Below are 72,089 nucleotides of genomic sequence, written 5' to 3'. Positions count from 1 at the left end.
CTTTGCTGTTTTGTGATCAAAAGTTGTGTTTAAGGGAATAAAAACAGTTAATCCAATGTCTCTGTGTAACATTAAAATGATTACTGATAATCCATCATTACAATTATAAATAATAAACGCAATATAATGGTTAGCCGACCAGAGCTTCCGGTTTAGGAGGTGCGCACGCAGCGTCTCGTTTTAACTGAATAATGATCATGTTTACATGGATTTATGAACTGCCCCTAATTACCGCCCCCCTTCCAGAGACACACTGTCAAACACACTCATACCTGCTTGATATGACATTGAAAAAGTTACATTAAATAATAACTTACAATAAAATGACTGTTGTTTAATCTTCACATCTTGTCTATAATTTTGAGCACCAAATTATTGAAAAGTATCGATAAGAGTATCGAAAAATACCGGTATCGATAAGCAGTATCGGTATCGATAAAATCCTAACGATACCCATCCCTACCTGTGAGTCTGTACAGTTATCTTTTATGGGCTCAAGTGTAAGAGCATCATTTATCAAACGTAATTAATAGTTGCATTTCACTCCCACATTTGTCAAGTCACAGAACACAGAATTGGCTAGGCATGTATCAGGCCTCTGGCTCTGTATCAAGCTCTCTTGTGGGACATTTGAAGTGCTCAGGGCCCTAATCAGCCGCTTAGTTCGCTTATGCCTCCGTCCTGCACTGTTTTTCTTCTTTGTTGCAATGTGGCCACTGGGACACACTGGCAGCAAGGATAAGTGGCAGCAGTGAATCTGGCTGTCTTAATACATCCATGGTCAGGGCCTCTGTGACTTACAGTTACCCACACAATGTGTAGGAAACGTGATAGATGACCTAGGAATGGGCCTTTGAAAGAGGTGCACGGTAAAGAGAACTGAAAGCAAGAGCTCCTTATCTGCATATCTTGCCCAGAACAAACAGTAGAAAGAGGACTCAGGCGGAAACTGTAAATAACTGACCACTGGATCTTCTGATTAAGATGGCCCTTGATTCCAGGAATGTTTTGTATACACACAGCAACTTCCAGCAGGACCGTCATGTTCCATTTGCTGTCGTTTCACTCCGTAAAATATGTTTGAGACAAAATGTCTGGTGGAGCAGTTCCATTTTATATTTTCTTGTTTGGACTTGTGGCAAGATTAAATAGACTGATATTCAAAGGGGCTACCACATATCCCTAACTGAAATTAAGCTCACATAACTTGTCTACTGTGGTCCAAATGCAGTGTGAATAAAATGTAAAGTAAATATTGGAAAAGGACAAAATACACCCTATTTTAGGAGCATAGTGACATCAGTAAAGCTCAGGTAACCTAGCTTTGCACAATGAGATCTCAACTGAAGCTCATACTATTGAATACAGCTTATTAAAAGAGGTCAGTTTAAGCATAGAACAAAAACAGATTCGACATGACCCTGAATTTAGAAGACTTACTGCGATGATGGGCCATCCACTCCACAATCAATTGGCCTTTATATTTCAGTGTAGCAGGATAAATGAATGATTGCTTTTTCTTTCTGAATTAGCTATTATTTTAGACTGAGACCGAAAAACATACCATATAACCTTCCGGAGTATGTTTGAGTTTAGCAAGCTTAATGAATCTACTGAAAGGAACTTATTTATGAAAAATAAAGGTTGATTGATACAGTACAGTTCCAGAGTAATACGGGTATCTAAGGTATTAAATATAATACAATAATTCTAAATTGCAATGTTTGATACATTGATAAAATGTTTGGAAGTGTTTGGGATAGAAACTCCCTCTAGAGAGATAGTTGGAATGTTAGCCTTTGCTGCCATTTACATGCACATTTAGACCAAACCAGAAGCCTAAAATATATTCAGACTCTAGAGTCTATATGTATCAGAGTAGGCCAGAGAGCAGGTGTTGGAAGTGGAACGAATGGAAGAATAAGAATGCAGCACCATTACGCCCTATTTCCAATGCAGTCAGGTGCTCACTGAGCATTTGTTCTAACAGATGGAGGTCCCAAGGTGACTTTGACTCAGAGATATTCCCACTTGCCTCAGGTTTTCTTAGCATTTCTGATTACTTGTTGAATAGCAGAGATTGTTGCATGCGCGACTGATAAGGTGAGTTCCAAATCAAGTTCCTCACCTTCCACAGAGAGAGTCTGCTTGCCTTCAGCGTTTTCTGCAAAATACCAGACATTCTGCAGCTGTAAATTAAACAGGAGCCATTTAAAATTCATGATGTTTTGGAGGGGGGAAGTGAACAAATGCAGCCATTAAGACATTTGTTGCAGTGTTCGCTGGTCCACAGGGGGTGAAAGTAGGGAGGAAAAAATAAATTTGTAGCTGTTTAACAAGAGCATGCCAACTGCCCTATGTGAGATTGGGATAACGATTTAAGAATGATAGATAAGTGATTTCTAGAGGGTGCATCTGCTTAGTTGAAAGTGTTTCTGCATTAGTTGAAGAGCTCTGCTGTTAAACGTCAAGTGCAGTGCTTTTGTTTAAACTTTCATGATTGACAGGTCACAGGAAGCTTAAAGTGGAATGTCATTAAGAAATCCCTGAGAAGCTGGAGTGGAAGGAGAGTGAAGCATGAGGTGAGAAAAAGGTGCGTATACACACATGCTTGCACACACCCATCCACGAACACACACACTTTCTTTTCTCTGACAGGAAATGTTTTGCCTCCCTCACCGTGTGGTTTTTGAGTGCCGGGGATGGGAACGGGCCGTGTTACAGCGTATGGACAGCCACTGTACATCTCTGCCCGGAAGGGAGAGATGATGGGCATTTTTCCCAGAGTACGTTTTTTTCTTTCTGTCATAGCCAAATATTTTCCTCCCTGTCACTGAGATACAAGTGGTGCAGGGCTTTCAGTCTAACTCGACCGACCTGCCTCATGCTGTCCTGCTGATAGCATACCATTTGACTGCTTGCCTCCAGCATGGAGATCCAGGGCTGGCTGCATTAGTATAGTTAATAAGCATAGAAAAACGTTATTTGACACAAGCACCTAATGCTTTAAGGACCCAGTGAAACTTAAGAAGTTATTATTTTCTCAAATTGAAACACATTTTTGAGGGGCTCTAGGTGCTCCCAATGGAGGACCCTATTGAAACTGAAATCATTATTCTTACAATGAATCGCAATTAAGAGGGGCTTAAGGTGCACGGAAGTCAAAAACGTTGCACATTCAATTACGTTTCACACTGCGGCCGCATTTCTTTCTGAACAATGTTTACTGAACACATTTTTCAGTGAAGGTTACATTTTGGCACCACACTGAAGTCAAAGGAAGATGGCCAAATTTGATACTGGAATGAGCTGGACCTGGTGTTCTAGTTAAAAGAGACAGCACTTTGGTTAAGGTTAGGAAAATATCATGACTGTGGTTTAGAATGTGACAGCTTTTGGAAGAAATGGCATCTATTTCACAAAAGTAATTGACTGAATTACGTTTGTGTTTGGAATCCCGGAGTGATGGTGGTCATTGATAGCATGAATACTTGTTGTCCCTCCTCTCTCTCCGTCTCTTGACCTCTGTCTCTGTTTCCCTTTCTCTCTCTCGGCTGTGATTTGACTGTGAGCCAAGAAAGCTTCAACAACAGGTGTCCTATCTTCTAGGCTGCCTCTGCTCGTCCTGCACACGCGTGTTGGATTGTATTACTGACCTCAGGTGTGTGTGTAGTGTCCACAAACACTGTGGTCTGCATTATTTTAACTAACTGTGGCTCCAGCCAGGATTTAATTATTTTCTCTTTAACTCATCCATTTAGGACTTACTCTCCATGACATTCTGAGTGACTATAATCAGCGTTCATTTCCATCTCCTCTTCTACATAGAGAGCTAGAGGATGGGAAATTGGGAGGCAACAGGTAGAAACTCTTATTATTTGCCTCATTGTCAAACACATTAACCATGGCTGAGAACACAATACAGCGCCAGTCTCAGAGCAGAATAGGAAGCAGTGATTTAGTCACACACTCATTTGCAGAAACAGAAAGCCACGCTCAGCATCACATCGCACTGCTCGGAAACTTCACATTACTGAAAAATGAGTCAGGAGGGACGACTGCTGCAAGGCCTATTCAGCTTTCAAGAATGACATTTGAACATGTTCCAGTATTTACATATTTACTCTGGAAAAACTATTTTTATAGAAGAAGGGCTTCTAAACTATACACTGCCTACTCGTATCCACACAAAAAAGTACATGTTATTGAAAACCTTGTTTCCAGTAAGGAATTACATTTCCAACAAACTGTAGAACAAGCTAGCAACCAGCTTTTGAACATATTTGAATACCTAGCTGAGGTGGCCGTTATTTTTCTCAGGAGTGGGTGGAGACCAAACCAAAGCTAAATGGTTAGGGAATATTTGTCTTCAATGAATCAAGTGACCACATTTACTCTCCATTTAGCCTGGGAGCAGGCAGAAGATTGTTATTAGCCATTTATATTTAAAACAAACGTGACAAATGGGCAAGTTCATTTCAATCCTCCAAAAAGTTAAACATGTCATAATCTGCAATGTTTACTTTGTTGTTTTCTGGCTAGCAGTCTACCACACTTTCTTGTGGTTTTGTCCTGTTTGTTGGCATATTACTATCACCAACTACCACAGCATGGAACCATCAGCAAGAATGTGGGAGCAAAGGCTGAAAACCGCTTCAAAGTGCTAATAACGTTCAACAATTTCACATGCCAGGCACACAAAATAATAGATACATGACTGTGGTCTTTGTTTACCAAATGTGAATATATGAAAAAGTCCTCCAACTCATACGACCAAATAGGTCGATTTTTCAAGCGCTAATATTACAACCAAATAGGTTGATTGTTCAAGCGCTTATTACGACCTATAATCACGTTTTAAAGTTTTCGACCTCCAGTGCTCCCGTTGACTGCAAATGCTCCGGTGGGTCATATATTCACAGATAACCCTCTCTGGAAAATCTTAAATTGAAGGAAAGTTTGGCCATTAAAATGCTTTTTAATTAGATTTCTAGCGAGAAGTGTATATTGTACTTTTAGAATCCACGTCAAGTGGATGTGTAGGATCTACAGTTTGATAGATATTACGAAGATTATTTGAGGTCTCGCCAGGAGAACGTGTATATACTACGTCTTTACCCCTATTAATTTCTATTGACGGCAGCGTCCATGTAAAGTTAGCGTCAACCCTCACGGAGTGAAAACAGTATTTCCACTCTCGAAGTTTTCATAATAAAACCGTATTCCCCTCACTGTCAAATTATTTTACAGTGATATCTGCCAGTCAGGGGTTTTGGGGGATGGGAGACACATCTATGGAATCAGAATTTCAATAGCTTACCATTAAATGACGGATATACCTTTCTGTCTATGATGTTTTACAAATCAGATATTAATGTGTAGAACTACAATATGTGAAATAATATAGCAATATCCTGTAAAATGATGTGAAATCATGAATAAAACTACACATCTTCAGACATTATACATACATAAGTGTCCTACACTAATAATACAAAATTATTATGGCATTGTATGCTGTGTGTTATTTGTAACATCTTCAGAAACTACCTTTCCAATTGACTGTTACATGTCTATACAGGTTCATGGTAAAATGCATAAGCTTCAAATCTTGAGACTGAAACTGTATTTTTCTTTAACATTCTGTTTTAATTTCACAATAAAGTTAATAGTAATATTATGTTTGATATTATTATGTTTTATTAACTAGACCACTGGGTCATGCTAAGACCATCTTTTCTGTCAGTTTGGTGTTACAAATATAACAAAATAAATCTGTAGCCTACATACAAAATAGGGGGCAAGTAGAAGGTGTATATGTAACTTCTTTTTTTTTTATTATATTTTTCATTATATCATAACTTAGTATTTTTTAATGCATGTAACACATGTAACATATGTAACATTAAGCTGTCTGCTGCCCTTTTTTCTGCTGTAACTATGTACATTTCCCCTCTGTGGGACTAATAAAGGTATTCTGATTCTGATTATCAATTAACAACAGGAGGGGTCACAGACATAAGACCAGCTATTAAATAAAGCTCTTCTGACCTTAGCTGTCATGTGGGTATATTAATGCTGCCCATTATGGACACAAGCAATTTTCACCCATGTATTATTATATGTTTTAAATTTGATAACACCAATGTGTTTGCCATCCCCTAAACCTCCAGGAATGTACACAGTTTAATACTGGCAACTTCTAATTATGGGAAATACTTAATTATTTAAAACGTCTTTTAAAACGACAATTCCCAGTAGAGACGTGCCATAGAACATGTTGCGAACATGGTTGTGAAACACAATTAATGTTGTGTAATTAACAAGGATAAACTGATGTTTTTCAGTGGATGAGTACTGCAGATATCACTATAAAATCATTTGACAGTGAGGGGAATACTTCCGGTTTTATTATGAAAACTTTGAGACCGGAAATACTGTTTTCACCCTGTGAGGGTTGACGCTAACTTGACATGGACGCTGCCGTTACACGTTCTCCTGGCGAGACCTCAAATCATCTTCGTAATATCTATCAAACTATAGATCCTACACATCCACTGGACATGGATTCTAAAAGTACAATATACACTTCTAGCTAGAAATCAAATCAAAAAGCATTTGAATGGCCAAACTATTCTACAATTTAGGATTTTCCAGAGAGGGTTATCCAGGGTTGCCAACTTTGGGTACCTGGCTGGAGTGAGATTTTGGTATCATGGGTTTGATTACACATATGCGCACGAAATCACTGCTATCGTGTCAGCAGCGGGACCTTAGCATATATATATATAGAGGTAGGATATATATACAATATATACAAATACACAATATTGGACACAGACTATAAAGGGCACACAGTTTCATTCAGTGAAAATGAAAGTCAAACACATGTTTGTTTCCACTGTTTTATTGTGTGCCTGTCGCGATAAGCAATTAATTGACTTATCGTACGATAAATAAAAATGAACTCGATACATTTCCATTTACATGAGGATGTGACTAGCAGTTTGAAAGGATGTACTTGAATTACTGTTATATATTATCATTATGTCAGTGGTCTAAAATGGTCATACAACGGTGCTGACAATATTATCGTTTATCGCAATAATTTCCGGGAAAATGTATCCAACAAAATTAATTATCGTGAGAGGCCTATACATGAAACACACACACACAAATCTACAGAGTTACTCCAAACTGCCAAATATATTAATTAACACACTCACTCTCATACTCTCTTTGACTCTATTTTGGCCTATAGTAGAACAATAAGCAGCAGACTTTACTTTGTATCATTTCTACCGGATCTTAGATCTGCGCATGCGCAATACGGGTCGGTAGTATTTTTGTTGGGTTTTCCATGGTAGGGCTAACCCATACAGTGGTGGGGCTCAAATCAGTATTTGCAATGTAATTACATACACGCTCCCCTTGATAGTGAAACGCCACGCGTGAGGTTTAGATTATTTCCCTGTCACAATCCAAATTGAACTGTATGAAATAAAAAGGCACATTTGTCTTATAGTAAATAAAAAGAGCGACCTGGAGCCAATCCTGCAATTTCCCCACAGGTGAAAGAGTTGACATGCTGAAAACCCAACCCCTGCAGGGGGGTCTGGGGGGATTCTCCCCCAGGACATTTTTTGAAATACTAACATAAAATACACATTCTGGTACTCTCTTGAGAAGAAAAATAAATAAATCTATTACTACACGACATATTTAAAAAAATGAATGCCATTTTAGTTTTTCGTTACTTTGTTCTGAAAGCTGAACCTGCTGCTCCTCACAGAGAGAAGAGGGAAGAGGCTGTGTGAATTACTTTACATTGTGGATAAGGGTGGATAGCCCCCATTGTTCTGTGTGTCAAAATGAAAGACAGCCCACACACCTATCAATCATCAAACCGTGGGGTCTTATTTCATTACGTGTTGATTTCTATCAACACGTAATGTTGTATCGATGTATATAGAGATGTACTACAGCAAAAGTATTCTCCGTCGGGACTTCCTGCAACAACAGCACGCCGTTATCGTGATTCTGATTGGCCAGAAGACATTATCAAAGATGTTCTATTAAGAAGACGATCACTACGTGACAAAAGTTTTCAAAACCGTTTCTAGTCTTCGGTATTCTTGTTTTTGGCGTGAGAATAGTTTGGGCAGCGTGAGAGTGTGATATTGAGAGTGAAAGCGTGTGTCACACGCCAGATGCGTGAGAGTTGGCAACCCTGGGGTTATCTGTGAATATACGACCCTCTGGAGCGTTTGCAATCAACGGGAGCATCAGCCCATATGCCGCAAATTGTTGTTTCTTACACGACCACTAGAGGTGCTAAACTTTAAAACGTGACTATAGGTCGTAATAAGCTGCTTAAACATCAACCTATTTGGTCGTTTTTTGGAGGCTGGAAAAAATATGCTATAACATTACAATTATTATTAATAATAATATGGTTGACTGTTAAAAGGAAAGCCTCAGTTTATTTTCTTTTTTTTACCCCTAATGGACCAACATGGATTCATGCTTGTTAACATTTCCATTATGCAATCTTTAATTGCTTATAATCATGTTTCTTGTTGTGTCCAACAACACAAATCGAGCACGAAACAGGAGTGGAGGAACTATACATATTATGCTTAATAATTTAGCCGTTTATTTGTCTCTTAATGTCTTAACACTAGAACCGCCAGAGGTCGCTGTCTACCTAAAACCGCCAACGGGTCAAATGTACCCGCTATTGATTTTCAAGGTACAATGTTCTTTTATTTATCATACAGAACAGTGAGTTTTGATCGCACAGGGATAAAACTTATACCAATAGAATCTGTGCACTCTCAGCTTTTCATATGATATAGTTTGTGAAGATAGCATGAAGTATACAATATCGCTAAGAGTGCTGATTTAAACGCTTGGTGTTAGACTTGTGTTTTGTTTAGGTACAAATCTCCCTATCTCTCTCTATCTTTAATGTTCTGTTCTATGGACATATACTTGTCTACATAAACAGACGACGTGGACTACTTCTCTCATTCCGAGTGTCCATCTTTATTCAACTGGCACGTAACCTGCACACATGCATTACGTCCTCAATGTGAGCTCAGTCATCCAAGATCTTGTATTCTCCAAGATGTTACACTATCTATAAATCTCTCTATCCATCTATCAATATATCTATCTATCTCTCTCTCTCTATCTATAAGGACCCGCTGGCGGATATAGGTATAAATGGCATTTTTTTGGGGGATTTTTTCAATCTGACTTAATATTCACAATTGTTAACAACAGAGGGTGCTACATAACACACTTTCAGGAAAAGTCACAGACTGGGAGACTTTAATATGTTATTGAAAAAAAGTTACATACAATCAAAAAACAGCTGCGGGTAAAATTGACCCGTTGGCGGCTCTAGTGTTAAAGGTCCCATGTCATGCTTTCCCGGTTATTACCCGTCCCCTTGTGTGTTATGAAGGTTTTTATGCATGTAAACGGTCTGCAGAGTCAAAAACCCTCAAAGTACACCCTGTAGGGAGTAAAACTCTAACACAGAAAAGTTGTTTCATGTTCACCCACTGGCCGCAACCTGCACTCGCAGGGTTAAACCTAACGCGACCCACTGGCCGCAAACTGCACTCGCAGGGTTAAACCTAACGCGACCCACTGGCCGCAACTTGCACTCGCAGGGTTAAACCTATCGCGACCCACTGGCCGCAACCTGCACACGCAGGGTTAAACCTAACGGGACCTGCACACGCAGGGTTAAACCTAACGCGACCCACTGGCCGCAACCTGCACTCGCAGGGTTAAACATAACGCAGACCCGGAGGTCACAACCTGACGTGTAGGGTTAGACATGAACACGGACCCGGAGGTCACAACCTGACGTGCAGGGTTAATCATGAACACAGTGACACGTATACTTGCTGACGTGCTATGAAACCACCACCACCAGTTATAGGCCGGGATATGAAGGCGGAGGAGGACCACCGTCCGAGTTGCAGGGATGAGGGAGAAATGCCTTGATTGGCAGCAGAGGTGGCTGCGCCTATATGAACGAAAGCCCTGATATGCTATTAAGACGCCACCACCAGTTATGCATATTTACCATAGGTAAACTTAAGAGATCTTGGATTGGCAGCACGAAACGATGTCCGGGCGAGGAGGGAGATGTAGACAATAAGCACGAGAGCTGTTAGCTGGAGTACAGTGATGCATGAATATCATAACCTGGATTGACACGAGCCAAGTGAGCATAAACCCGAGAATATGAATGTGTATGTATGAAAGTACAGGATGCATGCAGAAAACATACACTTAGTTAAATACTGAGACATGACCCGTGATATAATCTAGTTTAATTAGCAGTTAAGTGCGCCAGGATGAGTCATAGATGCTGATAAACTGATTGAGTGATTAAGACTGTCTTCTATCATCTGAAGTGAGGATGATGGAGGGACGCTCGTGTTAGATCCAGCGAGTGTGATAATAAATGTGTAGCAATAGTGGAAATCTGAGTGTGCCGCTATGCGGATGATCTCATGCAGATATCCCCCCCAAAACGGAGGATGTACGGTGCACGTCCTTAAGTCGGGGAAAAGGCGGTCGTCGTGAGGCCGGCGGATGCCACGTCCAGAAAACGGGAGATGATGGCGTGCCGAAGAATATCCGCATGCAAAGTACGGTTGCCCGGTGAGGAAGAGCAACTGTCGTTGAAGACGTTTATGTGGATGCTCGCAGTTTGGTTAGAGGAACGTTAATACCATGAGCTTGATGTGATGGCTAGGAACTCCAAGTGTGTGACTGGGCCTATAGTTCCTCATGATTAGGAACGCTGTGCTCCTGGAGGATTCTCTTCTTCTTTCTTCTTCTCTTTTCCCAGTTGAGCGGAGTTATAGGTTAGTAATGTTGTATTTGAACACTCGATGCGTAAAGGCAATGCATGAGGAGATCTCCCTGAGCAGTGGGTGATTTGAACTGGGGAGAGACAGCTATTAATATTATTTACCCGAATAGCCGGTGCACACGTAGTTTCTCCTTACTTGACTGCCGCTTAAGGCTGAAAGAGTTCCGCTGAACGGATAATGGGAACTTTAAAGCGCGTCGTTAATATCTACCTTTGAAGAGCCAGCCTTGGCCTGCACACTATTAAGATTACATTATCTCCGTGCGTAGAAAGGGGGAACATTGACCTACGTCATCGAGATTGCCCTGAGCATTTAACAAATCGTATTAAATAATCTGATGACAGAACTGTAAACAGAATAGCTGAAAATGTAACAAAATAAATAACACAGTTGCCTCTAATCATTAACCCATGTTTGTATAATTTAGTTAACTCAGTGTGTTGCTGCTAGCATACATAACACCTGACGTGGAAACGTTACTCGTGGATGGGGCTACAAAGCTACTAGACCAGGGGTGGGGAACCTTTTTCCTCTCAAGGGTGATTTCAATGTTTTCAACATCCTCCGAGGGCCGTACAAATTATTGACGTCTGCTTAAAAATACTAAAATCACAGCCCATTCATTTGGCCTTTCTTTCATGCTGTGCAAAGAAAAAGCAACCTCTTAATCCAGATATCTTACCATGACTCACGCATGCATGCACGTGCACAGTTGTGGCATGACCACCAAAACAGAAAGATATGGACACAAGATGTGTGCAATTTAGTTTCCTATCCATGTGAACATGATTTAAGTGGGGGGGGGGGGGACCTAACCTCCTCTAGGGGAGTCCGGGGGCATGTTCCCCAGGGAAGATTTTTTTTAAAATATTGAACTTAAAAGCATCAATCTGGTGCACTTTGAGAGCAACATTAGGAGATCTATACATCTCTCAACACCCATATGAAACAGAACTGGAAGCAGATTTTCTTTTTCTTTATGGATATTTTACAAATCACTCCCCTTTCAAACTGTATTCTTGTTTATTAATAACAACTTTTTTTATTGTCATATCGTATTTTATACCTGTTTACTTTATTCTCTTATTTTTTTATAACTATAATGATCATATAAAGATGTGCCTTTACCTCACTGGTTGGAGAAAAAGCTTCTTATATTCATTAGCATAGCTAGCTAACCATATGCTAATAACAACAAAGTTATTGACTGTATGATCAGTATGACAGATGAACAGACCACTGGGCTTTCAACTAAAGACACAGCCACGCAAAAACTGCGGCATGTGTACGACTCCTTATGGCTACTGACATTTGTGAAGTCCCGGCCCGGAGCGGCGTTCTGGTGCTCTGCTCTCCGGCAGCTCTAAACCCCTGTCGGACGAGACATATAACACGTGATGACACGTTAGGCTCGTGTTGTGTTGTGTTCAAGGACCCTGACCTTGCCCAGGAAAAATAGGCACTCGCTTGTTTAATTATTTTGCGGTCTAGATTTCTTAATTTTTTTTCTTTTTTGCGTGTGTTACCTCGAGGGCCGTATCAATTGTCTCGCGGGCCATATAAGGCCCGGGGGCCGGAGGTTCCCCACCCCTGTACTAGACAGTCGAACCCGGTGCATTCCTCCGTCTGAATGTGGAGCACTTTTGTAAATTGCTCGTGTTAACGCCCTTACATGCTAAACTCTTATTGCACTTTTGGCAACGAGCATTCTCCACATCGAGACGGGTAAAGTTTAACCACACCTCGGAGCGCGTTCTCTCCGCCACCTTCGCAGTGTGCTCCGCTCATGGATGTATAATAAGAACTGGATACAGCGTGGGAGGCGGGGCCTCATTCATTCCTATGAGAGTTGCTCAATGGCACATGATGACAAAATGGCCCAACTTTTGAGAGAGCGAAACGTCACAGATTACCCGGCATGCCTGAGAAGTACCCGTATGTGCACTCATAGAGCATGCGCAACTTTAACCACGCCGCCCAAAAGGCTCGTTCACATTAAGCACGTGAATTTGCGTACACGTAACAGCACCGCACGTTCATGACAGCATGGTACTGGATTTATATTAACGAGGCGGCAGTTAGCAGCTAGCGGCTAGCTAGTAAATCAATCAATCAATCAATCAATGTTTATTTATATAGCCCAATATCACAAATGTTACATTTGTCTCAGTGGACTTTACAGTTTGTACAAAATATCAGTATGACAATACGACACCCTCTGTCCTTAGACCCTCACATCGTACAAGGAAAAACTTCAGAAGAAAACCCGCAGTTTAAAGGGAAAAATGGGAGAAACCTCAGGGAGAGCAACAGAGGAGGGATCCCTCTCCCAGGACGGACAGACGTGCAATAGATGCCGTGTGTAAATTGAAAAGATAATACATTTGCAACATAGGTAGTCCAAATGTTTGGAAATGCATGTGTGTATAATAGGAAGATGAATCCACGAGGATATCCATCCAGGACCTATGATCCAGGACCACAGCCACGACTCAAGATCCAGGACAGAGGAGCGCAGGATCATCCATGACTCCGGATCCCGGCGTATACAGACACCAAAAAGAAAGACATTTGGGGAAGCTGGGTTAATCGGAACATGAGAGTACACAGGTATAGACAGAGAGAAGGAAGAAGTAAGATGTCCCCCGACAAACTAAGCCTATATCAGCAAAACTAGGGGCTGAATCTAATCAGCCCTAACTATAAGCTTTATCAAAAAGGAAGGTCTTAAGCGCACTCTTAAAAACGGATAGGGTGTCTGCCGCCCGAACACAAACTGGAAGCTGATTCCACAAATGTGGAGCTTGATAAGAAAAGGCTCTGGCTCCCATTGTACTTTTAGAGACTCTAGGAACAACCAACAACCCTGCATTCTTGGAACGCAATGCCCTAGTAGGACAGTAGGGTATAATGAGTTCTTTAAGGTAAGATGGCGCCTGCCCATTAAGGGCTTTGTAGGCGAGAAGAAGAATTTTAAATTCTATCCTGTGTTCTATAGGGAGCCAGTGTAAGGCAGCCAGAACAGGAGTAATGTGGTCCCTTTTCCTAACTCTTTAAATTATGCTAAGTTACACATCAATCGTTATGTACTTTTATATTACGCTGACATCAGGATCTAGTGATATCCAAGCAACAGAGCTTCATTTAGCATGATACTTGTGTGGGTTGTACATGAAACCACTTGGTAATATATAAAAATGTATAAATTGAAGCCTGTTATGTTAAAAACTTAGTTAAAACTTAGTTAAAACTTAATCTAAAAAGTAAAGCTGATGATGGATTACTGTGGTGGAGTAAAAATAACAATAGCCTATTTCTTTTTGAAATGTGATGGAGTAAAAGGATAGTAACTGATTATTCATGTTAAGTAGCCCACAAGTAACTAAAACAATTGCAAGTGCAATAAGAAGCTACATGAACGTTAATCTACGTCGGTAATATTAACTTTATTTAATACAACATTTACGGTACAAGATTTGCATCATACAGCCCATGTAGTATAATATTTTACAAATGATGAATTACAGCAAACATGTGCAATATATCCATTATTACAGCTCCGTGGGATGGCAGTAAGGCGATATGGGTCCGTTCTTATTGTGCATCCATGGGTAAAGATAAACACATGTACAGAGTACATGTAGTGCTGAACATGTAACTTGAACGTGCCGGGCAGCGCGGTCCCGTGGGTTGGATGCGCGTTCATAATGCCGAGGGAAATAACTCTCAGAATAACGTTATTAGCACATTTTACAACTTGAGGAACGAATGTTTTTAATAAGTGCTATACAAACGTTCATACTGGGTAGTTTATTTAGTTTAAAAAAAAGTATCCAAAGAGTTACAGAACACTCTTTCCCAATATAAGTCAATGGGAAAAAGTGTTTCCGGGCCCAGCAACCTAAAGGAAGTGTAGTACCGCCGTTTGACCAGCACGAATATTCTCATCAGACTCCGACGCACTTCCTGGGGGCTTGGCTCCGCTGCATGTAGCAGCTGCGTGTGTGTAAACTGCCCCGCCCCCTCGCACACAGACAGGGGAGAGAGATCTCGTCTGATCGAAAATACATCATAGACGCATTTGTTTGTCTTTTGCATATTAGAAACGAGTTGGCGACACTAAGACTGCGATATAATGTTTTTGTAGCAATAATACATGACATATATTTTATAAATGTCTCCGGTACCGATAAAAAGACCAATAACGTTGGAGCTTAACGGCGCTTAAAACACACGTGATGACGTCACCAATGAATCGACGACTGAATTAGTTGGCAACTAATTTGGTAATCGATTTTGATCGATTAAGTCGATTAGTTGTTGCACCCCTACTGCCGAGGAGATGTTGTTGTCACAGATCCAGCCGTTGGTGCACCGAGAAACGGAATATTTCTTAGTGGAGAAGAAAAAGAGAAAAAATACGATCATTCAGTTAAATTAATATTGGGAGTGAATTCCTAATTTAATTAATATCTGGTCGTGTCATAAACAGGATAATGTGCAGCGACTTGGTCATTGAGGAAAAGAAGCCCTACGAAACACCATTCATTTCAGGTAACACTGTGTTGAAGCTTGAAACTACGTTAGTTACTGTTAGAGAGCATTGTAATGGGTAGTAATTACCCGAACTGCATTAGTAATGCAAGTAATACGTTACTGAAACTCCATACTGTAACACGTTACACCCAACACTGCCTGGAACTCACCTTAACCCTGAACTAAAGGTAGCAATGCATAGTGTTGAACTTCCTGTCCGCTCCCAGACCGTAGTCGAGGAAACGGGGGGGGATGACTCTCTGTCCTCTCCCAGAGCAGAAGCAACACGCTTCGGGTTCAATAACCCATTTTATCGGAAAGACTGGAGAGAGGCGAGCTCTTCTTGGGAGGTCGTTGCATTTATTTAGCTCTTCTGTTTCGCAAGATAGATTCGCAAGATCACAGACCTTCCTTTTTCTGCTGCCTCGTTTATTTCTAGAAAACATGTATCCCGCTCGCTCTACCATACCCACGCACACATGCACGCGCCACACCCCTCTCTTAAAGGGGTAGCGATCTCACTCTGCATGACCCAAATGTCATAACAATATAACGACACATCTCGTGAATTTGTTGCAACTGCCTCTTGCCAGCGCTACCCTGACGCCTGTTTTAGAGGTGAGGCGCAGGAGGAAGTAGCTTCAATGGGATGTAGCTTAAGCCCTGCCTGCCTGCAGGAGGGGTTGTGGTTGAAGCCAGATGGGTAAAGCTTCGCATGCGATGAGGACCCGTTCCGCGTGAAGCCGGACGCGCCGCATTTGAGCGGCCCTGATGCCAGTGATGCCCTCTTGAGAGACTGAAGGCGTGCGTCAATTGTTTGCGTAAAGTAGCCCATTTCCATTAAGCCGGAGGAACTTCCGTGGAGCCCGATTTCCTTGTCTTTTCCTCCCGCGTCCGGGTTTGCGGGGCGGCCGGCTGGAACCGCTAGCCGACTGGGGAACGCCACCTGTAGCTTAATCCGCAAGACTGCAGAGCTGATGAATAATGCCTGGAGCTGGGACGAAGCCCTGCTGCTGCTAGTGCGTTGACACCTGAAATGACAACTGACAGGGAGGGGAGAGCAGATTTAAAGGGGTTAGCAGGTGCGATGATTGGCTAGCCGGGGCGTAACGCCCATGATCACTTATTGAGATAACGTGTGACACCCGATGATGTTGTCTTCCTGATTGAACTTATGCTGAGCTACATTAGTCTAACACTAACATACTGTACATTATGAGGGGCCTTGTAGGCCAAAATTCAAACTAACCTTGCACACACACACTACTGAAAACATCTGGCCTTGCACACACACTACTGAAATACTCTCACATTCACTACTGAACACCTCACACAAACACTACTGAAAACATCTGGCCTTGCACACACACTACTGAAATACTCTCACATTCATTACTGAACACCTCACACAGACCTAAAAATTAAGCCTCACACATACTACTGAAAAGCTGTAATAAGCTAACAAGCTAACTAAACCAAAATTGAGCCAGAACCTTTCCTTTTTTGTTTTACCATTTGTTGAAGTGATTAATATTTCTGTCACAGTCTGCTCCATCATTCACCAGTGGTTTTCCATTCACCTGTCTGTTAGGCTGTTCCCTGATCCTGCCTGTCCTTGGACTATCCTGCCTTGCCTGCTGTCTGACCCTGCCTGTACCTACGTTGACCGCCTCTTCTGCTCCCTGACCCTGTGCCCGGCCCTGACTCACCTTCTGTCTGCTGTCCTCTGGTTCGCTTGCCTGCACATCATCCGACTGTTACTGTTCTGCTGGTATCCCTCTGCTTTGGTATTACAGTTTTTCTCAATTGCTAAACCCACTATTTAGAATCAAAATTAATTTCTTCAAAACAAGAACATAGCCATCTATACAGAAACACACTTGCCATAACTCTGAATATCTTTTGCAAAATGCACTTACATGACCAAAACTGAAAATACTGGTCACAAAAAAGAATAAGTCGATCGAAACAGAACAAATGATCCTCTAATGAGACAAATGTGTTTTCATAACTGAAACTCCGGTCACCATAATAACACATTCTACCATAACAATATACATTTCTTGCAAAGTGCTCTAAGGCACTCAAAACTAAAAATACCCCTTACAAAACCAGATACCTTCTCCAAAAACAAACATTTGTCAGCTCAATAGAAGACTATTTGAACAGTCATTACTAAGTGGCACACTAAATACTGACTACAATCATCAATACACAAACCTCAAGCTATCGATATTGGAAACTGAAAAGTTGGGAGAAACAAACTTACATATAGGAAAAACAGTATGTTACTGTAACTATGTCATTGTTTTTATTGTCTCATTTTCAGAAGAGCACCGTAACAGAAAAAAAAGATGAATAGCAATAAACTGGAAAAAAAATAACATGGGTAAATGATGTAAATCAACAGTAAAGCAGAGAATGAGATCTATATAGCTTTACTGATCTGCTCTTTGGCGTCTGTCTGGCCACATAGCCTCATCTACGTCACAGCGTATGTCTTCCCTTGCAAGGCAGCGTGGGAAATATCTCCTTGCGTGTCGACACCACCCTTGACAGGATTCCGCAGAGATATCCCGACAGCCAGCATTCATTGCGTCCAAAAGGGGCATTCTGTCATGAGGATGATGGTCATAAACCTTCCATCTCCAGGCAGAGAAGAACTCCTCAATGGGGTTTAGAAATGGGGAGTATGGAGGGAGGAACTCCATGGCCATGTGTGGATGAGCCTCAAACCATGCCCTCACATAACGAGAGTGGTGGAATGCCACATTGTCCCATATGACCACGTGAACCGACCTCACTTGATCCCTCTCTTCTGGTGGCACAAATCGGTCATACAGGACATCCAGGAAGGCAAGGACACGTTGCGTGTTATATGCTCCCATTACAGGGATGTGAGCAAGGACGCCTTGTGTCGAGATAGCCGCACACAATGTTATGTTTCCTCCCCTTTGGCCTGGAACAAAGACTGTTGCTCTTTGCCCAATAAGGTTCCTCCCACGTATCCTCACTTTGGAGAGGTTGAAGCCTGCTTCATCCACATATACAAAAACATGTGGTAATGCATTGCCTTCCAGCTCCATCATTCGCTAAAGAAAATGAAACAAACAGAGGACCGTTTTACATTACTGTAAGCAGTCCGACATACTAAAAATATAGGCAAGCCATCACTGTGATTGAGGTCCTTACCTGTACATACCGGTGCCTTAACTCCTTCACACGGTCAGAGTTGCGTTCAAAAGGAACCTTATAGATCTGTTTCATTCTGAGGTGGTGCCTCTTTAACACCCGGTCAATGGTTGCAACACTTATAGATGGAATGTTACTGAAGACATCCTGGTCTGCAATTATTCTGGCCTGAATCTCCCTTAAGCGGATTTCATTGTTGGCCACAACCATATCAACAATGGCAGACTCTTGTTCTGGAGTAAAGGCCTTTCCTCTGCCACCAGAGCGGGGTGCTCTTTCAGTTCTATCAATAAATATTTGAGAATGTTATGTAGTGTAATATAAAAACAGTGATCGAAACCTACATAAACATAGAAAAGTGCTGTAAAAAAGGGTTACAGTAGCTTACCTATTTTCGTGCCTGAAGATCCTAATAATGGATGCCACTGTTGATCTCCCTATATTGGGCTGAACCCTTTGGCCAGCCTCACTGAGGGACATGCCATGATTTATGACTGCAGGTCTCCCTTGAAAAAGAGATCATTGATCTCAATGGGATTTTACCTGGATAAATAAAGGTTTTGAATTGAATTGAATTGAATGACGTGGTCCACAATAGTTGCACGGGTGTTGTCCGAAACTACTGTTTTCATTGGTCCCCTTTCAACTCTTCCACCACGCATACGTACAGCCCTCCCTCTTCCTCTGTGAACATCAGGGTTCCCTCTTCCTCTCTGAACAACAGGGTTCCCTCTTCCTCTCTGAACAACAGGATTCCCTCTTCCTCTCTGAACAACAGGGTTCCCTCTTCCTCTCTGAACATCAGCCCTCCCTCTTCCTCGCTGAACAACAGGGTTCCTTCTTCCTCTCAGAGCTCCTCTACCTACTCGATCAGCCATTTTGTTCACACAAACATGAAGTGAGGGAGGTCTTTTATAGGGTTCTCACTAATTACAATTACTATAGGAAAGTCATTGATATCAGCTATCACTAGGCCACCAGGGTGGGTGGAGGGGGTCAGGAGGACGGGACTGAGCTGACCGCCCAGAGGCACAGCAGAGGACCAGGAAGGGATCTCGGGCGGACGGCCCGGGGGCAAGGCAGAGTTCAAAAAGGGGGATTCGGGCGGACGGCCCGGGGGCAAGGCAGATGTCTAAGGTGGGGGACTCGGGCGGCCGAGCTTGAGGGAGAAGACCACGGCTCTCAGGGGGCCGGGCTCGAGGGCGAAGACCACGGCTCACAGAGGGCCGGGATCGAGGGCGAAGACTGCGGCTCTCAGGGGGCCGGGCTCGAGGGCGAAGACCAGAGAGCTCCGGAGGCCGGGCAGGAAGGCGCTGACGGGCCAGCGCCGGAGGCCGGGCAGGACCCGGTGTCGGCCGGACAGGAACCGGAGCTGGTGGGACAGGCCTCGGCAGGATCCCCCACGGAAGAGGACCAGGACACGGGATTGGCAGGACCCCCGGCGAGACAGAGGATGGCGGGGCCTCCAACGGAACAGGACAAGGGGTTGGCAGGACCCCCGGCAGGAGAGTAAGACGGCGGGACCTCCAACGGGACATAGGGTTGGCAGGACCCCCCGGCAGGAGAGTAGTCGGCGGGGCCTCCAACGGCACAGGACAAAGGGTTGGCAGGATCCCCGGCAGGAGAGTAGTCGGTGGGGCCTCCAACGGCACAGGACAAAGGGTTGGCAGGACCCCCGGCAGGAGAGTAGTCGGCGGGGCCTCCAATGGCACAGGACAAAGGGTTGGCAGGACCCCCGGCAGGAGAGTAGTCGGCGGGGACTCCAACGGCACAGGACAAAGGGTTGGCAGGACCCCCGGCAGGCGAGTAGACGGAGGGACCTCCAACGAGACAGGATAAAGGATTGGCAGGACCCCCGGCAGGAGAGTAGACGGCGGGACCTCCAACGAGACAGGATAAAGGGTTGGCAGGACCCCCGGCAGGAGAGTAGACGGCAGGACCTCCAACGGGACAGGACAAAGGGTTGGCAGGACCCCCGGCAGGAGAGTAGTCGGCGGGCCCTCCAACGGCACAGGACAAAGGGTTGGCAGGATCCCCGGCAGGAGAGTAGTCGGCGGGACCTCCAACGAGACAGGACAAGGAGCTGGCAGGACCCCCGGCAGGAGAGTAGACGGCGGACCAGGACATTGGGTAGGGACTTGAGACGTGACTCGAGAGGGGACTCGAGAGGAGACTCGAGAGGGGAACCAAGGGGGAACTCGAGAGGGGACTCGAGAGGGGAACTAGAGAGGGGACTCGAGAGGGGACTAGAGGAGGGACTAGAGGAGGAACTAGAGAAGAGAACTCGAGAGGGGACTCGCGAGGGGAACTAGAGGAGGGACTAGAGAGGGGACTAAAGGAGGGACTAGAGGAGGGAACTCGAGAGGGAACTCGAGAGGGGACTCGGGTAGGAACTTGAGAGGTGACTAGAGAGGGGACTCGAGAGGGGACTGGAGAGGAGTCTTGAGAAGGGACTCGAGAGGGGACTCGAGAAGGGACTTGAGAGGGGACTCGAGAGGGGACTCTAGAGGGTACCCGAGAGGGAACTCGAGAGGGGAGTCGGGTAGGAACTGGAGAGGGGACTCTAGAGGGGACCCGAGAGGGAACTCGAGAGGGGACTCGGGTAGGAACTGGAGAGGGGACTCGGGTAGGAACTTGAGAGGGGACTCGGGTAGGAACTTGAGAGGGGACTCGGGTAGGAACTTGAGAGGGGACTTGAGAGGGGACTTCAGAGGGAACTTGTGTCGGTCGGTACGCCGACAGGACACGGGGAGCTGGCGTCGTCTGGGGAGCCAGCAGGAGACGAGGTGCTGGAGTCGGCCGGTACGCCGACAAGACTCGGGGAGCTGGTGTTGGCTGGAGAGCCAACAGGAGACGAGGTGCTGAAGTCGGCTGGTACGCCGACAAGACTCGGGGAGCTGGCGTCGGCTGGGGAGCTAGCAGGAGACGAGGTGCTGGAGTCGGGACCATGACTGCTGGAGCCGGTACTTGAGCCGGAACCATGGCTGTATGGGCCAGCTCTGGTGCAGGGACCACGGTTGTAAGATCCAGTTCTGGAGCCGGAAACATGGCTGTAAGGTCCGGAGCTGAAGCCTGGATCATGGCTGTGTGGGCCGGTTTTGGAGCCGGAAACATGGCTGCTGGGGCCGGTACTGGAGCCGGAACCATGACTGCTGGGCAAGGAACCGGAACACGGATCCATGCCTGTGTGGGGTGTTACTGGAGCACGGTACCATGGCTATGTGGGATGGTACTGGAGCACGGAACCATGGCTGCTGGGGCTCGGGCTGCTAGCCTGGCCTTGCGACAACTCCTCTTAGCAGCCTCCTGAATACACCGTGGACCTCCATAAGCCTGACGAGTTCCGGAATACGACTCCTGAACAGGAGCAGGAACTGGGGCAGAAGCACGGGTTGACTTCAAGCGGAACCCACCAAGGCGTATGGTGCCAGGTTGGGAATTGGGAGACAGGGAGCTAGCATGCCTGGAATCACATTCTTGAAGGAAGTCCAAAATCCAGTCAGGTAAAAACTCAACAAAACATGGTTTCTCTGCTGCCAACCGGAGCGCCTCTACCAGAGCGGCCCTCTTCTGCCGAACACTGGACGCTCCCTTCCACCAATCGAAGCAGCAAGCCAGATAGAAAGTTAAATGTTGTAATTCAACCTCCCATGGATCATCTGCTGGGTCCATTTTGTGGTCGGTTCGTTCTGTCACGGTAGAGCGAAGGAAGCAGGACCCAAATGCAGATTAAACTGATAATACCTTTATTTCAAGGATAATGAAAATAGAGCTTGGACAGACAGAACACTCACCGGTGAACACAGTCAACAACAAAAGACGAACCGACAAAGACAGACAGAAAAACCAGAACTTAAATACACACATGACTAATCACACAAACAAGACACAGGTGAGGAGGGCGGAGAAAACACAGGGGCCACAGGTGAACACAATCGGGTAATCAGACACACCAGGGAAACTAACGACAGGGAACCACAGACAGATCCAAACAAGACAAAACACCACAAAGACAGATCGTGACAAGGAGCAATCACAGGATTAAACTATTTACATGAAAGCAAATGGAAGTGGGAGACACAAACCTTCACAAAAGTCCTTTTTTGATACCAAACAGCATAGAAATCTATTGAAGTAAACAAACCGACATCTCACACAGCCAAGGTAACAATTACTTGCCTGCCTTCCTGACTACTGCAACACTACAAGGCCGACAGAGCCAGGCCAACCCGGTATCACGGTGAGACGTGAACATGTGACGCTTTACCATTGCTGGGAGACGTGAAGATGTCACGGTTTCGTCTTTTCAAAACGTGAAAAGCGTGACAGCTACACGGTATTGTTAACCCATGTTAAGAGTGGAGAAATACCCGGAAGTGCCAAGCAAATGGTCTTCCGCGCCTATTGGTCGGTTTTTATTGTCAAAATTAGATGTTTTTAATTTATTTTGTAATCCTCACACTCGATTTCGCCGATTTTCTTGTGGCTCTAGCTGGTCGAGACCTCTTTCAGCAGAAACAAAGGCTACGATGTTAATCCATTTGTGTTGTTGTGGAAATAACGGACGTGACGTTGTGTGACCTCTTAGCAACTGAAGTCCGTGAAATATAAACACCACTAAGGTTCAAGGTTCAAGGGTCAAGGGTTTTTGTTATCAGATGCTAGCTACAGTGTAATTTTCAACCCGGTATCATGGCAAGACGTGAACATGTGACGGTTTACCATGCTGGGAGACGTGAACATGTCACGGTTTCGTCCTCTTCAAACGTGACAGCTACACGGTATTGTTAACCCATGTTAACCAGTGGAGAAATAACCGGAAATACCAAGCAAATGCTACCCCGACGTAATAATTTATTTTTTAATAGTCACACTCGATTACAGTGATTTTCTTGTTGCCCCAGCTGGTCGACACCTCTTTTAGCATAAACAAAGGCTACATTAATGTATTAAATCGATGTTAATCCATGCGTGTGGATGTGGAATTAATGGATGTGACGTTGTGCGATTGAGTTGCCAAGCAACAGCTTCGGTTCATGTTAATTTACAAACTATTCAACTACAACCGTAGTTATATTTAAAAACATGTTAGAAGGCCTCACGAAATACCTTAATGCACATTAAAATGTAAATGTGAAGGAATGTGTGTATAACAAAATACATCGGTCATTAAACGAAACCGGAAACAGACGTAGGCAAGATCCTCAGCTCGATGATTGGATGGTTATCCACAATGCATGCTGGGATTTGGTGTTTATGTGATGTGAAATCTGAAAACGTTTTTTAAAAATACAATAATACTTTATTCCGAGTGTGCTTGCTTTTCTCTTTGAAAGTCATCACATAACGGCATTGTAATACACGGTTCGGCTGCATTAAATATGACATATCTGCCGTAATTCTCTATTTATAGAGCCCTGATGAGAAGACTTCTAGACAAACATGAGGCACTGAAAACGTGACGTGGATCATAAATATATAAGCAATTAAACAACATCTTACATTTATTTTCACACAATACGTCTCCTTGCAGTATCAACACTAATTCGGCTGACTTTTATATTTGATCCAATTGGTAGATAGGCTGTATTTACACCATAACCGTGCAGAGCTGATAGAAAGGGACACCTGGTGGTCAAAGCACGTTATTGAATTGTATTATTTTATTATTAGATATTAATAGGAGGATGTGCAAAACAGACAAACTAATAAGGCTTAATTTAAACATTAAAGAGTACTTTAGGTTAAGGTCTTATTTTGAATAAGAAAAAAGCTTTAAGAAGAATATGGAGGGATGAAACCCTCTTGAAACCGCAGGTCCTTCCTTCCTGCAGCGGTCAGACTTTACAACCAGCACTGCCCCTTGTAGACCCTCCTACACACACCACAACACAGACTATAACACCCCTTGCTGCTAAATACAAACCAACTTTGTGCAATATGTGCAATATATATATGCCATTAATAACTGTGTAATTTATACCTGGTATTACGTTACCATTGACTGTTAGCAGGCTCAATGTCGAAGTCAAGGCAACATAATAAAGGAGACGGTAGCCGAAGTAATCAAAAAATAATTTAATTAATAATTACCACCATGGTTGAACAAAGGAAATATAAAGTAATGACAGACAAGAACACATACTGCACAGACAGGATCAGCACCAGACAAAGGGGAAGGCAGAATACTTATACATGAGGTAATGACGAGACAAGACACACCTGGGTTAATTACAAATGGGTACACCTGGAGGGGAAACGATAAGGACTACAAAACCATAACAGGAAACTACAGCTAGACATGACACATCACACTAGGAGTGCCTGATCAGGGCACAAACACATAACACCCCCACACCCAACTTTATGTCCATAACCCCAAGGCGAAATGGGGGAATGAACATAAACAGAAGGAAACAAGAAACAATAATACTGTCAGCACAATAACAAATACGAATTGTACTAACAGCACCGGTATGGACGGCCATAACCCCCACACCACCCCATGGATAAATAGCACCCCCCCCCTGACTACAGCCGTGATAGCGCGTCAGCCAACACATTGTCCTTGCCCTTGACGTGAACCACGTCAACATCAAAGGCCTGCAGGAAAAAGCTCCAGCGCATTAGCCGCTGGTTCGAATTCCGCATCCTGCCTATAAAGACCAACGGGTTGTGGTCGGTGTATATTTTAATCGGTACCTGGGATGAACCAACATACACCTCGAAATGGGAGAGAGCCAAAATCAAGGCCAATGCCTCCTTTTCAATTGTCGAGTATAGCGCCGCTGGTGTATATTAAACTTTTTAGAAAAATACGACACCGGATGTTCTATACCCCTGTCATCGTCCTGCAGAAGCACCGCGTCTGCGCCCAGCTCACTAGCATCCACAGCCAACTTGAAAGGCCTTGTGAACACAGGCGCTGCGAGGACAGGAGCACTGACCAGGATGGACTTTAATTGCTGAAATGCAAAAGTGCACCTAGGCGTCCACTGAAATGGGATCTTCGGGCTCAAGAGATCCGTGAGGGGAGAAGCTACCGCTGAGAAATTCCTGCAAAAACCCCTATAATACCCCGTCATCCCCAGAAAACACCGGAGGTCCCGACGTGTAGCAGGCTCTGGAAAGCCAAGTATCGCCTCCACCTTGGAGTGGACAGGGCGGACCTCCCCCCGCCCCACTACCTTGCCAAGATAGGTGACGGTCGCCCTGCCAAACTCGCACTTGGCCAGGTTTAGGGTCAAGTTTGCCTGACGAAGCCGGTCAAAAACTTCCCGCAAACTAACCATCAGCCCCTCCCAATCGTCAGAATAGATGACGAGGTCATCGAGGTAGGCCTCACAATTAGCTACGCCTGACAGCAGACGATTCACCAGCCTCTGGAAAGTCGCAGGCGCGTTGCGCATACCAAACGGCATTACCGTATATTGCAGGAAACTGTCAGGTGTCACGAATGCAGAAATTAGTTTAGCGCGATCCGTAAGTGGCACCTGCCAGTATCCTTTCAGCAAATCCAGCTTGGTTACATAAGACGCACTCCCCACCCTGTCGACACAGTCCTCCATTCTGGGCAATGGAAAACTATCAGGCCTAGTCACGTTATTTACCCGGCGAAAATCCGTACAAAACCTATCTGTCTTGTCTGACTTATCAACCAATAAGCACGGCTAGCTCCATGGGCTGAAACTGGGCTCAGCGATATTGTTAGTGAGCATGTATTCCACCTCTTTCTGTAACCGCGCCCGCTTATATGGATTCACGTGATACGCGTGCTGTTTAATGGGTAATGCCTCCGCCACATCGATGTCATGTTGTAATACGTTAGTGCGCAAAGGAATATCGGAGAACAGCTCACAATGAGACCCAACCAAACCCCTGATATCATCTCGCTGCGTTGTTGATAAATGGCCAAGATGACAGTCAAGAGTGATCAATGACTCAGTGTTTGTCAACCGTCCCTCCACGACCGCCTTGGACGGAATAATGACGTCATCTTCCAGTTCTCCAACCCCCTCTGAAAAACAAAGACTGCCATTCCTCTCATCAACGCTAGATGGGGCCAACATACAAACTGACACCGGCACAGTGGACACACTCGCAGAGGGAACAACAATACTGTCAATAGGATTCACCAGAGGCTCCCTCACATAATATGGCTTAATCATATTAACATGACACAAGCGAGTCTTCCGCCCACGATCCGGTGTCTCGATCAGGTAGTCCAAATCCCCTACTTTCTCTCTAACCAGGTACGGCCCACTAAACCGTGCTTGTAAGCTGGAGCCTGGGACAGGCAACAACACTAAAACCCTCTCCCCTGGCACAAACGTTCTATCCCGAGCCTTCCTGTCATACCAGCCCTTCATCCTCCTCTGTGTGTCACTCAGATTTATCCTCGCTAGTTCACATGCCCTCTTCAGCTTCTCCCTAAAGCCACAGACATAGTCTAACAGGTTCTTCGGCTCGCTCTCCCCCAACCACTTCTCCCTCAGCAGCTTAAGCGGCCCCCTAACCGAATGCGCAAATACCAGCTCTGCAAGACTGAATCCCAAAGATTCCTGCACCACCTCCCTTGCGGCAAACAACATTAAATGAACCCCTTCATCCCAGTCGTCCTTCGTGTCACGACAGAACGCCCGAAGCATTGTTTTTAGCGTGGAGTGGAACCTTTCCAAAGCTCCCTGGGATTGTGGGTGATATGGGCTAGAGAAACTATGCGATATATCCAGCTGCTTTAAAACCTGCGAGAAGATGCGGGATAAAAAATGTGACACAAAACAGTGTCACCAAGGCCTGTGACACTGTTTTGGCCGTTATCCGTTTCAGTGGAATCGCTTCCGGAAACCGTGTGTTGGCACACATAATGGTCAAAAGAAAGCTATTACCTGCCTTGGTTCTAGGGAGTGGACCCACACAATCAATAATAACCCTCTCAAAAGGTTCCCCCACTGCCGGGATAGGGTAGAGTGGCGCCGGTGGAATGACCCCGTTAGGTTTTCCCACCACCTGACATGTTGAACACACCCTGCAGTGCTGCACCACATCCCGTTTCAACCCTGGCCAAAAAAATTGACGCAGCACTCTATCATATGTCTTATTGACCCCCAGATGTCCTGCGAGCCTGTGATCGTGAGCCAAACACAGAATATCGTGACGGTATATAAACGGAACCACAACCTGCGTCACCACATTCCAATCATTCTCCGCTTACGCGTCGAGGCTAGGAGACCATTTACGCAGCAATACCCCGTCCCTCAGGATATAGCAACTTTTAGAAACCTCACTCTCTCCCACTCCCACAGTGCTCGCAAAAAGGCCTGACAGGCTTGGATCTCTACCCTGTTCCGCGATAAGCTCCTCGCGAGCAAAATAAAACCCAGCCGCGCTACTGGCAGACTCACACGAGGAAGTAGAGGGCAGTAAAGGGCTGAGACCGGCTGGAATAGATGGAAGAACAGCATCACATTCAAGAGGGGCAATTTCAGGAACAAGCTGAGATGATGACCACAAGTCGGGTTGCCCCGGGAGCGCCCCCTCCACCTCAGGCTCCCGTGGTACTGCACCCTGGGGATTATCCATAAGTGGGTCACGACACTCAGGCACCCCGTTAACAGTCACTATGATGGTATCAAACAAGTCCACGTCGTCCTTTTCCTCGGCCAGAGCCTTAATAACCATGGCCCGCGTGACTGCACATGAGGAGAACACCCTCGGATACGCATCCGCTAGGACGTCCACCGCCCCAGACTCTGCTGGCACACAAGTCATATCTGCCTTCACGAGGACCCTACCCCCTGCCAGATCATTCCCGAGGATTAATGACACACACCTCGACAGGAAAACAATTTTCCACCCCAATTACCACTGGCCCCGACACCAACTCAGATGTAAGATGGATAGTGTGAAGCGGAACTTCCATGACATGCATCCCAAAAGATCTGACAGTTATCCCAGCATCCACCTCTGAACCACTGTCAAAAGGCAGCACATCTCTCCGAATAAATGACTGGGACGCAGCCGTATCCCTTAATATGGTCACAGGAACCTTCACCCCTTCGCCGGACAAGGATACAAACCCCTCACTGATGAACGGTAAGTAAGCTTTCATATCCTCACCCCTTTGGGCATCCCTACTCAGAAATGTGTGTGTGGGTGTCATTACCAACGATATTTGTTTACTGGGACGGGGTAAGAGCAAAACAGTTCTCCTTTATGTGGCCTTTTTTTACCACAGTGGAAACACTCATGCATTTCTCCCCTCATTCCCCGCTCAGCAACCTCGCCACCGCCAGAGGCCACAGGCCTGTCACCCAAGCCCCACCTCGGTCTACTCTCCACACTGCGCACGGGATAATTAGGTCTGTCAAAGAGCACTTTGTGCGTCAACACGAACTCATCCGCAAGGCTCGCAGCCACCGAGCACTCAGTCACCTTATGTTCATTAATGTACATCGCCACATTATCGGGCAAACAATAGGACTTAAACTCCTCAAGAAACACGAGTTCCCTTATCTTAACCAAAGTGTCCACCTTCTCCGACGCGCACCAACGATCAAACAACAGCTCCTTCTCGTAAGCAAACTCCACGTAGGTCTGCACATTGTTCTTTCTAAGAGCGCGAAACCTCTGCCTATATGCCTCTGGCACAAGCTCGTAAGCCCTAAGGATAGCAGCCTTCACCACGGCGTAATCCTGGGTGTTTGGGCAAAGTGACGCGTTAAACGTGTTGTGTCTTTCCCGGTGAGTGCGCTCTGGAGAAGTAATGTCCACTGGTCATTAGGCCATTTCAGAGTTGTGGCTATATAGAACATAGAAAAAATATTTGTCAAATCCTTCTCTGAAATTGCGGGACCAGACGAGGTGCCTAGTAGCATCGAACCTAGCTTCAAGATGCACTGCACGCGCCCTCTACCCCAAGCCTTTCCAAGCTCAAGCTCATGCACACGCCCACGTTCTGCCTCCCTCCTGCTTCCCGAGCGCATAACCGCTCTGCATGTCTCAGCTGCCTCGAATTTAAACTCTAGTTCCATCTTCCTCAGCAAAACCTGGTTTCTCCGGAAACCGGGGTCACATGTGACTACCTCCTTGGCGGTCAAAGCCTCCACCAGCGCTAACCGCTGCTGCTGCTTTTTTCATGCTCGGGCAAGCCTGACACCGTAATGCTCTGCTATCCCCGATAATTCCTCCTTAGTGCACAAGCCCAACAAGTTGACCGTTGGCCTAGCCACAAACTCACATACCTTCAACAGGGCATACCTGCCCTAGTACCGTCGCACCGGGGAGGAAGAAACTAAAGAACCAACCCCGCTTCCACCAGCATATACGACCAACCAAATTAACATATACACAAAACAAAACAAAACCGGCTTCACCCTAACACGTCTGTACAGTCTGTTCTTAATAACTCTGGCCACCGCTCCCCTACCGCTATACACTAAATAGAGAAGAGCACCGGTATGACCTTCTGAAGCATCCACACTCAAAATTATTCGCAAGAGATTAACAACTGTCGTGTGTTAAAAAAAAAACAACCCTAAAGCCCATCCCTTAAACGTTTCCATCCCTCACTATCAGACCCCCTATATAACTAACTAGCTGACATACGCCGGCCTAGGAGGAGCTTGACTGGGTCTTCCTACTACCCCGACCAGCATAGACGGTATGTCTACCAGGCGAAGGAAGGAACCATAGAAAATGGTCCAGCTGCCCTAGCTGGATGAAAACGCTCCTTATTGGAGAATTATTTACCAAGAGGGTATAAAACATGGGCCACATACACGACACTGTCAACCATAATTCAAAGCGTGGACTAAGCTCAGCGGCCACCACCAAATTCCTGCTCAAATCAGTTTGGCACGAGCCCCCATATTACGTTACCATTGACTATTAGCAGGCTCAATGTCGAGTCAAGGCAACATAATAAAGGAGACGGTAGCCGAAGTAATTAAAAAAGAATTTAATTAATAATTACCACCATGGTTGAACAAAGGAAATATAAAGTAATGACAGACAAGAACACATACTGCACAGACAGGATCAGCACCAGACAAAGGGGAAGGCAGAAATACTTATACATGAGGTAATGACGAGACAAGACACACCTGTGTTAATTACAAATGGGTACACTTGGAGGGGAAACGATAAGGACTACAAAACCATAACAGGAAACTACAGCTAGACATGACACATCACACTAGGAGTGCCTGATCAGGGCACAAACACATAACACCTGGCCACTAAATCAATATATATGCCGTTTTGTTTTTGATCTGTATTTTTGAAAATGATGTAACTTTTTATCTTTTTTTTAGCATATTGTTTAATATATTATAACTTAGTACTTTTTTAGCATATTGTTTATTTTATTCTAACTTAGTACTTTTTTAACGCATGTAAGATATGCAACACTAAGCTGTCTGTGGCTCTTTCCTGCTGTAACGCTGCACATTTCCCCTCTGTGGAACTAATAAAGGTATTCTGATTCTGATTCTTTAATGGTCACACATGCAGAGCACACAGCACACACAGTGACATTTGTATCTACAGATACATATTAAGCCTGACAAAGTACTTAACGTCTAATATATTGCTTTCCTGCAATGTTAACTATGTTTAAGCACTTATTTGTTTATTATTTGTTTATTATTAAACTGATATTATACATATGTATTATACTCTTATAAGATGTATGTAGATAGTATAAGAAATGTGCAGAATGACAGTTTTATGGTGGAGTATAAACACATATTGATAGATGTCTTGTAATGCACTGTTGAGGAACCTGCGACCCAAGTTTTTCATTCATTGCATAACTACACAGTAGTTGTGTATAATATGATATGTCAATAAACCTTAGCTTATAAAATCTTGAAATCTTGAAAGGGATGTTCAAACTAGTCATTATATACAGTCTTTAATGAACTATTAGTAGAGAATAACGAGTAATGAATATACTTTATAGAGATCCTATTAATATCTAATAATAAAATAATAAAATGCAATAACGTGCTTTGACCACCAGGTGTCCCTTTCTATCAGCTCTGCACGGTTATGGTTTAAATACAGCCTATCTACCAATTGGATCAAATATAAAAGTCATCCGAATTAGTGTTGATACTGCAAGGAGACGCATTGTGTGAAAATACATGTAAGATGTTGTATAATTGCTTATATATTTATGATCAACGTCACGTATTCAGTTTTGGCGGCAGTTCTCCTGTTTGTCCAGAAGTCTTCTCAGCAGGGCTCTATAAATAGAGAACTACGGCAGATATGTAATATTTAATGCAGCCAAACCGTGTATTACAATGCCGTTATGTGATGACTTTCAAAGAGTAAAGCAAGCACACTCGGAATAAAGTATTATTGTATTTTTAAAAAACGTTTTCAGATTTCACATCACATAAACACCAAATCCCAGCATGCATTACGGATAACCATCCAATCATCGAGCTGAGGATCTTTCCTACGTCTGTTTCCGGTTTCGTTTAATGACCGATGTATTTTGTTATACACACATTCCTTCACATTTACATGTTAATGTGCATTAAAGTATTTTGTGAGGCCTTCTAACATGTTTTTAAATATAACTACGGTTGTAGTTGAATAGTTTGTAAATTAACATGAACCGAAGCTGTTGCTTGGCAACTCAATCGCACAACGTCACGTCCGTTAATTTCACATCCACACGCATGGATTAACATCAATTTAATACATTAATGTAGCCTTTGTTTATGCTAAAAGAGGTGTCGACCAGCTGGGGCAACAAGAAAATCGCTGTAATCGAGTGTGACTATTAAAAAATAAATCATTACGTCGGGGTAGCATTTGCTTGGTATTTCCGGTTATTTATCCACTGGTTAACATAGGTTAACAATACCGTGTAGCTGTCACGTTTGAAGGGGACAAAACCGTGACATGTTCACGTCTCCCAGCATGGTAAACCGTCACATGTTCACGTCTTGCCGTGATACCGGGTTGAAAATTACACTGTAGCTAGCATCTGATAACAAAAACCCTTGACCCTTGAACCTTGAACCTTAGTGGTGTTTATATTTCACGGACTTCAGTTGCTAAGAGATCACACAACGTCACGTCCGTTATTTCCACAACAACACAAATGGATTAACATCGTAGCCTTTGTTTCTGCTGAAAGAGGTCTCGACCAGCTAGAGCCACAAGAAAATCGGCGAAATCGAGTGTGAGGATTAAAAAATAAATTAAAAACATCTAATTTTTACAATAAAAACCGACCAATAGGCGCGGAAGACCATTTGCTTGGCACTTCCGGGTATTTCTCCACTGGTTAACATGGGTTAACAATACCGTGTAGCTGTCACGCTTTTCACGTTTTGAAAAGACGAAACCGTGACATCTTCACGTCTCCCAGCAATGGTAAAAGCGTCACATGTTCACGTCTCACCGTGATACCGGGTTGAGCCCGACTGATGGCCGAGCTTGGGGTGGGGGGGTGGGGGGGGCGGGGGGGGGGGGGGGGGGGGGGGGGCACTGAGGGAAGGTCCTTTGGGTCAGTAGGTTGTGTGTGTGTGTGTGTGTGTATGTTGTGTGTATGTCATGTGTGTGTGTGTCTGTGTGTGTATGTCTTTGTGTATGTCTATGTGTGTTTGTGTGTGTGTGTGTCTGTGTCTGTGTGTCCTGTGTAGTGTGTGTCTGTGTCTTTGTGTATGTGAGTGTGTGTATGTGTCTCTGTGTGTGTGTGTGTGTGTATGTCTATGTGGTGTTATGTCTGTGTGTGTTAGTGTGTCTGTGTGTGTCTGTGTATGTCTTTGTGTATGTCTATGTGTGTGTCTCTGTGTGTGTGTGTGTCTATGTGCCTAACCCTATCTTGACCTTCACTGTCAGACGGAATAGCCCTAACAGCCTGATCGTGTCCCTTCTGCCCATAACATGTTTTGCGGTCCATTTCCTGTAAATATCAGTAGATGGTAAAGTAAAAACATTGATTAGGTTTATCATTTTACAGCTGAGCACATGTGCACACTTGCATGATATTGCCTGGAAAAAAGTGGTCTAAGTGGCACAGTGTTGCCCTGAGGCAACGAACAACAAAACATAGTTGTAGCTAATTAATAAATACATAATAAGTCTTTAAACAATCAAATATACTTCTTTACGTATTCATGCACATGCATGTATTTTTTATTGTAAGTTGTGTACATTTATAATATGTTAAAGTGAAATGTATCTTACCAAGTGGTGGCCCTGAGTCCCCTGCAGCTGTGCTTCCAGAAAGGACTGCTCCACCCCCAGACAAAATGCCACACCCATATAATTCCCTCATTTTATTGGACACTAGCATGTCAGGTGACATTGTGTATATTTAAATATATATATATATTTAGAGGGCCAGTGTGAGGTCGAAAAAAGTGGTTTGTTGCCTGAGAGCAACAGTATGCCATAGAGCAGGGGTGCCCAACCTTTTTTGAACCGAGAGCTACTTTTAAAGTTGCTAGTCTGCCGAGATCTACCAGTCCAAATAGAGAGGCGTAGCCATTACTGACAGCCTACTACCAGGTAAATACACACTTCTACTTGTATAAAACTGACCTTTGTACGATGAATACTTCATAAAACACTGCAGATCCTTTATCTTACCTCTTTCTAATCTACACACATACAAGTATTGAACTGAAGTTACACAACAGTGTTGTTATAAGTGGGTAATGTATTCAAGAAACATTGAACAGTGCTGCCACATATGACACAGGAAAAAAAGAAAAGACTCTGAACCCTTTCTTTGCCATTATATAAAAATAGTGTTGCTACAAAAGTATAAATGAGGCTTACTAATAAGACAACTCAGATCTGAAGCTACTCAGGAATCTGCTGCAACAGTGCAATACAAAAGACAACATTAATAGAATCAAACCCTTTTTTGTTGCATTTTAGTAGATTATACAAAATAAATGCCTTTAAAATAGGATGCAAGCAACACTAGTTTCTTAACCTGAATTGATAATAGACTATAATCAATTTAAGTTTGCATTATTATACCATTTTGTACAATAATTATAATGAATAAGTTCAAACAAACTCAAACTTACGGCTGATTAATAACGGTATCTAACTTGAGTTTTTATCATATCAAAAACCTGTTGAAATGCTTCTGTTATTTTTATTACGCATCGGCAGCCTCCAGGAATGCTTCTTTCACAACTTCGCCGTCTTTGAAAGACTTCATGTGTTTCGCAAGAACGTGACAGACACGATAAGATGCTCTGGTAGCAGCAGCCTTGCTCTTGTTGTTGGGCCTGGTGGAAATGGACTGCTGTGCATTTAGCTGTCCTTTCAGGCCCTCCCCTTTCGGAGCGTAGGGCAGAATTAGGAGGGAATTCCGTCTCTTAGCGTTTGTGCACTGTTTTGAAATGCCGCTCCTAAATGACCCTTCTTCGACAAAGCCACGCTCGTATTGCAGATGAGACAGATGCACTTTGAATTGGAATAGATACAAAAATAATCATCCTCCCACTCGGAGTGAAAATTATATATGTTTTGCTTCTGCCATAATTGCGGTCTTGTGTGTGTGCGGACTGTCACTCCTGTTGACACGGACAACGTTAGCGAACTAGTGCACTGCCCACTGCTCACCAGCCACGCCCCGACACATGGGGTCACGCCGGCCAATCACAAAGCTTTGATGCGTTCAAGTGCATTATTCTGGCACAGGAAGATTATGTTGCAGGACATTAACGATAAAACAGAATATTGTTGTTCTATTTTTAGACACATCTCGCGATCGACTGGGAATCTCCCCGCGATCGACTGGTTGGGCACCCCTGCCATAGAGCAGTGTTTCTCAAACTTTTTCATACCAAGGACCACTTAACCAATAACAAAACACTCGCGGACCACCTAACTCCACAAATATCCAAAAACACATCATTTTTTACAAATCGCCTGAAAATGGTACAAACAAGTGGCAACATGTGTGATGAAGGTGTTTATCTGGGCTATATCATGCAATTGAAAGTGAAACTTAAGCTCGTTCCATTGTGGAGATATTCCGGCGAGAGTGCAAAAAACTTAAATAAATGTATTTATTTCAAATGTGAAATTTTACCAATATACTCACGGACCACTAGGGGGCGCTGACGGACCACCAGTGGTCCGCGGACCACACTTTGAGAAGCACTGCATAGAGGGTTAAGTACAATTTTAAAATACTTGTACTTTCATTTTATGCAACTGTGTACTACACTTCTACTCCACTAAAGTTCACCACTCTGCTGTTCCGTAGCGCTGCTCCCCCTCCCTCCGCTGACATTATGAATGTAAGGCGTATAATCATAGATAACACAGCAGGGTCCGTTACAGTTTGTTTTCATCTGATTTCAAATAAACAAAGTCTTAGCTTTCAGAATATTAAACTTGTTTCGGCAAATTCAGATGATGAATACAGCTTTGACATAGCCGCGGGAAGTAGGGGTGCTAGGGGTGCTGCAGCACCCCCTGTTGGCGAGTGGTGTACATTTGAAAAACTGAGTGACCACCTAAATAAAAATGATTAAACTACATAAAATAGTTATGATTTTACTTAAAATAAAATTAGCTGTATACAGTAGCATATAATAGTCATAGTATATATTTGTATATATCAGGTGGCTTGAATTTATTTTCCAAATAAAATCCGAGTCATCTAGGTCATAGGTCGTGGGAGAGTGACGTATTTGATGCGACACACACACTGCAGAGTGACAACTTTATAGAATGGCGCAAAAAAAGGATTTTGGATTTTTTTCTCCAACAAACAACCCAATAAAAAGAGTGGACCACCAGCTACTCCTCAGCCCACCACCTCTACAACTAGAGTAATATGACACAGAAGAGACTGACACATCTGACTTTAATGCATGTCCACAGTAACATTTTGGACAATGTGGATGTATCTGCTCTAATGAGGGTCTTCATTAGTGCCACCCCAGGCTACATTTTGAGTTTTGTGAAGCCCCAACACAAGGTAAGACGATATGTTTCCTTTAATGCTGCTGCCGCTGTGCAGTGTTTTGCCTTGTCAATCAGTTACAATTGAATTCATAGTTTTATTAATATTGTAAATAATATTTTCTGACTATTTGTAATGTTATGTAGGTTTGTAAGACCCATAGTTAGCATGTGGGCATGTGCAGCTGTTGCTAAGGTCTATACTGGTTTATTAAAGTTAAGGCGAGACACCCCAGGTGAATAGGGTAATTTCTCCAGTTAATTACCTACAATAAGGCAATTGTTTCTTATATTACAAGTTTTCTGAATATGCAAATGAGTCATTATCTCATTACATTTGCGCATATTTTAACACATTTCAGGAACCGAAATCTGAACTTTGGATAAAGCCAGGTTCAAAATGCTCGTTTCATTTTGTAGTCATATTAGAATCTAAGGCTTTCACAGAAGGGATTTTGGATATCTCTTTTTATCACTCCATAAATCAGAAAATACTGTCAACAGCCCTAAAATATCAATTTTCGCCATGTTTCTAGGTATAACATCTTATATAATTCAGGCTATGAATGATCTATGAACAAACCCTTCTGTAAAAGCCTTCATAATATTGATAGGAATATAACTGGAAGGTTTGGTGTATTTACGTGCAACTGAAGTTGACATTTCGAACTCAGAGTAGGAGAAAAAACTAATTTTGAGAAAAGGACCTTTAAAGATTGCAGTGAGGCGCTAGCTAAACCATCCTGTTCTTTGGATGACAGCTTGCGCATCGACGCACTCCGTGAAGGTATTTCATGTTCGGGGTCATTTGTGTTTTGTATAACCTTGCTTCGTGCAAGTGACAATTGTTGTTGTCTTCTCTGTGAACGTTTTTTTTTGCCGTTCCTTTGCCATTTTGAGATTTAAATATCTAGCGGAAAGCTAACCAGGAAGTGTTTTAGCACATCACGTGACGCATCTGAACGAATCACGTTGTCAGAAGTTGACACCAGCCAATGAGATTTCGTTTCTTGGTTTAAGACCCCTTTGTGCTTTCACGATTGGTTGCTGATACAAAGGAAATGACCATATTTGGATCCGATGAGATTGTGCAGGAGAGACACAGCTTTCCAACGATGACATGGTGCAAACAGCGTTCGCGGTTTTTTATGTTACGTTAGAATGCTAACTTTTGGTGAATTTAGGAGAAATATACAGACGCAAATAGACCAACTATAGTAAAATGAACACTTAATTTTGTATTTTGTACGTTTTACTTCCAAAAGCCTGAAAGAAAACATGTTATGGAATCAAAATAGTACAACATCTCAAAATTGACCAGTGCATGAAAAACGATGTTTTTGCCTGCCGTGTCTCGCCTTTAACAAACAATGTATGCGGCTCGTATCGCTGACAGCTGGGCCCGGCCCGGCACCGCCTTTTTTATTTTTTTTTAAGCGGCTCCCTCCTCACTTTTGGCAGCACCCCCTGAGCAAAATGACTTCCCGCGGCTATGGCTTTGAAGCTTCGGCATAATTACAAGTGGAGAACGGAGTAACTTGACGTCACAGCAGGCACAACAACAGAGGGTTTTCCCCGGGAAATAAACACAATACACACAAATGCAAAAATACACAAACACACACACTCGCGAGCTTCCCCCAGACCAGTACAAACGAAAATATGTTTCCTCCGTTAGAAAGCTAGGAATATCCTCTTTCCAACAGTGTATATAACTCTAAATGTGTCTTCGGGTCAATGCTACTGATTTCGATAGAGCAAGTTTAGGCACGAAAAATACTACCAGTAGAAATACATTGCTTTTAAAATCATTCTGTGTGACATGAAACACCACAGGATGGCGACTGTTGCACATACTGACATAGGTACGCTCCTCTGAAATTATTGTGACCTGCATAAGCAATTATCTCACATTGAGTTCGCTAACGTTAGCTTAAACAAACGTAACATGCAACGTTCAATCAGGGGAGACGGTTTTGAGTGATGCATATTTATTTCACAGATGAACAAATGAATGTAATGGTAATTTTGGCGATTTAGGCCCCGTTGTGCAGGAAGTATCATTCGGGAGGGTAGAACCGATCCGATGAAACCCCCTGGGGTCTAGACACTGGTGGTGGTGAATGGATAGTTGGGGTCGGTCTGAAGAGGAGTGGTTTAGCTTGAACCTGGATTCAGAGGGACGGGAGGAGAAAAGGGGTGGAGGAGGGTTGTGTCGAGTCACCTGAAATGACAGCTGTCAGAGGGGGAAAGAGCAGATTAAAAAGGTGTGACAGAGCGCTATGATAGGCTCTTGGAAATAGAGCGAAGTGATTGGTTAGACTGAAGAGTGACGCCCCCTGTCACTTATTGAGAGGAGAGAGAGTAATAACGTAAACATGAATGAGAAAGACGGTCTTCCTGGTTGAACTTGCGCTGAGCTTCATTTAGCCTAAGCCAAAATGCTCTACTACGGCTTACCTTTCATGTGGCTCATCAGCGCAGACTCTCCCATCGAGAACAACTGAATTTCTTTTTGGCAACCCTTGTATTTTTCTTCGGATAGCCAACGCTCGTTAAAACAGCAACCTCCTGGCATACTGTCATCTATATCACTCTCATTAGAATGCCCAGTTCACACAAAAAACACCACTTGCAGGTCGCGCCGGAGCAGGGCTGTTTTATGTAGAAGCGAAGCAATTATTTTCTTTTAATCTAAAAAGCGAACTATTCAGTCAGACAGCAATTTATTGTAAAAGTAAAGCGTTTACATTTTCAAGCATTTTATCTCAATTTCAAGCACCATTCTCAAAATTCAAGCACTTTCCCAACCTTGAAAACACCACGTCAAATTTCAAGCATTTTCAAGGATTTCAAGCACCCGTACGAACCCTGAATATAGGATTAACCGATGTGCTCCAGCCTGATCCAAATAAGGCTAGTCTGTTGCTCCCGGTCTGCACATTTTACGTTGCTTAAGGTAAGTGAACATGAAACTATTCAGCAAAACTTTCAATAATAATCTAAGGTATTGAGTTTTTTTGGATAATACTTGCATACAAATCTATAAATGCCTTCAGGTTTCTAAAATATATCATATGTGGCAAATTCACATTTTTACATGATTTTAGTTATTTATTTGTTGCTGTTACTTAATTATACTTTTGATAAATTCAAGGCAAGCTTAGTTACATGTGATGGTTGCTAGTTAGTGCTCTTACCTGTGTGCCTCCTCCGCAACCAGACTGTATTAAAACTCTTAAAAGGTCCCATGTCATGGCCATTTCTACTGATCATAATTCCATTGTCGAGGTATACTAAAATAGATTTATACTGTGCATTTTTCCAAACTCACATTGGTTTCTCATACAGCATCTCTGTATAGTATGTGTATTCACTCTCTGTCCTAAATGGTTTGTTGGAGCACGCAATCACATTGATAGGTTCCTAAATACATTTACCATTTTATTTAAATAGTAACCCATATCCATATGTTTATTTGTGGGTAGTAGATTTAAACTATAGGGCTATCACTATGGGCCCTGCCTGTACCTGTTCGCTCTGCCATCACGTGAAGGGTCTGCTAACAAGCGACCAACAGAAAGGTTAATGTTGTTGCACGTCACCTGAACCCCCCCCCGATACCACCACCCCGCCAAGTATGTTTCAGATCTGTGGGATATGTGTCCTATGCCATATTCACATTCATTTGTAACACACACGTAAGGGTAAAAGACAAACATATTTAACGAATGTAATGCAATAAATACGCTTAATTGTCACAGAAGCACACATAACGTCAAATCCAGTGGCGAGCCGTCAGGGCCCTCTAGGCCCTCTGTGAGGGCCAAAGATATTCTAAAAAATAATATTTGAAAAAATTACAAAAAAAAAATCATTTTTTTTTTTTTTTCAATTTTTTTTGTTGTTACATTTTTCATTAGTTTTACCAAAATAACTTGATTTAATTGTATTTAAAATAACATTTCCAAATAAATAAATCCTTCGAATCTGCCTGTTCAGTTCTGTTGGAATGTGAAGGGTTAAATGCCGTCTCTGCGAGTTACTGTGAAGACCGGAGAGCTTGTTGGTCCCTCTGTACATTCACAGAGGGCCCGCTATAGTAACTCAACGAGAGAGTAATGTGAAATGACAGTACAATTGACCAATCATATCTTCCCTCTAAATGGGCGGGCTTTATTTTCGCGGACTTTATGACAAGTTCTGCCCGCTTTGAAGTCTATGGCTGCTTCTCAGGTCGATTAAATGAAATCCTTGCTTCCCTCACTTGCGTCGTTTCCCTGCGTTTAGTCCCTCCCACCAGGGAAGCATGGAGGGACGCAAGGAAACCACGAGAAGCAGGGAAATGAGTTTTAAGAGCAATGGGACGTCCTTTCCTCCGGAGCGTCACGTGAAGCGACGTCCGTTTGTGATGACGCTGCACAGCTGATCGTCTGACAGCAGCTCTGTCCCCGTTATTTCCACACACACCCCCGCCTCTGTTAGTACACATTTACTAACACAAACATTTGTATCATCTGTTGTAGATCCCAATAAATAAAATAAAATAAGAACTCATTCTCAAAAAAGATAAACGCCATTCTTAAAATGTATAAACGAACAATAGTTTGATTAATATTGATTAGAGTGCACAAAATAAATAAAATAATTGAGAGAAGAAAAAGAGATATGTTATCTATCAAAACCCAGTTAGATTAACATTCATTGGATTGCACACTTTGTTTGTTTGTTTGTTTGTTTGGATATGTAGCACATTCACATTTTAATAGCACTTAATGACTGACTGAATGGAAATGACAATAAATGAAAATGTAAAACGAAAAAAGCGATCATGAAAATGTTTCCAAAAAATGAATAAAATGATTTTTGACCACTTTGTTGTTCAGATATATCACATATCTGTAACTAAATGAAACAGGAATTGAAACAAAACACAGTATAAACTGAGGAGTGACTCCCGTGAGGTTCATGTATTTTCTTCACTCCGCTGGGAAACGGCTCTCATGTCAAGAAGCATGAGATCAGTGCATGCACTGCATCGTCCAATCAGTGAGCGATACACAGTAAGGGGGCGGGGCGAGTATCTGAGGATTTCATCGGAGGATGGTCTGGTGGTTCCTCGATTATCGCTCCTCCATTATCGCCAGTGGTGTAGTGGGCGTTGGACGCGGGGGTACGCCGTACCCCCACTTATTTGGAGCATGATCTTTTTTTTAAGTCTAATAAATATAAAATCATTGCCAGTGTTATCAGTTGCAAGTGTGTATTTGTTGTAATAATGACGAAAACATAATACATTTCACAGTAATTATAATAAAAAATAAAAACGATTTCCTTAAAGTATGATTCATCATCATCACGCTCGTGACCCCGCGGTCACTGATACACCCACGGCGAGCCAGCTCGCCGCGCCCGCCGATTTTGCGGCAGCTCCTTCCCTCAAGAACACTAACGAAAAAGCTCTATAATGGCAGGCTAACATGTTTTACTTGACTTATTTTCTAAAAAGAATATAATTCACAAGAAGAAAGAGGCTAGCACCGAAGCTACAAGTGAAGCTGCTAGTAATACATCATCAGAAGAGCCGCCTAAAGACGTGGATAATGCTAGCTAACGTGCACGTTAGCTGCGCTAGCAACGTTCCTCTAGCTAGCTCAAGCTCACCTTTCCCAGAGGTATGGACGGAGGAGATGTGGCGGAGGAAACAAGAGGCTTACCCGTGGATAGACTGCAAAGCTGGGAAACTGGGCTGCAAAGTGTGTTCATCCATTTCGGATTTATCAGTCTTCAAAACCCAAGGTGTGTGTGTGTGTGTGTGTGTGTGTGTGTGTGTGTGTGTGTGTGTGTGTGTGTGTGTGTGTGTGTGTGTGTGTGTGTGTGTGTGTGTGTGTGTGTGTGTGTGTGTGTGTGTGTGTGTGTGTGTGTGTGTGTGTGTGTGTGTGTGTGTGTGTGTGTGTGTGTGTGTGTGTGTGGCAGCGCGGTAGCGCTGTCTGCTTATTTGCAATTATAATCAGAATAATGTCAAGTCCAGATTCAATGTTGTTTGCATAAGTATGGCTATATTTTTCGTTTTGTTTATTTCACAAGTTAATTTCAGGACAACTTTGGACATTTTGTTTGTTTGTTATGAGTTTTAAATAGATTTAAAGTTGAAAGTGGAGAGATAGAGAGAGAAGCAGCACTGTCTGCTTAGTTGCAATACTGTAGTTTATGCAATTTAGGCCTATAAATTGTTTATGTAACTTATGTGCCAGTGTGTCCATGGTTTTGAGTCTGTGTGTGTGTTGAGCGCAGCGCCGTCTGCTTTTTGCAGTACAGTAACTAAAGTAGGACTAAGCATACCGGTAGTTTCTGTGGACCTGTCTGCCCGTTTTGTGAGTGCACTGCGCGCATGCGCACTTGTGTGGCATTGTTTGGGATGACCTAATTAAAATAGCGTCCCCCCAGTAAAAAAATCCCCACTACACCACTGATTATCGCTCCTCGCTCCTCGATCCTCGGTCCTCCGGCAGAAATAAGAGCCATGGGACGGTACTCAAGATGGCGCAGGCAAATCAACTTCCGGTGAGACCGAGGACCGAGGAGCGAGGAAATGAAAATAGTCGACCTGAGAAGCAGCCTATGCAAGTGGTGCAGTGACGCGTCCTAAAACCCGGAAGTAAGCTTCGCTCGGATTCCCTCGACAGAAAGCAACGGGATTTCTCCATAGGGTTTTGGAAAATAGCTCGAAATAAGGTCTGTGGAAAACGAACCGGTTAGATAAATGCACGTTTTGTTCAGCCGGATAATATCCACATGTCTACCCTACTTTTATTATTTTCGAATCATAAATCTAATCGATAGATTTATGATCGATAGATTTATGATTAGCATCAGTTCGTTCATGATGGCTCACTTCAGTGATAGTGATGACATCGTTTGCAAAATTATTAACCGAGTCATTTTCAAGATTGAGTTACAATGATATACTGGAGTGGCAAAGGATCAGCTGCATGAACCCGCCATCAAGTGCTTCATCCAGAAGCACAGGAGGATGGACTTTGTGTTTCAGTGATTTGATCATCAAAGGTAGGCCTAAGTCATTTTCAATGTGGGCCGCCGTGCCGACTTAATTCATTTGTAATTGTTACTTGGCTGTGGGTGCCCTGTCATGATAGGTGTTTATATAAATGGTGTTGTTTTGTGTGGTAGAGGGTCGCTGTCATTGATGCGTTTTGCACCCCGGGTCGCTGTTTTGATATTCCGCTGAAGTATACGCTGTGACGTAATAACTCTTTTTTTTTTTCGAGGGAAGGGGGGGGGGGGGGGGGTCAGAAGGCCTAGGTATAAAAGTCACGGCTCGCCACTGGTCAAATCTAATATTTAAACAAATAATTTTCTTGTCCCTAAAGCATTGACTATGCTATTTTTCGTACTTAAATGCAGGCATTAAGTTACATGTTCACGTTCTGCTGCCGCGATAAGTCGGTTTCTCCAGTGTAATGATGATCAAATGTAAGTATTGGTAATAATATTAATAAAAACAACAAGGTTTGGGTTCGTTCGTTTAATATGATGAACGTTAACCAGTAAGCTTCAATAATCTACTCCAGCTCAACAAACCATATTGCAATATCTAGGTTAACGTTATTTCTGGAACCAACTGGAAATGTGAGATCATATTTTTCAGATACACAGATCTTATAGTGAGGTTAATCTCATATAGGCTACAGTACGCTGGTCTTCAATACTACTGTGACGCTAGCTCAGAGATGGGGACTCGAGTTTGTGACTCGGACTCGAGTCGCACTTAAGTCGCACACACAGAGACTTCAGACTTGACTTGGACTCCTGCTCAAAAGACTTCGGACTCGTGTTTTGGGACTCGTGAACAATCATTGTGTTTTCTATTTTTGGCGTATTAAAGGTGGGGTAGGTACATTTGAGAAACCAGCTCGAGATCACTAGAATTTAAAAATACCCAACCGGAGAAAATCTGCCACTTCCTCACAGAGCCCCTCCTCCAACACACACGAACGCGCACATGACCAATGAGGGCACGAGATAAGTTTGTGCCCCGATGGAAGGCTGACAGCCGCAGTGTTGCCAACTTGGCGATTTTCTCGTTAAATTTGGCGGATTTCCAAACCCTCCGGCGACTTATTTGTGTCAAAAGCGACTAACGACTAATCTAGTGATTTATAATGGTGTTATTAGCGACTTTTCTGGTGTTTGGAGACTCACATTGTTCTGCAGTTAACGAGCCGCGGGTGCTGCCGTGAGCCCCGCCTCCCTCCCATAGTACTCACAGGCGCTCAGACTGACAGTTGCCTGGCCGCAGCAGAGCTGCTGCTGCAGTCAGAGCAGAGAGGAGACAACCACACTCCCCCGCGTCGAGACTGCAAATGAATTGCGCATGCGCCAACTGCCAAGCCGTCCTGGTTTTGAGCGGGATTTAAATGTTGAATGTAAATGTTTCTTCACTCACTTTCACACTATAATAAATAACTGCCTTTGCTTTGCTTTGCCTCACACAGCCTCAGTCACTCAATCACCTCGTCCACTGTGTGTGTGCCTCTCTGTGACAAGCTAAACATCATGGCACAGTCTAAATTGTATTCTCAAAAATACAGAAAGGAGTGGGAATCAAACCCTGAGTATAAAGGATGGTTGAAGCCATTTATTGGAGATGACACACGGGCATACTGCCTTTATTGTAAGGGGGATTTCTATGCCAAACTGTCATGTTAAAACCCCAAAACATACTCAAAAGGCAAAGACATTTCTGATCTACTGTCGTCTGGATTTAACTCCGGTGATTTCAAGTTTTGATCCTTGAAGGGTTGGGAACGTTTTTTGCCTACAGCCTCCATTACATGATATGCAAATTAGGCGATGACGTCATTTAGCGACTTCTAGCGACTTTTCGGACAGCCAATAGCTACTTTCCTTACTATGGAGTTGGCAACACTGCTGACAGGCAGGTAGGCCATCCAGTTACTTTAGCCGGGCCGGCTATCGGGATGTTAAGAGCATTCCATGGAATATAACAAAAAATGTATCTCGAGCCGGTTTCTCAAACTTACCTACCCCACCTTTAACATTAACATTAACATCATGGTAACACCATGGCGACCGGCGGCACACCTGCAGCTGTACCGCTTGTAATTAGGTTCAACTATAAAAACTTCGAACAAAACGCCGGCGGCACCAACAAAAGGAGCGCACACTGCAAAGTCTGCAATATTAAAATCAAGGATGCTGGTGCAACAACGTCAAATGTCATCAGGCACTTGAAAACTCACCCGGAGAGGTCAGTCACATTAACGCATATGGACGGTTAGCAAACATGTTTAGCTCAGCATCAGCTATGTAATGTTAACTTAGCTTGCTACTAGCTTTGTAACTGAATATTTGAAAATATGAGTGAATGTTTGCTTGTCACACTTGTTTGCGTTGAGTGGCGTTGACATCCAACTCTTGACATGACATAAAAAAGGTCGGTAACGTTAATCATTACGTCCCGCTGCCACCATCTACTGGCTAACGTTAAACGTAGAAAAATACATAGTTACATACATCTGTCGGTTTATAGGCAGGTTACAGGTTTATTGTTGACCACGTAACGTTAATGTTACAGGTTTATCAGGTTACCATTACACTGGGTTTGAGTGAGAGGATAGAGGAATATGTTTATTTATAGTAGACTTAAAAGATGTAATTAGAGACCCAGTGTAATTAAACAATACGGTTGCAGAGGTCAAATTTTAACATTTTTGTCCACAGGCCAAATGGCTAGCCTAGTGAATGTTGAAATGTTACCAGCCACTCAATAGATTGCCATTGTTATTTGTGGCTGGTGCGTGCAACATTACCAGCCACTTGCATGATTTACCAGCATTTGGCTGGTAAATGGTGTTACCCCAGTGAGATGATAGTGAACTGTTCATGAACTTGTCATGAGAAGTTCATGGAAATTCCGTGAACCATATTCATGAACAGCTCATAAACAGCTCATAACAAAGTTGATGAACTGTTCATGAAAGTTCCATGAACATTAAATGGCACTAGGGCAGTTCATGAAATACTCATGAAACTCCTGTGCTGGAATGGTTCATGAACAATTCATGGAATATGGTTTTAGGCAGGTTCATGAACAATTCATGAAATGGAGTTTTCAGTGAGTATGTAGGGATATTCAGTATTCAACCAAGAACATTTCAAGAATTGTTCATGAATTAACCATGGTTCATGAACATATCAAGAACTGTTCATAACAACTTCATGAACAGTTCATACCCAGTCACTGAATATAATTCAATGGCTGGCTATGAACTGTTCATGAACCATTGACTGTGGGTCAATTGGCAACCATAGAAAACAACAATTATGTCAATCACAATGGAACTTTATTCAAATTAACAAACATACAAACATACATGTATACATGTGGAGCACTACAATTAATCCCATCACTATTTGAAGCACAGTTCTTGACACTGAGCTGCACACATTTTTTTGTTACGGGTCCCAAAAGCTTGGGTACCACAGCAACAATAAATGATTTCTGTAGAAAACAGAAAAGTGCAGCAGCAATAATTATACACAGGATCCGGTTGATCGTCTGGATTGCTTCTTATTCAAAATTCAAAGTACACAGTTACATTCAAATAGCTGTACTTTACAAACATCACATTTCTCCATTTAAGTTATCCGTCTGTCACAGTCCATTACTGTATCTCAAGGAGAAATTCAACATAGTCAATATAAACACATAACGCTATCAAATAATACTTTCTATCAATATATCTATCTTTACCAAATATAACATATTATGGAGATCACAAAAATACACTGTCAATGTTAATAAATAAAAAACAAGGCAATGTGCCTGCAAGACTCCACTCAGGTAAACAAAACATATTACCCGTGCGCAGCAGCTAACCTGCCTGCGAGCCTTCACTCAGGTCACATTTACCCAGGCGCGGCTGAAGCCCGCGAAAATGGCATCTATTGTTGCCGACAGTTTAGTATTTTTAAAATACCGTTACTATGTCAAACATGCTCAAAACGTTCTGACACACTCTCCTAAACATCTCCAACATCATATCTAATTCACACAAGTTAACATCGATCATTTTCATCATGTACTGACCTGTAGAAAACAGAAAAGTGCAGCAGCAATAATTATACACAGGATCCGGTTGATCGTCTGGATTGCTTTTGACTCAATATGGTCTAGCTGCGGCCGCGGCCAGTACACGGCGGTGTCAGTACCAGATATGTTCGGGCTACCAGATATGTTCAGGTGTATTTCCGTCGCATCCGTCATCCGTCATATCCGTCATATACTCAGCTCCCTCTGCTCCCAGCGCTCTGCTGCCACACACCGGCCGTCTGCGGAACTGCAGCCGGAGGAACTCGGGACAGCTTGTTATGTGTGGGGTGCTATGGTGGGGTCCCATGTACTTGTGCACATAAATAATGTTTCTAATTATTTACAATTAAAAAATATATATATTCTGCGTTACTTTAGCCAACACTTTTATAAGGCCACTAGATTAGATAATTACGAAATGTGTAGATAGAATACATATATTTCAGGTTGTTATTTTGTCATTATGTTTAATGTTTTATTTACCTTTTAGTATTTGTATATAGTATCTGAACTTTGGAAAGGAGTTGGGAGACACACGACACATCACATCTACAGATCAAGGCGAAGCGAATGGATGTACTCCCATACTCCTAGCGTGAAAATGTTTGTGAAAACGTGTGCAAAGTCTCCGAAAATCCTAAAAATAAGCTCATATTTTAATTCCCCATAAAAAAAACACATCATTCAGTAAAAACAAGGCCCCACTCTACTCTCTGAGACGATTCCAGGGATGTCTGGCTTGAGTTTCGACCACCAGGGAAAGTGGACAAAAGTGCCCGAGATCAGCCTCTTAATTTACCCAGGGCCTAGTGCTTGGTTTTGGGCATGAAAATTCAGGAAACTCCCCTGAGTATTTTATTAAATATCTGAACTTTGGAGAGGAGTTGGGGGACACACGACACATCAAATCACATCTACAGATCAAGACGAAGCTAGTGGAAGTACTCCTAGCGTGTGAAAATGTTTGTGAAAACGTGTGCAAAGTATCCAAAAACGGAGCAGTGGCTGTGATGCTAGCTTTGCGGCTAGCGGTTAGTTGTTATTGTTTGAAGTTGTTGCTATGGAAACAACATGACGGAGAAAAAATTAATATCTTCTACATATAATAACGGACAAAGTAAAGAATGAAATGTAGGCTATGCCTGTTTGAAGTTGTTGCTAAGGAAACAACATGACGGAGAAAAAGTATAATCTTCTACATATAATAACGGACAAAGTAAAGAATGAAGTGTCGGCTATGTTTAAATGTTCGGAATTTGACCGTGATGGCCCTCTTGAGTTGCCGTAAAATATGACGAATATGATGGATGACTGATGCGACGGAAATACACCCGAACATATCTGGTAGCCCGAACATATCTGGTACTGACAGCGGTACACGATGGTACACGACACGCCCACCTGACACTACGGTGGCTGATAGGCATGGCAGATGAAAAGTGAATTGACGACAACTACGCCGCCTACGGTGGAGACCGTACATGGCATGTTATTGTAGCATTTTAAGCAACTAAATTAATAACCTATCCGTTTTAAGCAACTATTAGGCGTTTTAAGCCACTATTAGGCAAATAAATTAATAACCTATCCGTTTTAAGCAACTATTAGGCGTTTTAAGCAACTATTAGGCAAATAAATTAATAACCTATCCGTTTTAAGCAACTATTAGGCGTTTTAAGCCACTATTAGGCAAATAAATTAATAACCTATCCGTTTTAAGCAACTATTAGGCGTTTTAAGCAACTATTAGGCAAATAAATTAATAACCTATCCGTTTTAAGCAACTATTAGGCGTTTTAAGCAACTAAATTAATAACCTATCCGTTTTAAGCAACTATTAGGCAAATAAATTAATAACCTATCCGTTTGAGAACCCCTTGGAACCCCTTATCCCATTTTGATGGTTGACATCTCATTTGAACAGTGAAAGCCAGAATATTGTAAAAATGCTTACCAATGATGTATTAATAATGGGATATATATAGCGCCTTTCATGAGACCCAAGGTCCCTTTAAAAAGAAGAACAGGAGTAGAAACAAACATAACAAAAGGCAGTCAGACAAAACAACAAATAGATTTGGGGCCAAAGGCCTTGGCAGACAGATGGGACTTGAGGGCCCTTTTGAAGGCATCAAGCGTGGGGATGTTGCAGATCTCCGCAGGGAGAGCGTTCCAGAGAGTGGGGGCTGCCATACTGAAGGCTCTGTCCCCGAAGGATCGCAGGTTGGTGCGGGGGGCCAGAGTCTGAAGACCGCAGGTTCCGGGGTAGAGCATGTGGGAATTGTATTGATTGAGCCAGTGTTTCATCGTGTACTTTCAACTGCAGTATATGGTCAGGCAAGTTCAGCATTCACTGTGATGTATATAAAATATGACACTGATACCGTTTTCCTCAATGAACATTTATTGAACAGAACATCAAATGGAAAATCAGAGCTGGTCAACTTAAAAAAATATTGAATAAATAATAAACTCCTCGGAATCTTTCACAAGTCCTTCAGCCTTTGGTGCGCTTCCTCACTCATGTTCTTGGCGAGGTCATGAGAACAAAGTTCCATCTTACTGATAAGACAAGATGGTATAAAGAAGTCATATGTAATATTATAAAATCACATGCATCAGGGGTTGTACACTTTAATGTGTCCATTCACTAACCGACTCTTTAGGAAGGAAGCTGTAAGGCCTCTTGTTATAGGAGTGGTCCTCATCAGTGTCCAGGGGCATCTGTAGACAGTCAACCATTATTTTGACAGTGCTTTACATGCACGGTTTAACTCCTCCAAAAATGATCCAGGCTCGATTCAGAATGACACAGTACCACACAAAACAAATGTTGCATGTACCATAAGTTCTATGTAGTATGTGTTTTAGGAGTAGTAACCCATTCTGAAACAGGCACACAGGGTCATAGATACGTCGAGCGATACACTGACCATGGTGCTGCTTGCATGCGTCCTTTTACGACTGATCCTGAATGTACGTGGGACATTGTCGCTAAGGGTCGCCCTGCCTTCCTCACTATAGTGAGCAAACCTCTTTCCATACCTGCAATTAAGACACATTTTCTTCACCAGAAGGTTGAATTTTAGAGTCAGGTGTTCCCCCCAAATCTTCTTGATAATACAATTACAAATTCAAATGTTTTTGTAGCACTGCAGCATACCCTTCCAGTCCAAAGTTTTCCACCAGGATAACACACCACCACCTTCTCAGGAGAGACATGTCATGCTAAAGAAAGAGCATCAATTTTCATTAAGTTTGTTATAGCATTTTAATGTGACTTCTTTCCTTAATACTTACAATGCTGAAGTCAAAGCTGGCCTCAATGGCAAAATACCAGGCATACTGTAATGAGAATTTTATTAGCACATGCAAGACATAATGTACACGTGACGGCTGGGTGTGACCCGGTCCTTTCACAAAATGGACACTGGAAGGTGTCCGAGTCCAATTTGTTGAGCTCTGGGCGTGCTCCATCACGGAGTGTTGTGTTGTTTGTCTATAGGTGAATAAAATAGAATACAATTTAAGTGACTTTAATATTGGAAATAGTTAACTCCTTAAACAAGCAGCAATGGACTGGCCTGTATAATCCTATGGGACAAAGCTGGTCATACTTCCTCACTTTCAGAAGGTAACCCTTTAATGCACAAAACAACCTCTAGATTTCACTGTGGTTCGAACAGAAAGCCCTTCAGCTAGTTTAAATGTCAGGCCTACAGCATAAACCCCATCTAAAAACAGAGGCTCTGTCCTAATTACCTGATTGCATCCACCTGGGTTACTTGGCTCTACCCAATAACTACCATTTAACTTTAAACCACACTTAAAATAATAATTATACATATTTACATGTCTACAGTATAGGAGCTAATACATGTTTTAAATAAAAAACATTCAAATGTGAAAGACACCTTCAATTAATATTTAAAACGTACATAAAATCAGATTCTTGTAAAAATTAGAGTACATGCATGTTCAGTTAGCATATATGCTAAGTTAACTGAACGTCGAGCATGTCAAGCTAAGATATATATATATATATATATATATTAGGGGTGTAACGGTTCACAAACATTTCGGTTCGGTACGTACCTCGGTTTTTTGGTCACGGTTCGGTTCGGTACGTTTTCGGTACAGCAGAATTTTTTTTCACAAAACAAAACATATATATATATTTTTATTATTATTATTAAACTGTGAATAATGTATTCACTCAAATAAATACAAAATATAATAAAATAAACATTAAGGTGCAGCATTTCGATGAACTGAAATAATCTGTATTTGAACTTTACTGTACTAGTACTCACAAAACATAAACTATTAGTTTGGGGTTTTTAATTATTATTAAACTGTGAATATTCACTCAAATAAATACAAAATATAATAAAATGAACATTAAGGTGCAGCATTTCGATGAACTGAAATAATCTGTATTTGATCTGTACTGTACTAGTACCTAAGCAGCCAGTTTGACATTAGGACTTGCTTGTCATTGTATTTTCATGTTTTTTTAAAGAAAAATGAACTTGTCCACATTGCTTGCCGAAAGGGCAGATCTGCTGGCACTAACAATGTCTCCTGCTGTGGAGAACACCCTCTCGCTAGGGACAGAGGTAGCAGATACAGCCAGGTAGCGCTTTGCTAACATGGCAACATAAGGATAGTTGGCGTTTGTAATAGCTTTGGCTCGGTCTGAACTCTTTGCGAGTGGTGGAGGCTTAAATGCTAGTGGGAGTTGGGTTTGCACTTCAGTCTTTTTTCTTTTGGTACCGGTGATATTCACGTTCGGGTGATGCCTTTTCAAAAGAGTGTGCAAGTTTGATGTATTGCCAGCCGCGTAACCAATTTTAGTTGAACAATGCCGACAAACAGCTTTTGTTCGGTCCACCTGTCTTTGTCCGTCATCCTTGTACGTAACTGCAAAACCAAAATGTTCCCAAACCGGAGACTTCAATGATGCTGGAGGATTTTCGAGCTCAACTTTATCTGCGTTCGCCATACATTTTTGACAGTTCCTCAAATTACTGAATACATTTGAACGCATCCCTCTGACCAGCTCTCATAGTATGCCTCTCATCCAATGAAATGACTTGCTCGCTCTATGACGCGTTGAACCCAATGTGAGCAAATTACTCTGAATGCTGCGACGCAGCACCTGAGATTACTTCCAAAAAGTTATTCACGTTCTCAATTTTTTACGTTTAACGTTATATTCGTTCGAACCGAAGGGCCCGTACCGAATAATTTCGGTACGTGTACCGTTACACCCCTAATATATATATATATAGCAAAATAAACACAATTACACTGCGCTAAACAGCCACATCGACAAACAAACGAGAACCTAAATAGTATGTAATTATATCTAAAACCACAATACGTTAAGTACCTGTACTCGGTGCGCCATGTTGTTTGTTGTCTGTAAACCTCACGTGTTGGGCGTGCTCTCTTCTGACCATATTTGGAAGTACAACTTTTTGCGGCCGCAGCTAGACCCTTCTCAGCCACCGTAGTGTCGTGTCAGGTGGGCGTGTCGTGTACCATCGTGTACCATCGTGTACTGGCCGCGGCCGCAGCTAGACCCTTCTCCGCAATAATTATACACAGGATCCGGTTGATCGTCTGGATTGCTTCTGACTGGAGGGGGCGGAAGTGTCCCCCCTAAAATAACCCAGATGTCACCGCTCACCTGCCAAAGGTTCCACCTTGGCGCTACTTACTCGTACTGCTTCTCAAACAGTACAGATAAACCATAAAATGATATGAATGTCACCAAAATAAATACAGATAATGTTCAGTTTCAAATGCACTATTGTTTTGTTTTAAGATTAAAAGTTTTAAAAAATAAAGAAATGTTCAAATAGTAGATGAATATTCAAGAGGTCTTTAAAATCATCACACTGATCATCAAAAGTTCATAAAATGCTCATGAATATTCAAAAATATTCTGAACTTGCCACAATCATCCAAAATTCATGAAATGCTCATAGTCATGAAAAGTTCATGAAATGCTCATGCAAACTTTTTGGGGTTTTAATTATAATTTTGTGATTGGCTGGATCATGAAAAGTTCATAAATTGCTCATAAAAGTCTGTCATGAGCAAAACAGGAACTTTATATGAATGAACAATGTTCATAAAAATGTCATGAACTGCTCTTTAAAATGGTTCATGAGCATTTTAAGAATTTTGGTTCATGAACATGACAAGTGAACATATAATGAGTTGTTCATGAATGTTTCATGAGTGCTCATGAACAGCTCATAAAGTCATGAACTCCATCTCGCAGGGGCAATGGTAGATATCTCTTTTGGAACAGGTCATGTTTTAATATCACCAGTTCAGTATATTTCAGATAATATTGCAGCAATAGTTTTTTAGTTGCAAATGGCACAGAACAAATGTTTACTTTTAAGTACTTTTAACACAGTTTCCCTGCGGGGGATTAATAAAGTATTTGTGATACTGATTTCTGATTCTGAAGTGTTTTGCTTATAAGTTGTTTGCATTTAGCTAAAGTGTGATGTTTTTCCTCATATTGCATTGCAATAGCCTGTTTAAAGTGATCATATAACAAACAACTAATCAGTACTGATACTGTATGCTAATAGATATAGGAGTGATAATAATACAGTAAATGCTTTGAATTTCTTAGATATAGCTGTGCAGTATTCTTAACAGACTGGATAGCAGCAGACAATAGAAGGCTTATTACAACCAGAAGAGACATGAGACTTTTATTTTTTAGAGACTTGAGACTTGACTTGGACTCGTGACCAAAGACTTGAGACTTGATCAAGTCTCACCCCACAAAGACTTGAGACTTGACTTGGACTCGTGACCAAAGACTTGAGACTTGACTTGGACTTGCAAAAAAAGACTTGTGAACATCTCTGCGCCAGCTGTCTGCATTGTCAAGCATAGCTATTTTAAATTAACAATAACAATGCATAGGCTACAGTTACCTAACTAGCAAACTAACTAATGTACAAGCATGACCTTATTTTACCAACCTCACGAGAAGCCTTTTGTTCTACAGTATAATCCTTCTTAATGTTTTACACTTCTCTAGTATGTTACTCCTGACTGTTTTTCTGTTTTGTTTTGTTTCTTTTTGGCTTTGTTTTTGTTTTGTTTGTCTACCCTCCCCCCCAAATGTAAAGCGAATTTGGGTTCAAGAAAAGCGCTATAGAAATAAAATGTATTATTATTATGCTTTAACTTGTATGCTACGGATAGCATCGTTAGCACAAATGTAGCTTCATCTCGCTCGTTAGCTGAATAAAAAGACCAGTAAGAAATAAAGTGCTTGAATTTCACTTACCGAATAAACTGCAGTCATGGACGGTCTGTTTGAACTGCAGAGCCACAAAATAAGTGTGGTATTTCAATGAAGAATACTCCACCAGGGTCTCTGTATCAGCTGAGCCCCTGTAGCAGCCTGGAGCTAATTAAGCTAACGGGGCTAACGGAGCTAGCAGAGAGACCACAGTGCATGACATTAAGGATTTTGGGAGATGGCCCTGTGGGCCATCTAAGCTAATTTACAGATGGCCCTGAGACCAATAGAGATTGCCCTGAAAAATGCGCGCGGACGAAATGGCACGAAGGGTTTGGGGGGCCTCCGTCCCCCTAGAAAATGTAGATTTTTGCAGGTCTTAGATGTTGTCTGGTGCATTCTCTAGACTAAATTACAAGATGAACCACCACAATATTATGTTGTACAATTTCAATTTTATTCTTCATTTCACTTGTTTGTTTGTTCTTGTTTGTGTTCGCTCGCTTGCATGCCCTGCATAGCTATAAGAAACACTTAAGTTGTTGGTCAAGAAGACACTTTCCATCTGATGAAGGCAAATGCCTTCCCAGATGTAAAAAAGTAGAAAACATTACATTCAGTTATTAATGCCAAAACAAACATTATTTACACTATTATGGCCCCTGTTAAAAATGTTTGTAATGTTATCTACTGTAAGTTGGTCGAACGAATGCCTCCTCATCCGGAAGCTGACCGAGCAGACCCGAGCAGCAGTCGAGAGGAGCTGAGCGCATCCGCGAAGCACACAAAATGGCGACGTCAGAGTTCCCGTTAGCCGGCAAATCTAAATCTCTTTGGTCAAAATAATTTCCCTTTAGCGCAATACCGCTTCAGTTGCGCCACTTATGTGACAGACAAGAAGAGTATGTGACAGACAAGAATAGTCAATTCTAATCTCTAACACGTAATATGGAGAAAGAGATGTCCTGTATGGGTTGATTGTGCGTTGATCTGTTGGTAATGCCTCGGGGTTCCGGTGGGCATGTAAACAAATGTATAATGCTGCGCTATACTTTGTGGCCTCACCCAGTTGCATAGTGACACTTATTGTTTAGGTGTCTTTTAATAAGCAGGTAGTCATATCATTAGCTAGAACTAGCTGGATCTGATCGATATGGACATAAACGCGAGTGAAGTCTAATCTGACAGGAGAGAGAGAGATCAGCTGCTGCTGACGAGTCGACACGCAGCTCTGCATAATCACATGCAGCGGTGAGCGGACAAAACACACACTTCAGGTTAGAATATCACACGTAGCTATTTTAATTACCTCTTAAACTACCTAAACTAGTTATAGATATGTTTAGTTTTACTGTCGGGTCACTCATTACTGGATCCGCGAGCTGCATGATACTGGCATAATAGATTGCCCTATCGGGCAACCAGCAGGTGCGGCTTCATTGCCCGAGCTAAATACTAGATGGCCCCGGGCCATCGGGCAGTCCTTAATGTCGAGCCCTGGACCACTAGCAGTTTGGTACTTCCGTTTCATTACAATGACTTCCGTTCCAGCAAGAATCCCCCTCACACACATAGGTGAAACACATGCACATTCCCTACTGAGAACCTTTCAGTCAAATGTTTTTCAGGAGTGTGTGTGTGAGGTTTTCAGTAGTGAATGTGAGAGTATTTCAGTAGTATGTGTGTGAGGTTAATTTATAGTTGCATGTGTGAGGTTTAATTTTCAGTTGTGTATGCGAGGTGTTCAGTAGTGAGAGTATTTTTAGTAGTGTTTGTGCAAGGCCAGATGTTTTCATTAGTGTGTGTGCGAGGTGAGTTTACATTTTGGACTACACAGCCCTTCATAGTACATGGACATACACACCAAACATACTCGCGCTTCTCAATGGTTAAAATGTTGCCATAATAAACAAATACTTTGTCATCCACACTTTTTGAAAATAATACATTTCACAGTAATATCTCTGAAATCTCAGGTGGCTCATTTGAGACTGATTTGGGCCTTCAAGTAATTGCTTCCAGGATAACAAACACATTCTCTCAATATTCTTGTAACAACCGTGGATGTGAATGTTCCCCAGACATCTTGCTAGACAAATGTGGCTGTTAGAATGTAAGTGGCTCAAATCAACTTCTCGCCCTTTCTGAACCAGGCAGACTAGAATACTCAGGGAGACTGAATGATTAAAGACAAAATCACTTATGTAAATAATTTTGAATGACCTTGACTATTTGCCTTGTGGGACCCCTGACTTTGTACAAAATGTAAAGGCAATACATACACATACAATAGCATGATTTACGAACATGGAGAAAGGTTAGGCAGCCAGCATGAGTTATTTAGCAATAGGGATTACTAACCTTTATAATCTAACAAAGCATATATTGGACCTTTAACCAATCCTTTAACATACATCTGAATGTTTTTGGGGGTTTTCAAATTGGACAGAGGAAAATATTCACCATATCAATTTTCACTTGATTTAAAAGGCTTTTGTACTGTAATAATGTCGGCTCCTTTACACCAACTCCACCCAACCAGATTCTCAACAGACTGCCAGATGCGGATGGCTTTTAGTCACCACTGTCTCGAGAAGGAAGTCCAATCATCTTTACCAACACTGGTGTTTTGTTTGATACAAGCGCATTCTCCAATTCTGTGACATATGCATCATCGCAATCTGAAGCATTGTTTTACGCTTAAAACATGACTTAGTCACTCACTTATTGTTATTTCTTCATGCTGTTGTTCAAGTAAGCAACATATAGAAAGAAGACTGCAATATGGTTTGTGTAGGATCATTGTGTGCTATTGATGTGACCTGCAAATGTTCAACAAGTTTGGTAAAGAAGCTCTTTTGAGTCATACTACCCACATATCCACACTTTAGTTTTGGTTTGTGTTTGACATTCAATGTCTCTGTTGTGGAGACTATAGCAGGAAGTTGAGGATAGTTAAAGACCATAACAAGGCTGCAAGGGGTTTTTGTATCGGTCCCTCCAACCCTGTCTCCTAAAGATTACGTTCCCACAGAACTAAACTGCATTCTCAATTACGATTAGCTAGAAACTTATTTTCTCCCACGTTACGTTCGTTATGAACGTATCTTAAATACGTTTATTTTCTACATATCTTCTAGAAACATATTTTCTCCCACGTTACGTTTCTTATGAACGTATCTTAAATACATTTATTTTCTACATATCTTCTAGAAACATATTTTCTCCCACTTTACGTTTCTTATGAACGTATCTTAAATGTGTTTATTTTCTACATATCTTTGCCATTTATTGTCTTGCTTATAATAATGATAATAGTCATTTATAAATATCATTTTAGAGCACACATTTGAAATCGACAATCAGGCTCGATATATGGTTAAATTTAAATCAGTAGGCGAGGCTGTAATTTCGTCAGCTGAGGCAGAAAATAATAGTTTTAACATGCCAAAAAGCTACTGTGTCGTTTATTGCACCTCAAACATTAAAAGAAATCCAGAGTTACGTGTTTCTGTACTTCCTCTAAGAAGAAAGGACAGTAACAGAAGATCTCTGTGGCTTCAGGCTTGATCGCTGTTCAAATGACAGCGTTGGTTTCCCCAAAAGTGGGCGGGGCTGTAAAGTGACTTAGATTTTACTCTCATCTATTATTCAAAACCATTCTATTTATTCTAACGTAAATTACATGTCAGTGTTTTATCTTTTTATTTTAAATCATATAATGTCGGACTTTTTTCCCGTCTGTGAGGAAAATAAATGGGGCTTAGAGCCTCAAAATACTGAAATCTGTATTTTTGAAAATCTTTTTTTCCTTCTAATTTGTTATTCTCTTCTAAATAACACACTGTTATTTACTCAACAATAACACACAATTATTCTTGTTTTTATTTATTCGTTTAATTCTATAATATTGGTCTTTTTAGCATGCTTTTTAGCCATAAATAAAGTCACCGGAAACAGACGTAGGCCTATAAGGGACATTTCGAGCGATACACACCACAAACCCACTGAACAGATTACCCAAGATCCTCAGTTTGAAGCTCGTTGATTGGATGTTTTAGCCGCAATGCATGTTGGGATATGATGTTAATGCGATATGATATCCGAAAACATTTTACAAAAACACATCTGCCGTAGTTCATTATTTATAGAGCCCTGATGAGAAGACTTCTAGACAAACAGGAGAACTGCCGCCAAAACTGAATATGTGACGTGGATCATAAATATATCAACAATTAAACAACATCTTGCATTTATTTTCACAAAATACGTCTCCTTGCAGTATCAATAGTAATTCGGCTGACTTTTATATTTGATCCAATTAGTAGATAGGTTATATTTACACCATAGATAGCTGATAGAAAAGGTGTGAGTGCATACTTTCATAGGGGGAAAGTAGAAGGTCAATGATATAAATATAGAATGTAAAAAAATCAAGAAGATACTGTAAGTGATCTCTACAATAAAACAGTTTAGTGCAGGATGTACAAAAATATTAATAGGAGGAGGTGCAAAACAGACAAACTAATTTACCTTTATTAACACATTAAATAATACTTTAGGTTAAGGTCTTCTTTCAAATAAGAAAAAATCTTTGGGGGTATCTATCTACAGATAACTATTAAGCCTGACAAAAAACTTAACGTCTAATGTATTGCTTTCCTGCAATGTTAACTATGTTGAAGCACTTCTTTTAACTGATATTATACACATGAATTATACTCTTATGTATGTAGATAGTATAACAAATGTGTAGAATATGACAGTTTAATGGTGGAGGTATACACACATATTGATAGATGTCTTGTAATGCACTGTTGAGGAACCTGTGACCCAAGTTTTTCATTCATTGCATAACTACACCATAGTTGTGTATATGATATGTCAATAAACCTTAGAAAATCTTGAAAGGGATGTGGAAAATAGCCATTATATACAGTTTTTAATTAACTATTAGTAGAGAATAACGAGTAATGAATATGCTTTATATGGATCTGCAGATACATGTTTAGTCTTCTCAAGCACCAACTATCAAATATCTCTCCTGATTTTTGGCACTTGACAATCACCTTTCCCTGAATTTTACTCAGGTGTAACTAAAGTCTGATTTAAGGGTTGTTTATATTTCACATCATTAATCAGAATCTGCAAAGTAACTAAAATAAATGTAGTGGAGTAAAAATACCAGGTTAACCTCTGAATTGTAGTGGAGTAGAATTACAAAGTAACAATGAGCTGTCATGTGGGTATATATTAATGCTGCCCATTATGGATACAAGCGATTTTCACCCATTTAGTAATTATATGTTTTAAATTTGTACACACCATGTGTTTCCTGTCGCCTAAACCTCCAGGGCTGTACACAGTTTAATACTGTCAACTTCTAATTTTGGGAAAAACGAAAACGTCTTTTAAAACTACAATTCCCAGTAGAGATGTGCCATTGAGAACATGTTGCGAAACACAATAGCCATCATGTGTATTTCTGGGGGGGGCGTTCAAGTCCAGTTTTGAATAGTCTGCCGTGGTTTTGTTCCATTTCAAAGAGCTTGACGCTCGGCGTAACCTTGGGACACTGCCACTCCAACATCCAATCCCAGAGCTTGAAGATTAATCACGGGGTTTGTCAACGGGACTGTAGTCCCAAACGATAGCTGGGGATTATGGGTAGTGTAGTGTCTTCGGCCATCCTAAACTGAATTTTTTTTCGGATAAAATATTGCATTAACAACACCACATCTGGCGTCACAGAGATCTTCTGTTACTGTCCTTTCTTCTAGGAAGTACAGAAACACGTAACTCTGGATTTGTTGTAATGTTTGAGGTGCAATAAACGACACAGCAGCTTTTTGGCATGTTAAAACTATTATTTTCTGCCTCGCTCATGAGAGTAACAGCTGGCAAAATTACAGCCTCGCCTACTGATTTCAAATGTGTGCTCCAAAATGATATTTATAAATGACTATTATCATTATTATAAGCAAGACAATAAATGGCAAAGATATGTAGGAATAAATGTATTTAAGATACGTTCATAAGAAACGTAACGCGGGAGAAAATAAGTTTCTAGCTAAACGTAATTGAGAATGCAGTTTAGTTCTGTGGGAACGTAATTTTTAGGAGACAGGGTTGGTCCCTCAACCACAAGCAACAAGTGTCAAGTTCCTCACTCCAGTTCCAATTGCTGTGCTTTATTTAGGTTTAGTGGCACAAGACAGAGAGAAAGAGAAGAAGGCTTTAGAGGCTTTATGAAGTGACCATTATCCAATCCTATTTACTTCAGAGTTCAGGGCACAACCGCATTCACATTATCAAGTATTAGCTTCTCTCCATCTGGGGCCCAAACAAAGGAACGGCTGCAGTTCTTCATCAAAATGAGTACGGATTCCATTTCCCCAAGGGAAAACAGCACAATGAGGAGTCAGGAGGGTTAATGATACTTTTGAATAACTGTCCATGTGGGCCATTTGGGGTTGCATTTTCAGAAAGAGAGAGTGAAAAAGAAAGAGACAGAAAGAGAGGAGCATGCTCTGTCACACTGATCCATTTTTAATATAATCAACTACTGCTGCTTAAGCTTTTAAAAATGAATTAAGCAAAAGTACAATTAGAGGGCATTGTCATGCAAATGCTAGAATATGCATTGTTCTCTGTCAGAACACATGTTAAATCTAATTAATGTGAACTCAAGGTTGTCTACACTGTTGTCTTTGAGGAGAGTAAGAGCAACGTGAATACACAAGAGAGAGAGAGAGATATAGTAGATATACACACTAAATAATAGCTTCTTGTCTATGTTTTTTCTTTTCATATGAGACCAAGGATCATCAAAAAGACAGATGAATTGAGAGTCCACAACCAGTGGAGGTGGATTTGGATGTCCCCAAGAGTCTGAAATTCAAGTCACTATTCAATCATCCAAAGTAACTAAGACCAAAATCAGGTTTATTGCTAACACATAAGTTACTTGCTTTGGTGTATAAGTATATAAGTAAAATGTTGAGGTATGTATTACTCTTTAATACTTATACTTCACTGTGTTACAGAGGAAAGTATCCTTTTAACTGCACTGCATTTTTTTGACATCGGCAATTTTTGTAGGTTTTACAAATGTAATGGTAAGCTTAAAAATACAAAACACTGTTAAAGATTAAATCAGTGGATCCCGAGCTCTTTTGTGTGCACCCTTTAAAAAATGGGCCCTTTCATTTCAGATTTTCTTGCAGTTCCACCAAAGCGACATTTTCAAATGTAACTTATCACGAGTTTAAATATATTTTTGATGCCTCTAAAGGTCAAATTATCCAATTTTTCATGAAGACAATACAGATGAAAATCCAGAGAAATTGAATGCTATTCTGTGTAGGAGAACATAGTGTGTCTTTCTTTCCTCTCTAATAAATATGAAGTGTTCAAATGTGGCAATACAATTTTCTTTTCATTTAGAAGCTATTTTCTCTTGTGTGGTAAATGTGGTAAAATCTTCACTATATATGTAAAGCGTCTTTGAGCACCTGTAAAAGCGCTAACAAATTAAATCTATTATTATTATTAAATGATTGGATATACTATATAGTGATAGGAGAGTCAGAAGAGGAATACATCCTAGATGAATTGATGTATACAGAGACCAGGTTTACAGCCAAACTATCAACAAAAGACGCGTTTAGTCCAAGGTCTGTCAGCTGAACTCGAACGGCAAAATGGTATTAAATGTTGAACAATGGTCTACAGCTGTATCCCATATATTTTCCTCTGGTCAAGGTGGGTGAGACAAATGTGTGGCCCACGGTGATGGTGCGTCTTTTAACAGGTTTAGTCACAGCAATAAGAGAATTAATATATTCTTAGTCCTATTACTGTCTTTCATAAACGTATCTAATACCATGTAATTAATTGTAATTGCCTTCTATATCCACTATGTGACTAATGTACTTTTAGATACTTTGCATAACTCAGTCAACATTGATTTAAGTGATGTGTATATGCAAAATTAATAGCTTGCGTTATGACATAACACACACAGACGCGAAAGATGTGTCAGTACAACTGCAAACAATTTAACAACCATAAGCAAACATTAGGTAATGGGTGCTATGCAGTGTGAGGAAAGGCTCATTAAAATGTATCCGTTTGGAGTATGCTGCATGAGTAGGTTCTTACACCACATTTCAACACTATTTCCCAATGTAACTGGGTCACCACTGGAGTCCATAGACTTCAGAGTTATTGTTGCATTTTGGAGAAATTGGTGAATAAGGCTACTCTTACGCTGTATATCTAGTAGTCAAATGTCAAGAGTTACACCTGCTGGGCTGTGTGTAATGAAACGAGGGGTTAAGTATGGTAACCCTTGTAATATAAACACAGACGGAGCCCTCTACTGGACTCTATGGGTACTCCCCTCGATCCTATCATGCAAGCATTCCTTCACTGAGACTTTTCTAGACGTAGCCGGCCCCTGGGCGGGCCTACCTGAATGTGCGCGCATCTCACCGCATAAGAGGAGGCTTTGCCTCCTCACTGCCATCCTTTACTTCTCTTCAGCAAGCAGCATAGGACAGACAGGGCTCTACTGGACTCTATGGGTACAGTGGGTGGAGCCCGATGTATACACGCGCTGTCGTCACACAACAACACTGCCCCATCTCAATGTTTCTGACCGGCTTTCTGGTTAGCAGCCGCTGCGCCTCACTCACCTCTCCCTCGGTCGTAACCGTGGAGAGAAAAGAGGCTGCAGCTGACAGAGCACACCCTGACACGCTTACCCCGTGGAGGTGTGCTATAACGTGGAGGACTCCCCCCTCCAGCCCTAAAGCAGGGGAAAAAGAGTCCTCCAGCCCCTATGGGCCCATGTGCGCGTACGGCCCCATCCCCGGGGCCCGGGGAAAAACGTAATCGCATTACGTCCGGGGAGGGGGTCAGATGCCCACTGACCCACAGCCCCCCTTCCTCCCACCTCTGCTGTCCCGAACCGGGCCCAGATCCGCTTCACCACCTCCGGGTGAAGCGCCCACTTGCCTGGCAGGGGTCCGCCCCTCGACATGAGGTCGGCCCCCCTGTTTTCCAGACCCGGAGAGTGGAGGGCTCTCAGAGATAACACCATCTCTGCAGCCCACAACCACAATTTATCCGCTGTGGTCAACAAAGCGGCGGGGCGGACTCCGCTGTTGATATATGCCACTGTGGTGCTGTTGTCGCTCCCGACCATTACATGTCTCCCCTGAATTAAGGGTTTGAAATGCTGGAGGACACACACTACTGCCCGCAGCTCTAGGAGGTTGCTGTGCCGTGTCTCTGTTAGAGACCAGCGCCCACCTATAGCTCTCCCCAGGCAAAACGCAAATACTTTCTGTGTTTCGGAGCAATCCCGACATGAAAGTAAGCGTCCTTCAGGTTGATGGTTGTAAACCAATCGCCTGGCTGCACCAGTCCCAGTAACTGTTATATAGCTAACATCTGGAATTTTCTGCGTGAAATGTGGAGATTCATACTGCGAATCCAGAATCGGCCTGAATTCGCCTGTCTTTTTGGGCACCAGGAAGTACAGGGAATAATGCCCCCCCCCCCCCACCCCCCTCTCTGTCTTGCGTGCGCACAGCAGACACTGCCTTTATTTTGCTGGGTGCGCTTTGCCCCTCCCTAAAAGCCCACTCGGCCACGTGGGAGTGACATGTGTTGTGAGTGTTCAGCGCGAGCGAAGATGTCAGAACAAGAGCAGCAACTCGTTAAAAAGAAGGGTAAAACTATTTCCACTATTTGGAAGTACTTTGGCTTTCAGGAGTCCGACGTGGATCAAAACAAAGTACAGTGCAGGATTTGTTACCAGGTTGTGTTGGCACCACACGCTAACACAACCAATCTCTTTAATCATCTGAAATACAACCACAAAATGCAATACGACCGGGCAATAATACAACAAAAAGCAGACCAAAAAGCAGATGCCCGCTCGACTTCATCCACAACATCATCACAGTCACATTCATGACGCATTGTACAGGGCAACGGCCTACGCAGAGACACAGAGATATTACAGGTGCCATTACATTTCACATCGCTAAAGATATGTGCTCAGTTAGCACTGTTAGCAACCAGGGCTTTAAGCAACTTGTCAACACGTTGGACAAGCGTTACGCGATGCCGTCTCGTATTATTTCAGCAGGTCTGCGCTGCCTGCACTATATTACAAATGCCGTGGGGAAGTTGAGAGAGATGTGGCTTCAGCTGACTACTTTGCCACCACAACGGACCTATGGTCTAGCCCAGGGGTGCTCAACCAGTCGATCGCGATCGAGGAGATTCCCAGTCGATCGCGAGATGTGTCTAAAAATAGAACAACAATATTCAGTTTTATCGTTAATGTCCTGTAACCAGGGGCGCCGCCAGGGATTTTGGGCCCCATGAAAATATATCACATTGGGCCCCATCACCAGGCACAGGCCACGCCAACCAAGCACAATTGCTGTAACCACACCTCCAGAACCCAACCCACTCAGTTATGCTTTAAATAACTCTTAAACTGAAATCTATCTTGTAGTCCAATACTAACTGCACAATATTTACTGACACTGAGCGGTGAAAATATAACACTGTGCAGACTGCAAATTCTACTGCAACATTCTGCTGTAGTAGTCCAAAGTCCATCTGTCTCATCTGCAATGCGAGAGTGGCTTTATCGAAGAAGGGTCATTTAGGAGCGGCATTTCAAAACAGTGCACAAACGCTCCCAAAAGGTGAGGGACCTGAAAGGACAGCTACATGCACAGCAGTCAATTTTCACCAGGCCCAACAACAAGAGCAAGGCTGCTACCAGAGCATCTTATCGTGTCAGTCACGTTCTTGCGAAACACATGAAGTCTTTCAAAGACGGCGAAGTTGTGAAAGAAGCATTCCTGGAGGCTACCGACACGCTTTTGGGGACAGTAAAAATAACAGTAGCATTCCAACAGGTTTTTGATATAATAAAAACGTTAGATACCGTTAATAATCAACTGTAAGTTTTAGTTTGTTTGAACTTATTCATTATAATTATTGTACAAAATGGTATAAGAATGCAAACATTAAGATCTGTTCTGTTTAAATTGATTATAGTCTATTATCAATTCAGGTTAAGAAACTAGTGTTGCTTGCATCCTATTTTAAAGGCATTTCTTTTTATACTCTAATAAAATGCAACAAAAAAAGGGTTTGATTCTATTAATTTTGTCTTTTTTATTGCACTTTGGCAGCAGATTCCTGTGTAGCTTCAGATCTGTGTTGTCTTATTAGTAAGCCTAATTTTGTAGCAACACTATTTTTATATAATGGCAAAGAAAGGGTTCAGAGTATTTTCTTTTTTTCCTGTGTCATGTGGCAGCACTGCCACAAGTTCCTCTTCAGAGAGGGTCTTCAGTACAGTTGGCAATATTGTCACCTGCCTGCGCTCATCTCTGAAACCAGACCATGTAAACAGGCTGGTGTTTCTTGCAAAAAATCTTTAAGAGATGACATGAGCAGCCCTACCAGCATTTGCCATGGTGGCCAAAACATTTTTATTTGGTCTTAAATTGTAGTTCAACATTTATTTCTTGTTACTTCTGGACCATGACGGTTGGCCAGCCTTCAACATTTAACTGAGTGGAATATGTTGAATATGTTTTACCAAAAATATTGGCTATATGTTAAGGAGTTTTCAGTAGGTTGTGACAGTGCACTGCAACATATTTGATTTAATTTATTTTGGTCTAATTTATTTTTATTTATCATATTAATATATGTTTAGTATGGTTTTGGAAGTGCGCTCCAACATATTTGTTGATCTTGTTTATTGGTAAAATATTATTTGTTTTAAAGTTCAATAAATGGTCAATGAATAATCGTCAAAATAATCGTGATATCAATTATTGACCCAAATAATCGTGATTATGATTTTTGCCATAATCGCACAGCCCTAACGGATCGTGTTAAAAATCAATGGGCACGCAATGACTCTAAATAATAATGATCACGCCACCTAACGCAGATTAAAACTAAAGTAACAAACCTGTTTTGAAAATGTAAGAATTAAAATTAAAAAGTCGTCAGAAAAATTAGTAGTAGAGTAAAGTACTGATACCAGAAAAATGTACTTAAGTACAACGAAGTATTTCTCCATTACTTCCCACCTCTGAAAACCACTTCAAAAGGCTTGGTCAAGACCATCTTATGTTGAAGTGTTTGAAAGCTGGTCACTTTTGTTATGTCTTTGTAGAGCTTGAGTCGTTGTTGACTGATATTAAGCATTACAGTATATAAAATCAGCTGTTAGGTTTAAGTTGCCCTCAAGTTGCATTAATTAAAGATAGTTACAGTGAAAAATCTCACAGCTGAAAGCTGAAATTTGCTGATAAATTCAGCTGTAAAAGCAGATCCACTCTAATGTACAGATGTAGTACATGGAGCATAGAGCAGCATAAAAGAGCAATAACAGGAATCATTACAGTAGCATGACCTTTGTAAATGTCTTGTGTACCCCGACTGCACAGTCAAAAGCAAATCTCTTTCAAAGAACTCAGAGGAAGCCATATGAGAATCACATCAGAGGTACTAAATAAAAATAAAAAGTTTCTGTTTATGAGTAAACGCAATGATTGCCAAATAAACTCATAGTTAGCTCCCTCGCTACCTTCTCTCTCTAGCTGCATAGAGGCTTTACACACAAGCAGCAAAAACATCAAAGGGGAAGTCAGCCAATGTGATTGGTGCTGGGGTATGGAGTGCTTGTCACTGGGTATGGAGCATCCTCTGCGTGGAGTAGATATTATTTCTCACAGTGTCGACTCGCCAGAACCGACAGCCTGATCTTGGTAACTGATGCAGTGTGTTTGCTTTAGTTAATTGGATTCTGAAGTAACCATTGTTTCCTCAAGAGCCCGTAATGAATTCCCTGCCAGCGTGATTACAGTATAATCATAAAATACAACCTCACTTAAAAATGACAAGCACCAGAAGGAAACTACAGTGACTACAGTGTACAAACTCATACAGACAATGAATTAAAAAAAAGAGGCTTTTAAAAAAATATATAACAATACAGAGCCTTTATTTTGATCAGTTTCTAATAGATTTCTACATAGGATACATAATTGATGTCAATGTCCACGCGTTGGAGAAAACATTTAGCATCTGCCATAACACGCATTTAGATTGAAATAAGCTTGCAGCTCTGTGAGGCGTATTTAAACAAAACTGTGCTTTAAACTAAACGATATCACTGGTGTCAGTTTTATATGATTTATTTGATTGGTACAGCTCGACAGCAGTTTAACTGTCAATCATGCAGATAAGAACCGCCCAGGTGATATATTTGATTGTGACTTTGTTGCTTGTTCTGGTTTGTGATGATCATTTGCCTGACAAAGGTCCCTGTTAGATTGAAACGTAGCTATGTTAAATTTAAGGACAGTGTGTGGATTGTTTGCCTTTAAACTCAGTTTTTTAAGTCATTCTGCTGTGAGGATTATTCGGAAAGTCCCTGTTTTTCAACACATTTTCTTTCTTACTGGTATCACATTTACTTGTTTTTAGCAGCTGGGGATTGCCTGCTTGTTGTTTAGATGCTATCTCTGCAGGATGACCTTTAAAGCCAAGAGGCTAACACCATGTTTCACTTGAATGCCATTCCCAAGATTATCCATTGATGGCTAAATAAACACAAGCTTTTGTCAGTGAACATTATGTATTTCATGATGAACATGATACAAAATAAATAGCAAGGACCAGCATGCTCAAACTACTTCAAGCTGTGAGTGTTTCAAAAAGTGGAACATAAAACTGAACACAATATTGAGGATGGAGGGGTCCAATATTTGAAGAGAGCTATTTTCCTTCAGGCGTTTTAGCAAAAAAGGGGGAACCGAGGCTAATCTTTAATGTAGGAATACATTTGATTGCGGGAAAGCAAAGCAAACACATAACTAGGACACTTTTTTCCAGCAACATTTACATGGGGTACTTCCACTTCATAAACTGAAATACCAGTGGCACATAAAGTGGATTTAGCATCTTCTGCCTTGAGGTGAGTGTAAATACAATTGCTTGTTGAGGGCACAAAAACTCACCTAATTAAGGAAGTTTGATCAGTGAGGGTAGACATGACATTTTACATCTTTTGTAATTGCAAAAACAAAAGTCTAAAAGCACCTATAAACAAGATTAATCCAGGCGTAATATTTAATTTAAAATGTCTAAATTAGTCCTATCAAGCAGATATTTTTCAATTAAATGTAGCCCCAGTGGGTGTCAAAAATGGGAGTCTGAAATGGTGTTAATGGTTTTAGATGCTGGCTTAGTAGAAAATGTAAAAAGGCTTTGAAAGTAAAAATGCAATCTTTCATTATTACTACCAACGATGTACCTTAGAGCAAAATCCAAACCCCCCAAACTGCTTCTGTTGAGCTGCTCAGTCTCGCATTGGTTGTTAGGGAAGGCTGTGAATGTGAGAAGGCTGTTTCTGAATAAGAAAATGACAAACACTCTTATCAGTGAAACTACCATGAATATGTTGAGATTAAAGGGGCCCCATTATGCTTTTTGGGATTTTCCCTTTCCTGTAGTGTGTTATATAGATTTTTTCTAAAATCCTGTATCCATCCAGAGGGAGTTTCTCCCACACACACACTCCCCCCCCCCCCCCCTTGTCTGAAAGGCCTCGATTTAACTCCTTTATTTACTTCCATAACATTGTGACATCACTATTTAACACTCGCGCATCTTTTGGCTAGTGCTCCAAAACATGTATGCTGAGGGGCGGGACATCTTTGAGCGGTTGACCAATCACAACTGAGCCGGCCAGCTAACCAATCAAAGCAGACTGGACTCTGGTTCCAGACAGAGGGTGAAAAGAGGTGCTGTAGCACAGGCAGTATGAGAAGAATAAAGCACTTTTTGGACATTAAAGAATGTAATGTAATGTAAGAATGCTAAAAATACAAATAAAATCCTGAAAATGTGCATAATGGGCCCCTTTAAAAAATGATGCTTCAATGAGAGCAATCCTGTCAGCACTTTAAGTTAGGGCTGATTAAGAATACTTTGAATGGATTATTTTATTAAGTGTCATAGTTAAATATAAAGTACAGTATGTGCAACGTTCTCCTGTCTTTCATCTTCTAACCCCCTTTTTTCTTTGAATGCTTTCCATTCTGCTGACGCTTCCCTACTTCAATGCTCTTTCAGTCTGCGATCCATGACCCAAAAAATCGATCGAGGACTGCATGCGTTCATTGAGGTTGTTCCAAGCTCTTAAATGCCTCTCAGTGGCGATGAAGAGGAAGAAGGAGGGAGTAGATAGAGCAGGCTCCTGTGAAAAATACAGATATTTTTACAGACGGCAACAGCCCTCAGATTGTAATCTGTTTATTGATTGGCGAGCTTATCGATTGGAACAAGGCAGGTTTATTGTAATATAAATAGTACTTTGTGATTTGAGATGCTGAAGATAAACCTGTGGGAACATGAATAACCGCAGCAAAGGAGGCAAGGTATTCATTCATATTGCATATGAGTAGAATCTAAATGAATGAATTATGAAAGCACACAAGGAACGAGGTGTTTTTGTTGCTCTCATTATTTATTATATTTTTCTTCCAGGGGCTTATTTACTTTGTCTTTTTTATGTTCCAACACAGCTATGAAGTCAAGAATTAATTTGACTTCTACACTGGAAAAACTGAAACGTTGACTCTAAGTAAATGTATTATGTCAACATATTTCACATAATATTAAGTTGAATTAAAAAATGTTAACCCTAACCCTATTTTTGATTTAAACCTAATATTATTGTTTTCAACCAACCTTATAAAATGATGTGGAACCTGTTGACATAATATATTTACTTACAGTCAATGTTAAAATTGTTCAGTGTATAAAAAAAGCTCTAGGCTAATAATGCTTTACTGCACATCAGCATTTGCTTATTGCCTGGTATTACTGAAGAAAATATAGTTGGCCTGGTGCCTTTATGGAGAAGGTGGTAGGAGTAAATATGGAGGCGAGAGAGAAAGTGTATCTCTGTCAGCAGCACAGAGCTTCTGTCAGTCAGAGGGCTAGGTGAGAGGTGGGCTAGGTAACATGTGAGGAACATTTACTTTGCATTTATTTTTAAATAACTGTCATGAAGCAGTGTTTGAATTCCATAATCATGGCTTTGTTTTAAATACATACAATGTAATATTCTTATAACACTGTCACACAAAATAGTCATTCAGGCATATTTGTATAACATTATTAATCCCCTGCAGGTGCCTGGTATATAGATTTGTATTCATATTAATAGATGTTATCATTATTGCTCCATCACAGCTGTTCTCAAATGTCTAAACATGTCATAAAAATATCCTCATTGCCTGTTTGTGTTATTTCTGTCAGTGACATTCTGTGTTACAATGACTCCTCAGTGTATCGATAATCAGCACCACAACACTCAGACATAATGTGCTTCTCTTGTCAATGGCATTTGTTTCTACACATTTGACAGGTGAGGTGCTTTGAGTCATGAGCAGTTGCTATTTCCTCAAAATAACACAGGAGGAGGAAAGGATGTCCTGTTTGGTGGATGAAGTTTTTCTTCTCATTATTGTTACTATCTTTACAACACAGCCTCGACCACAAGTAGCACACAAAAAAACAAACGAAGGCTTTGTACGTATATAGACACACATTTTAATAAAAATCTAATTATATTTTGCTCTCTATGTTACCTAATTTGTAACTGTTTGGATGAATGCTGAATTAACTGAAGGTCAGCGGAGGTTTGATTAGCTGTGTTCCATTTCCTGTGTTATCCTCGTATGTAATTGATCATCATTAGCAAACAACATTAAATGAAGACATGCGCCTATTAAGGGACAAGAGGCCGGTCTTACAACACAGTCTCTGACAGCATGATGTAAGATATCAGGGAAAACCCTGATGGAGGATGTCAGGATTTGAAAAAGGACTCTGTTAATTGGAACTTGATTATGAGATGCTCAGCGTTTTTCGTAGGAACATCCATAAGGGTTTCCATAAAAGTCAATTAGCTTGTTTAAGTTCATTAGAGTATTCACTATTT

The sequence above is a fragment of the Gymnodraco acuticeps genome, unplaced genomic scaffold (genome assembly GCF_902827175.1).
Source record: "Gymnodraco acuticeps unplaced genomic scaffold, fGymAcu1.1, whole genome shotgun sequence".
Classification (NCBI taxonomy): domain Eukaryota; kingdom Metazoa; phylum Chordata; class Actinopteri; order Perciformes; family Bathydraconidae; genus Gymnodraco; species Gymnodraco acuticeps.
The sequence above is the reverse complement of the archived record's forward strand: the minus strand, read 5'-3'. Positions refer to the sequence as shown.